General features: G+C 41.2%; 1 non-coding gene across 1 annotated transcript; it reads left to right on the forward strand.

Annotated features, from left to right (window-relative positions):
- The first annotated feature begins 28,806 nt into the window (after positions 1-28,806).
- On the forward strand, positions 28,807-29,012 carry LOC111821077 (small nucleolar RNA U3). Its single transcript, XR_002824560.1, has one exon. It is a non-coding gene; the product is annotated as a small nucleolar RNA U3 (small nucleolar RNA).
- Positions 29,013-72,089: the final 43,077 nt, after the last annotated feature.

Here is a 72,089-nt window from a genome sequence, read left to right on the forward strand (position 1 = left end):
TGACCTCACTAACCTGCAGGTTCCAGCCTTCCTCATGTAAATGCTAAGGGTAGAAATCCCCTGCCTGAGAATCTGGGAAGATAGAGGTAGGAGGGGTTATTGGAATGTCATATTTTTCCATCTTGCAAGGGAAGGGAAGAAAAACAAAATACCTAATTAAATCAGTGTTAAAAATGCAACTTTTTAAATTCACATAGTTTTGTCTTTGTGAAGTAATATTGCTATAGACACTAACCATGTTTCAAAACACTGTACAACATTTGGTAAGTTAGCGTTGCCTATTAAAAGGAATATAAAGAGAAGCATCTGGAAATACGTGAAGATGGACTTCATTTTCAATCCATTTAAAATGCAATGGTTACCAGATGTTAGTTTTAAGAGATTTTTGACAACCATGCCTTTTAAAGGACTGTGAGGTCATGTAATATTTTCTTTCTTAGAATTTCCTCTGACCAATTTTCTGTAGTTATTTCATCTTTGAGGTTAATAAAGAAATGCATTTTAAGCATATATCTAATGCCAGACAATAATACAAACCCTCCTGGGACAATACAAAAGCAAATCAAAGCAAAACAAGAAGCCACTAATAGGCAGTCTCAGGAAATGGAACTACAGTTTTAAATTTACCCAAATCCCGATAGAATCAGAACTAAACGAAAGGAATCTGAAAGTACTCAGGATTCTTTTGTTTAAACTTTATTATACGGTAGTTGATGAGATGTGATAAGATCAATGCAAAATTGTATTCTCTCATTCGGACATGCTTTCCTTATTGTCACACCTGCAGTTACATGCTTCTGATTAGCAATGACAATATTTTAGACTGCTTTTGTTTGTGCCTCATAAAATGCCCCAATTTCACTCATTTGGTTTGGTCGGTACAAGCCTCTAACATCTTTTAGACATTGTTAAGAGCAAAATGTCCTGGTCATTTACTTACAAGGACATGGTATATAAAGGCACCCCATACATATGTGCCGACTGGCTGGAAGAGAAATTCATTTCTGAATGATGTTGAGACATGCCCAGGAGATGGAAAACAGTCATCCTTACGGAGTCTGGGCTGTCATTTATATGTAAGAAGGTGAAGAAGATTTGTGAGAATAATTGTCCCCAAATTTCGTAGCTTCTAGAGAGGCCAGGATGCCACAACTGTGAAGACCAGATAACGTCATTTAGATAATCTTCTTTGTGATTCCTTTTCAGGGAAAACCAGTCTGGAAATGCGCGCGCGCGCGCACACACACACACACACACACACACACACACACACATATATATAAAGGTAATAACAATTAAGCAAAAAATAAAAGAATTTGTATTTTATAACCTGCATCTCAAATGTAAGATAGAAGCAAAAGTCATAAAATATTCCTTCTAGCACGTTTCAATCACTCTGCAAAGTTGTAACCGTGGGGATACCTCTGATATCACGCAATAACGGAAACTGCGTAGAAGAGAAGACTACGGAAGAGAAGCCTCCAGCGCTGCCCCCAGTGACACCAAAGCCAGAGCGAGGTAAAACTGAAATAAAAGGGTCTGTCCATTTGAAGTACTTGACAGCTTCACCTTTCCTAAAACTCATCGGTGAGGTCACAGAGCAGAATAAAGACCAGTCCGTGCTGAGGCTTCCCTGTTTGTGCATAAGGCACTACCTCATCTCCCACTCTCGTCAGTCTAGTGAGCTCTTTAATTTTATGAGCATTTATTATACCGCAATTTTGTGGACCCCAGGACCATGCAGTAGGAAGTACTCGAGAAGCGAAAAGTAGCATAAGCCATAACCTCAACAAGCTTACAGACAAGCCAAGAGCCCAGGTAGGAAATTGGAAACTCACTTCTTATAACTTCTTGGTAATTGGGATTGGGCGGAAGCCTCCAAAACATTGGACGGAGCGCTTGTTTTGGGGTGGTTGACTGTTCTTCACTAAAGTAGCAGAATATAATGTAGCATTTATTGAATACTCCCGGTGAAGTCACTAATAGAAACCTATGTGTAAAACGGGCGGGAAGTGATGGGCTAAAATCAAGATGAGAGCAAATCCTGCCACTCCCAGTGGTTTTTTTCAACAAGAGATATTTTACTATCTATACATACATGTGTCCAAAGAGTTAAAACTTGTCCTCATTAAAAAACAAAACGAAACTAGAGATCTCCAAAATGAACTTCCTGTCTTAACTGAGGCCTAAGGAAGTGTTGATTTTTGGACTTTGAGGATGGGCAAGTATGTTAGAGTTGTGTCTGCCCAAAGCTGTCTGTGGGATAATAAAACCAAGTCATTGTGTTTGTAGAAATAGAATTTAACTCTACATAAATGCTTTAAAAAGACGTTTACTACCTAAAATAAATGTTTAGCCAGGACGGTCCAATGCACAACGTCTTTAAATTGTCTCATCCCTCCACATTCCGTTTCTTGACACAGGATCCCTGAGAGAGTAAGAAGTTGTGGTAGTTTCTATTGTTTATATAAACTTGTGCCCCCAGAATTCCCCAAAGATCTCCTGAGACTGAAACGGCAAAAACCCAGAAGGAAGGTTCAGGTGACTCGGCCAAGTCATCGTTAAAGCCTTCGGAGAGTCTCCTTTGGAATCAGCACACTGTCGTCTAGCTAGCAGGATATATCAGCTGGAATGTTCTTTATTTACTATGTTTCTAAGAGCAGGAAAAAAAAAAGCTGTCTCATCACCCACAGGAATTCAACAGTTGAAGACCATGCCAAATAAACAGTGTGAAAACGGGTATGGCCACCTTGTTCGGGAACTAAAAAAAAAAGTAAAAAATGACTTAACTAAGCAAAGTGTAATGGGGCTTAATTAACCTACCGTACCAGTTCTTTTGGCAGATATTCTTGCCAATGAAAAGTTAATATGTGACCAACGTTTTGGCTCAGCGATACGTTTTGCAGAAGTCCCACTTCAGTGAAGGAACGTGGCAGAAGGGGACTGCTGAAAACACTTCCTCCAGCTCCTTTTCTTTACCTGCTCCGGACTTAACCCAATCCCCTCCTTAATTATCCATCTGAGCTCATCAATTACATGCCCTTTATTTCCTCTGGATGGGTTTTCTCCTTGTTGATTTCCCAACAGGCCTACTGATTGAAACAGTAAAGAAGCTAATCATTCTAATGCAAAAACCTTGGCCGAAACTGGAAACAATCAACAGCAAAGGGAGAAACTGATGAAGCGAGTAATTACTCACATCCTGTTGTTAAAAAGTCACACACAGCTCATGGAAAAGACAGCACCCTATCAATCCGTATACCGACATCATCTTGTGTCATGAGGGAGTCAAGGTGCATCCTTGATGGACCTTCAGATTGGTGTCAGCAAGTCAGATAGAATATACGTCTTACCTCCTATTGGTTTCAATCGAAACTGCCTGTGTCGTTTATCTTCGGTTTCTTTAGTCTTTCCCCGGACACATCATTAACTACTTCCCACGTATCCTAGGCTGAAGTAAAGTAGAAACCCAAACCAAACCCCTTGCCGTTGAGTCAATTCCAACTCATAGCAACCATCTAGGACAGAGTAGGACTGCCCCACAGGGTTTCCAAGGAGCAGCTGGTGGATTCCAACTGCTGACCTTTTGGTTAGCAACTGTAGCTCTTAACCACTGCACCACCAGGGCTCCAAAGCAGAGTGAGTGCTAAAATAGGCCATGTTGCCTAGAGGAAAGACCTCGTGGGTGATTCTCATAAGCAGCAGGTTCCTCTAGTCTTAACTCTGCAACCAACTAATTCAGACAAGTTCCAGGTCTTAGTATCTCATTTTGCTTCTCAAATGAGGATAATATTGCCTGCTCTGCCCCCCTGCCTCACGGCGAGATGATGAGAATTGTGAAAGATTACAGATCTAAAAGGATTTTGAAGCTAAGAGTGCTGTGCAAATCCCAGTCATTATTATGAGAAAGAGAGACTTCTGTAGGCAATCAGCTGGAAGAGCTGTAGGCTGGTAGAGCTGAAAAGAACCTGAGGAATCAAGTCCAAGCCCTTAATTTTGCAGATGCAAAAACTTTGACCCAAAGAGTAGGGAAATGCACGGATAATTCCCATAATTTCAGAAAATAATAAATAATTAGAAGACTTACTCTGGGCCAGACAGCGTGCTGAGTGCTTTACATACATTATCTCATCTAACCTTCTCATCATCCCAGTCTGGTAGGTGTGAGGATTGGGTAAGTGACAGTGACCTGCCCAAGGCCACATAACCCGTCACTGGCAGGGTTGGGGTTTCTGATGCCAGAGCCCAGTCTCTTAAACACCATGCTATACTGCCTAATAGCTGGGTACCTTTCATTCAAGGGAGCTATTAAGCACTAAAAATAAACTTCATTCTTCTCTCGTTGACCATTATCTGGGAGAAGCTACCAGCCAACAGAAAGAAAGCTAGCAGAACTGCAAGTCTGTGTATAATGGGCTACACATACGGTTTCTGAGTAGAAGTAACTTTTTTTTACTATATTGTTCTTGAAGGAGGTGATGTTTAAAACAATTCCATCCTTCCCCTCAAAATTTTTACAGGCAAAATTAAATGTGATTAAATACAGCCAATAGTTACAGACAAACAAAACCAATTGCCATCTGACTCCGACTCAAGGCGGTCCCATGCTTGTTAGAGTAGAACTGTGCTCCCGAGGGTTTTCAATGGCTGCTTCTGGGAAGTAAATCAGCAGGCCTTTCTTCCAACGTGCCTCTGGGTGGGTTCAACCCTCCAAACTCTCTGTTAGCAGCAGAGTGTGTTAATCATTTGCACCACCCGGGACTCCATTCCAAACACGCATGGGTTATTTTTCAGTGCTTGTCTCTACCTCAGTCTCTCAATTTTGTTAAAAAAAAGTGGAGCGTTACCCACTCCCCATAGTCAGGAATTTTACCTCTCCCTCCCCCCTTTCTTCAAAAGCCTTTACTGTTTCTAATATCAAGATTCCAAAACCCTTCAGGGAGAATTGCTGGCATTGCTATGGCAGCATTCATTTTGTTTTGGGCTAAGAGATCATGACATTTATAAAATATGCTCAACACAGTTCAGCAGCTGTGAGGTCGCCAGATACATGTGGACAAAGAAAACAAGGTCAACCTAGCAAGACAAGAGGTTACGAGGAATTTTTCAGGCAACCAGAAATATTTCAATATTTATGATGATTCATTTCCCGGAGATTTTCAAAATTTGTCCAAAGGAGATAATTTTATTTTCTTCTAGTTGGTACCTGGTCTATTCATTGCACCGAAAAAAAGAAAATCTCTGTGGACTCTTCCTAAACCTGATAATTTACAATACTAAAAGATACACACAACTCAGACAGTCCTAAGACACCTACCTCAGAGAAGAACAGAATGAGAACCATAGACAATTTGCATTGTGATTCAACAATAGCTTGGTCCTTCCTAAGAAGAGCACAAATGGTTGCCCCCACTGAGAAAAGAGGGTAGCTTTTCTGTTGCCAAAGAATGAAAGTGGAGAAAAAAAGGTGCGTAAAGGAGGGTAAGGAGTGTAGGGTATGATACTGTCCACAGTAAGTCTCTAGGTTTTTTCCAAAACGAGTTGAAAAATTAAGAAAATGGATTTTACTCTAAAAGATATTACTTTATTATTGATTAATAAGTCTACATTCAAACATAACATAGACTTTCTGTCAAATATTATTTATTGATATTAAATAAGAATTGATTAATTAACTATTGAGTTAGAATAATATGCCCCTGCAATCAAATCAGGTCTAATTGTCATCAAAAAGCCTAAAGCTTTGTTGGTAAATCTTCACTATCATGGATATAGGGAGCCCTGGTGGCGTGGTGGTTAAGTGCTATGGCTGCTAACGAAAAGGTTGGCAGTTCGAATCCACCAGCCACTCCTTGGAAACCCTACGGGGCAGTTCTACTCTGTCCTATGGGGTCGCTATGAGTTGGAATCTACTGGACAGCAACAGATTTGAGCTGGGTGGGTATATCATCGATATATATCACACAAAAAAACCCAAACCCATTGCTGGGTAGCAGCCGTAGCTCCCTGTAGCTCTTAATTGCTGTGCCACCAGGGCTCCATATATATATATGTATATATTATATATATTATATACATCTAAACATATACACACATACATGCTTTTATTGAGATATACATATATTAAAGGGCACTAACCTTAAGTGTCTGGAGCCCTGGTGGTGCAGTGGTTAAGAGCTTGGCTACTAACCAAAAGGTCAGCAGTTTGAATCCACCAGCTGCTCCTTGGAAACCCTATGAGGCCGTTCTACTCTGTCTACTCATAGGGTTGCTATGAGTCAGGATCCACTCGACAGCAACCGGCTTTTGGTTTTAACCTTAAGTGTACATGGAGATGAATTTTACATGACTCCACCCCTGAAACGCCTACCTAGAACAAGATAATAAGACGCTTCCTCAGGCTCCTTTTCAGTCAATAACTAGCCTCCTTCACTCCAAGGTAATAAGTGTTCATACTTTCATCATCAAAGGTTCGTTTTTCATGGTCTCCCCTTAACTGAAGGTAAATCTCAGAATCTCATAAACAATTACCTTTATTTGTTGCTTCATGGTTTATATGAACAGGAACTAATTACAGCATAAGGTTTTTGGGAAAACATTTACAATAAAGTCTGCTTGTAAGACGTGTCTTCCTTCACACTCCGAGGAGACAGAGAGAACAATGGAGGCAACTAAAATTCCATTCTGGTCCTTGGGGAGAAATAGCATCGTACATCTTTAAGTGCACATTTTGTATACTTTGAAAAGTGTATCCTTGCCCCATGGGTGGTATTTGAACCTTGCAAGTAGGTATAGTCATGTTTTTCAAAATCATGCTGAATAAAGGTAAAAGTAGTCCCAACCTGCACAATACCGACTGGCCATGCATTTCATTTCAACAATGGCAGCAAATCCAAAACCTATCATGCAAACTTCCCAGAGACAGAGCAAGACATTATTAAAAAAAAAAAAATCAAAAAACTATTAGTAATCGTTTTGAATGACTTCACTTAGTTTAAACTCTAAACATTAAGATTGACTAACCCTGTGTAGCTTCCTAGAGCTGCTGCAACAAGTTACCACCAACTATTTGGCTTAAGGAGTCCCCGAGTGGCGCCAGCAGTTAACACACTCAGCTGTTAACCTAAAGATTGGAGATTCAACTCCACCCACAGATGCTTTGGAAGAAAGACCTGGCAATCTACTTCAGAAAAATCAGCCATTGAAAAACCTATGGGGCACAGTTCTACTCTGACACAGATGGGGTTGCCGTGAGTCGGAATTGACAGGAACTGACGATTTGGTTATATGGCTTAAAACAACAGAAATTTATTGTCTTACAGTTCTGGAGGCTAGGAGTCCACATTCAGGGTGTTAGCAGGGTCATGTTCTCTCTGAAGGCTCTATGGGCTCTATGGGAAGACCCTTTCTTGTTCTTCCAATTTCTGGGAGCCCTATGTCTTAGGCTGCGTTCTCTAGAGAAGCAAAAACAGGAAAGTGTATAAATATACATATATAGAGAGATTTATATCAAGGAAATGGCTCATGTGGTTGTAGGGGCTGGATGGAACGTCCCAAGTCTCAAGTCTGTGGATCAGGATAGAGGCTTCTCCTGATTCATGTAGCCACAGGGGTTGGCTCTTGCTCACAGGCTGCAAAATCGATGAATCCCAAGATTGACAGGCAAGACTGCAGGTAAGCTGCTAGTTCAAGTCCCAAGAACTGGAGGTCAGACAAACAGGAGCCAGCTGCAGGATCCAGAATAAGCAAAAGCCCTAGAGCCTTGCCAGAATGTCCACTTATATTTAGATGCAGGCCATATGCCCAAGGAAACTCCCTTTCAAGTGATTGGCTACTCAGATCAGATCCCATCATGGGGGTGATCACATATCAAATCTCAACAGGAAGTGATGACAACATTAAGTGACTGCCAAAACACTGATGGCCCAGCCAAGTTGAGACACAATCTTAACCATCACACCCCAGGAGTTCCTTGGCTTGTGGTAGCTTAACTCCATTTCCTTCCTCCTACACATGGCTGTCTTCCTGTAAGAATGGTGCACTGGAGGTGTCTGACCTCACTTCACAAGGAGGAAGAAGAATCCAGATCAACAGCCCAGGCTTATTCCTATGAGGTGGAGGTCAGACATGCCTCCTTTCTTTGACATCTTTACCAATCCTGACACCAACCATCCCTCCCACGGCACTATCTACTTCTCTGCTGGGTTTGACAATTCGTTGCAGTGGCCACGCAGAACTCACAGCCCATATTCACAGTTACGGGGTTTATTAGGGAAGTAACAGGTTGCAGTTCAGGTTCAGGAACACTCAGGATACAGCTCTTCAATCAGGACTGCCTCTTCTCAGCTGTGCCGCAGGCACGCCTCTCTGGCCTGCTTGGGCAAGTGTTACAAAGCTCTTTTAGCTCTCCAGTAAGTGCCCAGAGGCACTGCACTTCGCCAGCAAGCCTCCTGCCCAAAGGTGCTCAGCTTGCTCATTCTATGTGTTGACACACCCACCATGCTGTCTCCCTGCAGCTCTCTGGGTTCCTACCATCTCCCACCACTATCGATCTTGCTTTTGCTGTGCCGTTGTCTCTTGCTGTCTTCCATGTTACAGTTCCTCTCTTTGTCTCCTGGGTCTAGGAGGCTCCCAGCGCAGGGGCCCTGGGTCCAAAGGATGTGTTCCACTACTGACTCTTCTTTCTTGATGGTCATGAGGTACCCTCTCTGCTCTGGAATTGGCTCTCTTATAAGCCTAGCAGGATGGCAGAATGGACAAATCCCCTCTTTAGGGTTCCATGCACCTTATTTGCATGGTCCCACTCCCACAAGGGTGCCATGCACCTTATTTACATTATTAGTAAGGCATCCAATCCCCTTGGTGGGTCACAAGCACCTCATCTGCATAGTCTCATCCAGTCACTTGGTGGGAGTTACAGAGACTATGGCTAGAAGGGCCATATTAAGTAATTCACTGCACTGCACTTCCTTTTGTGTCTGTCTATCTATATCTCTTCTTTTTTTTTTTTTTTACAAGGACACAAGTCATGTTGGATTAGGGGGTGTTATAGATTGAATTGTGTCCCCCAAAAATGTGTGTCAGCTTGGCTAGGCCAGGATTCCCAATATTGTGTGATTGTCCACCATTTTGTCATCTGATGTGATTTTCCTATGTGTCGTAAATCCTACCTCTATGATGTTAATAAGGCAGGATTAGAGGCAGTTATATTAATGAGGCAGGACTCAATCTACAAGATTAGGTTGTATCTTGAGTCAATGTCTTTTGACACATAAAAGAGAGAAGCTGGCAGAGAGACAGAGGGACCTCGTACAACCAAGAAAGCAGAGATGGGAGTGGACCGCGTAATTAGGACCCAGGGTCCCTGCGCTGAGAAGCTTCTAGACCAGGGGAAGACTGATGATAAGGAACTTCCCCCAGAAGCAACAAGAAAGTCTTCACCTAGAGCCAGTGCCCTGAATTCAGATTTCTAGCCTCCTAGCCTGTGAGAGAATAAACCTTTGTTTGTTAAAGCCCTCCGCTTGTGGTATTTCTGTTGTAGCAGCACTAGGTGACTGAGACAAGCGGCCTATCCTAGTCCATAATGACCTCATATCAATTTAATAAATTAAATCTACAAAGACCCTTTTCTAAATAAGGTCACATTCACAGGTTCTGGGGGTTAGGACTTGAACATAGCATTTTGGGATGCACAATTCAACCATAACAAACCCTGTGCCGTTTATTTCAGGAAGGCAAACTTTACCTCACGTGCTTGATTGTGTGAGCACTGTGATTGGTGATGCAAGGAAATCTATTTTGACTATTGCAGAAGAAAAATGCACCAAATAGATCCTTATCACATTTTCAAAAAAGGCCCCTTCTGTGTTATTCTTGGGGCAAAGGACCGCTAAAAATAAAATACTTGGTAAAAGCTTATTGTTTCACCTAAGCCTTTGTAAATAGCCTGCAACTTAGAGAGAGTGAATTAAGAATTCCATGTTGAATTAGAAATTAAAAATAGATGCAATAGTGAGGAATGTATTTAAGGCCCTGCCTACACTACAGTAAAAAATTGTGTTCTCAAAAACTATGTTTAAGTATGATTTTTGCTACCATGCTGTTAGCACAATTTCTCTGGCCAGGAAAGATAAAAATATACGTGATATTTTGGTTTACATTGTTTTGAAAACTTATTATTTTTTTTTACTGTTATAGAGCTGATGCTACTAGCATGCATTTACCCTTTTTGTAGATTTTATAATAATTACACTGAGAAGAGTGTGAAGTAGTACCATATAAAATATATGTGATGTTTTCATGGAGTATTCCCTTATATCTGTGTGTTTCCACTCAAGTTTCATGATCAGTTTTACATGTAGAGTGGTGTTGTTGTGTGCCATCAAGCTAATTCACACTCATAGCAATACCATGTGACAGAGTAGAACTGCCGCATAGGGTTTTCTAGGCTGTAATCTTTATGGAAGCAGATCGCTAGGTCTTTCTCCTGCGGAGCTGTTGGGTGGATTTGAACTGCCAGCCTTTTGGTTGGCATCTGAGCGCTTAACCATTGCGCCACCAAGGCTCTTTACATGTAGAGTACTGAAATGCAATTCTGGTGAAATTATAAATAGGGGTTTGTTTGAATTATAATACCTTTATCCAGAAAGAATAAGGCATATCCCTTTCCCGTACACACACACACACACATACACACACATCTAGGTGTTAACTTTGGAATATATTATCAAATAATGAAGAGAACTACTATAATAGCATATAACCCAGAATTATATGTCCTCTAATACCCTATTTTACAGCTGCTAACCAAAAGGTAAGCTGTTTGAATCCATCAGGCATTCCTTGGAAACTCTATGGGGCAGTTCTACTCTGTCCTATAGGGTCGCTATGAGTCGGAATCAGCTCAATGGCAGTGGGTTTGTAATACCCTATTTTATAAGGATAAAGCTGTTCACAAATTAAAGTATGAAAACATTTTACCAATAGATCTCAAAACATCATCCTTTGCTAGAATACATGTGGTTAATATCTCAGTATATTCTGCCATGGGAAATTCCTTGACTTTATGGAAGAAGTTTAAATAGATCAGTGTTGTGGATTTAATTGTGTCCCTCCAAAATATGTGTCAACTTATCTAGGTCATGATTCCCAGTATTGTGTGATTGTCCACCATTTTGTCATCTGATGTGATTATCGTGTGTGTTGTAAATTCTACCTCTATGATGTTAATGAGGCAGAATTAGAGGCAGTTACCTTAGTGAGGCGGGACTCAATCTACAAGATTAGGTTGTATCTTGAGTCAGTCTCACTTGAGACATAAAAGAGAGAAGCAAGCAGAAAGACACGGGGCCCTCATATCACCAAGAAAGTAGTACCAGGAGAAGAGTGAGTCCTTAGGACCCAGGGTTCTTGTGCTGAGAAGCTCCTAGACCACGAGAAGATTGATGACAAGGACCTTCCTCCAGAGCTGACAGAGAGAGAAAGGCTTCCACTGGAGCTGACACCCTAAATTCAGACTTCTAGCCTCTTAGACTGTGAGAGAATAAATTTCTGTTTGTTAAATGTCACGGTGGCGGCGAATGTCGGGACGGCGGAGACAGTAACCAAACACAACTCTTACAGAGAAGTGGGGCCAGGAGGGTCACTGAGGAGTCGACCCCGGCTTCAGTCCCAGGAGTTTATTTATAGTCAATACAGCAAGCAGTGAAGCAAATAACAGAATAATGGGCTTAGGGTGAGGGCAAGGGAGAAGGAATTCAGGTAAACAAGCCAATCAGTAAAGGGACAATAGGTTTGGGAAAACAAGTCGTGACAAGTCTCACCATGTTGGGGACAAGTCTCAACATGTTGGGGACAAGTCTCAACATGCTATGCAGCATAGAGGCCTGTGGGAGCTGCAGTTGTCAATAGTGCAGCCATGTTTAAATGGTATATATCCCCACAGTTAAAGCCATCCACTTGTGGTATTTCTATTGTAGCAGCACTAGATGACTAAGACAATCAGTTTGTAATTTTGGTTCCCTAAACTTTCAGATCAACAATGGGCTCAAGCATAACAAGGATCACGAGGATGGCCCAGGACTGGGCAGTGTTTTGCTCTGTTGTACATAGGGTCGTTATGAGTTGGAACCGACTCGACAGCACCTAACAACAATGACAAACCTTCAGAAAGGATTTTTACGCCTTATTACCTCTAAGACATTAAGGGCAATCTCTTGACAATCAATAAATTCACAAGTATAAGGATTGTCTAATTTAAATACTCTAACTCACCAAACTGCTACGTATTTGATTGCATGCTTCTCTGCTTGTCATCTCTGAAGCTATGAATCACCCACCATCCAGTCATTAAAAAAAAAAAAAAAATTCACACTGTCCCAGGCTGACTCTTCTCCTCAGATGTGTCATGCACAAGTTGGGATCTTCCATTTTCCTGTCTTCCTCCTTTGACAACTCAGTTAACCTACAGTAGTTGGTGTTTATTATGTACAGTGTAGCTTCTTTGATTCCATTCCTCCCTCAGCTTTATTCCAATTCTTTCTTTTTTACCTCAGGAGAATCTTCTCATTTTTTTCTCTCTCACGTTTTGCCCCTTTTCTGGTGTATGTTAAAAGACAATGCTAACCCTTAATGATAAGCCCCACACACTCTTACAGTGAAAAAAGAAAGTCATGAGTTTTAAAGTAAGATTAAAAACAATATGGAACTATTTCCTCTGATTGCTAAAGCTCTTGAATGTTCCAGAAGTTTCCATCCGACGTTCTACAAATCTCCATCTAACTCCAAATCTCCCTTTAATAAAACCAGCTTTCCTCCAAATACCAGCATCAAGACTGAGGATCAATAAATCGTATTGACTGTTATTGCTTTGCTGTTTGATTTAATTAATGTTATAGGGATAGTCCTTTTCTTTTCATTGTAAGTTAAACAACTTTATTCATGTTATGGTTTAAATAGGTAATTGTGGGCTAGCCTTGACTCTTATAATGCATCATTTTTGTTTTCTGCCTACAAGTGTACAATGCCTCTAACCCAGCTGTTCCCTCTGCTTCTATTTTTCTTTTCCTGCTATTTTTCACCCAGCAGTCAAAGTGATCATTTAACAATATAACCAGAACTTGTCACTCCTGTGATCTCAATCCTCTCAAGGTACCATGTTTATAACGAAATCCAAAGGCCTATGTCCTTCGTTGTTGTTGGACTCATGTTGTTGATTTGGACTTGTGGAGACTCCATGTGTGTCAGAGTAGAGCTGTATTCCATAGGGTTTCCAATAACTAATATTTCAGAAGTAGATTCCCAGGTCTTTCTTTTGAGACTCCTCTAAACTGCCAACTTTTCAGTTTGCAGGCAAGAGTGTTAACCTTTGCACTACCCAGAAAAACCAAAAACCAAACCCCTTTGCCGTCAAGCCGATTCTGACTCAAGAGCGACCCTATAGGACAGAGAACTGCTCCGTAGGGTTTCCAGGGAGCAGCTGGTGGATTTGAACTACCGACCTTTTGGTTAGCAGCCGAGCTCTTAACCACTGCACCACAAGGGACTTGGACTATGTTCAACCAGACCCTAAATATTTTGGCCTCTATTACTGCTCTGAGGAGCTCTGGTGGCACACTGGTTAAAACGCTCCATCACTAACCAAAAGGTCGGTGGTTTGAAACCACCAGCGGCTCAGAGGGAGACAGCTGTGGCAGTCTGCTACCGTAAAGATTACAGCTTTGGAAACCCTATGGGGTCGCTATGAGTTGAAATCGACTCGACAGCAGTGGGTTTGGTGAGGTTATTACTGCTCCCATCTTATATCCGTCCATTCCTCCTCTTTCTCACCACACTTCAGACAGACTAAACTATTTGCTGCTCTTCAAATACATCCAATTTCTCCCCTCTCTCTCCAATTCCCCCTAGATGTGCTCAGGTCTGGACTCATGTGTCACCCTGGGCTGGTTAAAATTTTAGATAATATTTGAGTAGCGAGGCAGTGAGAGACTGAATGCTGTAATAGGGGTCTGATCAAAAGAAAGAGACATTTGGAAACCAGTAACATGTTGATAACAGGAAGGCAGAGAGTGGGTGACTACCTAAGGGGAATTGTGCTGGGAGAAAGAGAAGCCGGAGGACCCGCCTTAGGGATGGCCCACAGCTAAGGGACCTGGATGAGGGGTCAGCCCAGGGAGAGGGGAAGCAATAAGTAGGAGAATCCAAAAGTGCTGCACCACTGAATCTCCACGACAGGAGAAATGCAAGAAAATGTAGGTTAATAATAAGGTCAAATGTAAGGCAGATCAGGAAGGGTAGAGAGCAAGAAAAAGTTATCGGCTTTGCTGATTTATAGCATTGCTTCCATGTGGAAAATGTCTTAGCTAATGAATTTTTGGACAACAACTTTTGGAAGTATCCTGTGTATTTATGGAAGAGACTTTCTATGTGCCCAATACTAACCCTGTTTAGATGATTCTTATTTGCTCTCGCTTATGTGTGCGGTATTAAGAGAGTCTATCCACAATCCCTTCGTCTCTTAAACATTTCTGTGATTTTGCTGCCTGTAAAAGATAAAATCCATGAATATGTAATGATTTCAGTTTACCAGGAAACATTCACAGAAGGAGATTAGAATCAGAGAAGAAAAAAATGTGTATTTAAGTTTAAAAATACATATTTCGTTAGTCTTTGTGTCCTCTGGTTAACAAGTCTATTAAAAAAAAAAAAATCATTGCTGTCTAGTCGATTTTGACTCATAGTGACCCTGTAGAGTAGAACTGCCCCATGGGGTTTCCCCAAGCAGTGGCTGGTAGATTCGAACTGCCGACCTTTTAGTTAGCAGCCAAACTCTTAACCACTGTGCCACCAGGGCAACAAGTCTGTAGAGCTAGGTTAATGTCATCTAAAACATTAGCACAAAACTTGTCATGAGATGTCACAGACTAAATCAGCATACCTGTTAGTAAAAGAACCACGTTTTTTTCTGTGTCAATGTTATGGAAGTCCTATACTCAAGCAAAGTTATAATTATCTGTAATTAACTTTTCCATTTTCAGCTAATTAAATTAAACGAAGGCCTGCAAATCCATCATCTCTGTCTGACAGAGCAGAGTGTATTGAAGCTTGAAAGTCTGAACATTTAATTTAAAAAGGCATATCTATTCTAGCTTCTTCTTATCCCTCTTGTTAACAAAAATCGCCTACCAGCTCTAGAGTAGAATTGCTAAGCTTTGAAATTACGTGGTGCTGGGTTGAGTATAAATTTGCTGTCATATTTTTAACATCCATTTTAAAATCTAGATCTCAAAAAATCTAAGGAATCAAAACAAAACAGGAAAAACCCTCTAGATAATGTCTAAACAAAGCTAGTGAAGAGATATCACATCCTAACTGTTTGACAAAACTTACTCTCATACATACTCATTTAATTTACTCATACTTAACATTTGTTAAGAACCCGGATTATTTTACAAATATTACGAATGTTGGAATGACAGGTGATAAATTCTCTATTATAAATGGGGAAATAGGAGAATACATTTTAACATGATACAATCCCAAATATATATAGAGAGAAGCACTTTTTCATCAATATGGACTTTATTAACTAAATGTTACAGAAGTACAAGTGTTACTGTTGCAGAAAAATATTTTTTCTGTCATATTTTTAAAAACTTTATTTTATTTTTTGTTGTTGTTGAGAATATGCACAGTAGAACATACACCAATTCAACAACTTCTACATGAACAGTTCAGTGACATTGATCACATTCTTCAGGTTATGCAGCCATTCTCACCCCCTTTTCTGAGTTGTTCCTCCTCCATTAACATAAACTCACTGCCTGCTGAGGTTCTTGTGTAATCTTCTGAGTAGGTGTTGTCAACTTGACCCCATACAGAGAGTAGTTAAAAGAACACAATGCTCAAGGCAGGCATTCTTTTTATCACTTAAGCTAAACTGTTTTTTGGTTTTAAGAAGACTTCAGGGAAAATTTTTGGTTTAAGGTTTGAAGATCCTATCAGGGCAATAGTTTCAGGGGTTTGTCTAGCCTCAGTGGCTACATAAAGTCTGGATTCCATGAAAATCTGAAATTCTGTTCTACAGTTTTTCCTTTTGATCAGGATTCTTCTATAGAATCTTCGATCAAAATACTCAGTAATCGTAGCCAGGCACCATCCAGCAGAGAAATACATTTTTTTTATTGTACTTTAGATGAAGGTTTACAGAACAGATAGTTTCTCATTAAACAGTTAGTACACATATTGTTTTATGACAATGGTTAACAACCCCACGACATGTCAACACTGTCCCTTCTCAACCTTGGGTTCCCTATCACCAGCTTTCCTGTCCCCTCCTGCCTTCTAGTTCTTGTCCCTGGACTGTTGTGCCCCATTAGTGCAGAGAAATATTTTTGACGTGGAAAAATTCTAAGTGAAAAAGTCTGTAAAAGTAATTAATGATAACGATATTTTTTTTGTATGCAAAAATGTATGTATGTGTATATATGTTTATTAATGACTAAAAAGACACATACCTAAACACTAATATGGCTCGTTTACATGCTGGGATTATAGAGGCAGTCTCTGGATTACGAACAAGTTCCATTCCTAAATTTGTCTTTAAATTTAATTTGTACGTAAGTCAGAACAGTCAGGTATGGTTCCTATCTAATGTTAGTTAGTCAAATGTTTGTCTAAGTATATAGTATATGGTGTACCTTTCTATGCATAAAAAACATTAAAGAAACACTTCCAGATACACTGAAACATCTTTACCACAATAATTCAATAATAATAATGTTTTGATGTGCGTCGCAAAATAGCGCTCATTGGTTATTACTAACCATTGTACGTACCTCGAATTTTTAATATAATAGGTTTTAAGGGGGTTGGTTCGTAACTGCAGGTTGTACGTAGGTCAGACATTTGTAACCCAGGTACTGCCTGCTTATTAATTTTTTGTCTTATTTTCATTTTCTATATGTTCTGCTATGTACATGTATTATTTTAGTATTCATTTTACACCTATTTATGAAACTACATGCCCGTCAGTGTACACAGTTTAAAACTTGTGTATTCAAAAGGAAACAAAACCAAATAAAAGCAAAACATACACCATCTTTACCTGCATGGAGCTAATATTTATAATACATAACTTACCTTAACATTTATATTTCCTAGTTGTTAATAACTCAGATTTTGGAGCCAAATTGTTGTTAGGTGCCATCAAGTCAATTTCAACTCATAGTGACCCCATGTAATAGAGTAGAACTGCCTCGTAGGGTTTTTGAGGATGTAGTCTTCAGCCTAGGGAAAAAAAAAAACCTAGGCTGGCAGCAGATTGCCAGGTCTTTCTCTCTTGAAGCTGCTGGGTAGGTTCAAACCACCAACCTTTTGGTTAGCAGTCAAGCATTTAACCATTGCACCACCAGACAGCTAAATGGTTGTTGTTGTTATGTGCTGTCAAGTCAGTTCCGACTCATAGCGACCTTATGTACAACGAACGAAACACTGCTCGGTCCTGCACCATCCTCACAATAGTCGCTGTGCTTGAGCCCATTGTTGCAGCCACCGTGTCACTCCATCAACTGGACCAGTAAGTAACATCATGATAAACAGAGAAAATATTGAAGTTGTCAAGGATTTCATTTTACTTGGATCCACAATCAACAGCCATGGAAGCAGCAGTCAAGAAATCAAACAACATGTCACCTTGGGTAAATCTGCTGTAAAAGATCCCTTCCAAGTGTTGAAAAGCAAAGATGTCACTTTGAGGACTGAGGTGCGCCTGACCCAAGCCATGGTATTGTCAGTTGCCTCATATGCATGTGAAAGCTGGACAATGAGTAAGGAAGACGGAAGAAGAACTGACGCCTTTGAACTATGGTGTTGGCCAAGATTACTGAATATACCGTGGACTGCCAGAAGAACGAAGAAATCTGTCTTGGAAGGAGTACAGCCAGAATGCTCCTTGGAAGTGAGGATGGCGAGACCTCATCTCACATACTTTGGACACGTCATCAGGAGGGGCCAGTCCCTGGAGAAGGACATCATTCTCGGTAAAGTAGAAATTACCTGGATTCAAATCCCAGCTCTTCCACTTGGTAGGTGTAACTTTGGACAAGTTATTTAACCTCTCTGTGTCTCAATGTCCTCATTAATAATAGCAAGATGAAGATAACACCCACCTTATAGGGAGGTTTTGAGGAATAAAGGAGTTGAGATCTGTAAAGCACTGAAATTAGTGCTGGCACCTCTAAGCTCTTTGTAAGTATAAGCTACTATTGTTATTAATTGCACCTTATAAATCCCTGGTAATATACAGATAAAGAGTTTCATTTATCCCTTTTTAAAATGAAAGGGGGGACTGAGCAGGCAAAATCAATTCATATCTTCTATGAAATCTATAAAGTACTATGGGATTGAAAAAGAAGTTGTTATATTAGGGAAAAAAGCTTTAATATCAAACCTTTGTAAGGAATGTGTTCAAATTTTATTATTAAACATATCATTTCAGGTACAGTAGCATATTAACATTGCCATTTCTATGTTTACACAGAAGTCGTCACACACTTGGCCTGTCAGAAAAAAAGGGAGAACTTTTCCTACCCATCTTTATCATGGGAAGAATTATTTTAGTTAATGGAGTTAATATAAATTGGAGTTATGCAATATGGGGAAGAAAGGATACTTTGAAGATATAAAAAAAAGCCAAAAAATCAGTTGCCGTCAATTTGATTCCAACTGATGGTGTCCCATGAATTTCAGGGTAGAATTGTGCGACAAAGGGTTTTCACGACTTTGTCCTTTTGGAAGCAGATGGACAGGACTTTCTTCCAAAGCGCCTCTGGCTGGGTTCAAACCACTATGCTTTTGGTTATCAGCCAAGTGCTTAATAATTTGTACCACCCGGGAACTTATTTGAAGATACAAGGCAATTATTATTTAGAAAATGGGTAGCCTTTCTCCTTCTCTACTTTTCAGGTTTTATTAATTATTGAGTTTACCGTCCTCTTTGATATGTGGTTTATAGTAGAATGGCTGTGAAAATTGCTATAGTTACTTTACTATTTCTTGTTGCTATTTGAAATTTTCAAATTTTGACCCAATGAGAACAAACAGATTCGGGAGTTAGAACGGAGTAAGGGGTAGTACATTAACAATACTAGGTGGCTTGCCTTAAAAGTCAAAACAGCTGTTTTACCAATAAACAAAACAAAAACAAGATAGTTACTCAGGAATGCTGTTGCTAATGAGAACGAACCAGAAAAGCTGGTTCTTACGAGTCTTTATTATTCAGCAATGACCATTTATCATAAATGCATGTGCTGGAGTCTTAGTACGTGCTCCACTCAGCCCCTTCCCTGACACCTGCTTTGTGCGCTCGCACTGCCCTAATGCTAGTTGCTCTGTCGGCAAAGATGAACAAAGCCTAGCCCCTGCCCTCAAGAAGTTCCCAGCCTAGTAGGTAAGCAGACATGTGAATAAGTCATTACTGTTCAGTGTATGACTAACAGATGGATAGACAGCTGTGTCGAGTTGACTCCAACTCCTGGCGACCTTGTATCAACAGCACAAAACATTGGCAGGTCCTGTGCCATCTTCGCAATCTCTGCACATTCCATTCCGTTGTCACGGCTGTTGAGCTAATCCATCTCGCCAAGGGTCTCCCTCACCCTCGCTGGCCCTCTGCTTCACCAAACATGACGTCGTCCTCCAGCGATGGATCCCTCCTAATGATGTGTCCAAAGCAAGCAATTTGGACAATATTCTGTTGTGCTCCATAAGGCTTTTATTGGCTAATTTTCGGAAGTAGATCTCCAGGCCTTTCTTCCTGCTCTGTCTTAGTCTAGAAGCTCTGCTGAAACCTGCCCACCACGTTTGACCCTGCTGACATTTGAAATACTGGTGGCATAGCTTCCAACGTCACAGTAACACACAAGCCACCACAGTACGATAAACTGACAGACGGGTGGATATAATGAATAGAGAAGAGTTTATCCAGACTTTTCTACCTGGTATGAAATCTGTGAAAGGTTTTCATGGCGCCATTTGTTCTCATAAAACTTTGTAGAACACACATTTCTCCATATTAACACCAATTTTCATATTATGTGTGTGACTCAGGCAAATAATCTAGGTGTAACAAGAGGATTGAACAGAATAGGAGGGTTGCTTTTTGGAGTGGGAAAGGCAGGGTTATTCCTAGGCAGAGCGGTTTTGCAAACCTTGCGATACTGGCGTTCACATCTTCGTGTTCTCTGTTCATTGTAACGGATTGTTAAAGCCTCATTTCCACTATCCTGTGTCCACTCCTTCCAAAGGATGTGAACTTGATGTTTCTATAAATCAATTAGTCAAAACAGAAACATTAATTTATTGGAGCAAAACTGTATCAGTAACTCTACAGAAGAAAATTGCTGGAATTCAGGACCAGTGAATAAAATCACCCCCCCAAAAAAAGGGAACAAAAGAGGATGCTTAAGGGGTATATGAAGCTCAGACCTCCTTAGTATTTCATGGATCAAGCATTATCTTACCAAAAACATGATAAACATAGACTTTAAATAGCCCACAGTGTAATGATTGTTTCCACCCTTGAAAACTAAATGTTAGCTTTGTAACAAGCTAGTTCACATTCACTGATACACACACAAAGCAGTGACTTTTTAAACCCAAATTATCTCATTCTGAAAATCTCAGCAGAGTATGTCAGAAGAACAATCTTATGGTAATTTTGTTTTGAGCTTTATGTCAATTTCCATTCTTTGTTTAGACTGAAGTAAAATCAGCTGTACTTCTGATCTGCACTTTGATGTCAACCTAGCCATTTCTGTCACTTCATCCAAGTTTAAAAATTAAATAGTTTGCAACTTGAAAAAGGACCAATGAAAAAATGTGTCTATATGGAACAACAAAGGGGCCACTCAGAGCTACCAGAAACGTCCCACACGTTTCTCCACGTGAAGGAACTGGGAATTATTACAAGGAGTTCAACACAGAAATAAATATTCAAAATGAAAACGACTATTTCTATTAAAAGATTGTTTTACAGTTGTATCACTTAAAATGTGAGCTTGAAGGATTTTTAATGTTTACAGTGATTTTGAAGTGAAGATTTTAAGAAAGGGAGTGGAATAAAATCCTTTAGTTAGAATGAAAAAATGGAACACTTACGCACGCCTCCTCCATCCCATGTTGTCATTGTTGTTAGGTGCTGTCGAGCCGGTTCTGACTCATAGTGACCTATGTACAACAGAACAAAACACGGCCCACCATCCTCACGATCGTTGTTATGCTTGAGCCCATTGTTGCAGCCACTGTGTCAATCCATCTCATTGAGGTCTTCCTCTTTTTCGCTGACCCTCTACTTTACCAAACGTGATGTCCTTCTCCAGGGACTGGTCCCTCCTGATAACATGTCCAAAGTATGTGAGACAAATTCCCCATACACCCCATACACTCTCATAAAGCTTGATAATTCCTGGCACTATGGGCACAGACAGTGGGAGTGAGGAAGAAGGATCACATTGGAAAAAACGTTCAAACCACTGGGATCAGATCAGTCCTGAGAAACATTAGGATGATTCTGATGCATGAGGCCACCTTTCCATATTATTTTGAAATGGAACATGATTGTCGTTGACATTCTTGCTAGGTAAAAGTCTCAAATCACCAGCTGGCGAATGATGGTCATGATATGGATAATGGCAGCGGCATGAGGACGTGTCAGGAATTCTTTAAAAAGTTACCAGGGAAGAGGGTGAGTAAATTAATTTATACTCTGTCTATTACAGACTACAGATAGTGAAGAGAATGGGAAATTCAAATGCCTTCAGGTGCCCGGTAGATAACAGGTAGAGGGGCCACATTTAAGATACTAGTGGGGCTTGAGGTGTGTGGTCGATTAGACGAGGCCAAAATGTGGTCTAATTCCCCTTCTGCTACTTCTCTCTCTCCTCCTCCTCCTCCCCCTTCTGCTCCTTCCTCTCTGTTGGTTAATACTCTACTGGTCAAAGACAGAAAAGGACATAATCGGACCACATCCGGCCATCACATTTTGACCCAATTAAATAAGTCTGAACTTGAAATCTCCCAGGATTTTGATCTTAGAGATATCATTGTCACAGTACTGATACAAGACCATGGTTAACAAGGAATGAGTCTAATAAGAGGGCCGGGGGGAGGGGATGACACTATAGGTTAAGTCCATGGGGATAGAAGCGTTGTGATGGCCAGGATGGGTGAGGAGGAGACCGCAGAAAGAGCACACAGAACTGAAATTATTAAGCCCACAGGGCTCGAGCTAAAAGGGTTCTCTAGATTAGAAAATGAAAGCCCCCCAAAATGATGACTTTCCCAAAGTCACAGCTAGTTTTGTGGAAGTATATTGGACAATAGCAGGCTTAACTAGGACATATGCAAAATTCAGATTCCTCTAAATAAAAGAATCGGGTGAAAATCCAGCCCTATTAAACTATAAACTCCCTGAGAGCTAAGACTTTGTCTTGCTTATGTATACCTAATAGCTTTATCAACAATGCCTTGTACAAAGCGGGTATCTGATAAATATTAGCAGTTCAAATAGAACTTGGTAGTGATGGAAGTAGTGCAAAAGTGGCCAGCCTGCTCTCCCAAAGGACTTGTCAGGCAGGAAGCGAGAAAGGGAAGGCGCCGTAAGGTGCAGGAGTGACTTTGGGGCGTTGAGCCCTGAGACACACCTCCAAGCAGGGCTCAGTGGCAGGCCTTGGCCCAAAAATAACCTTTCTTTGCACCCTATGTAAGTTTTGGTTTTTCTTTTTAGACAATATCCCAAGTTTCCCCAAGCAGATATTCCATTTGGCTGAGGCATGTCCTTTAAACAAATTTATTGTGTGACTTTAGTCATAGAAAGATGAAACAAATTAGGTAGCCTTTGTCCTAAGCACTAGGCGAAACCAGGTTTATTTTTGGAGTGGGGGATTCTGTAGCTGCTTCGGGAGAAGGCAACATTTTAAGTGAAGGGACACAGGTTATCACAGTGAATTTAAACAAGCAACATAGGGATTCCTGGGCAGAAGGACTGGCAAACAGAGAAGTCTTATGAGAAGGGACCACCACCCATCTCAGTTTGTTTACTGTGGTGGTTTGCATGTTGCTATGATGTTGGACACTATGCCACTGGTATTTCAAAAACCCATGGTGGACAGGTTTCTGCAGAGCTTCCAGACTAAGGCAGACTAGGAAGAAAGGCCTGGAGATCCTCTGAAATTTAACCAATGAAAACCCCATGGATCACAACAGAATATTGTCTGATATAGTGCTGAAAATAAGCTCCCCTAGGCTGGAAGGTGGAAACCCTGGCGGCGTAGTGGTTAAAAGCTACAGCGGCTAACCACAAGATGGGCAGTTCAAATCCACCAGCCGCTCCTTGGAAGCCCTATGAGGCAGTTCTACCCTGTCCTGTAGGGTCACTATGAGTTGGAATCGACTTGACAGCAATGAGTTTGTTTTTTTTTTTTCTTTTCGGCTGGAAAACCAAAAAAAAAGAAACCGTTGCTGTGGAGTCGATTCCGACTCATAGTGACCCTAACTAAATACACCATGGCCACAAACAGACTGGAGCAGAACATGGATGGTTGCACGTGGGGTCAGCAAGCAGCAGAGGACCGCACAGCAGCTAATGACAAGAAGTGTGGAAGCCAACAGCTGCTCTTTGGGCAGGAGATTATACTGGGTGCTTGGACCGTGGAGTAGGAGTAGAAAATGAAAACTCATAACTACTGTCTTTTTTGATCCGTTTGTATTATTTTTATAAAAATATATGACTTATCATTTGTCTTTAAGCTTTGTAAGGGTAGAAAATGTGTTAAATTTATCTTTCTATCAGCTGGGCTCAGGACAGAATACATAATAGGTTCATGATAATACATACGGAATAGATAAATTAATACTGCCCACGCTGAATTTCATTTTCCCCTTTTCTACTTATATAAACTTTATGAGGACTCCTCACTTGCTGTTTTGCTGTTTGCAAACGATTCTTTTTTTCAGGATATTTCATGCTAACTTCTACTTTTGGGTTATTTGTTAATGGAACATTTCATTTAAAAAAAAAATTTAAACTGGTCTCAGTACCAATACATGAATGATTATGTTTATATTTTTTTTGCTAGAAATACTAACTGATTAGCAATAAGAAAATGACACTATTTTTTAGCGATGACTCTATGCCAACCATTCACACATACACACACACACACACACACACACACACACACACACATACACATGCCCCATAAGGTAAATAGTAGATTTTACTTATGAGGAAACCGAGGCTCAGAGAAGTGAAATTATTTGACAAAGATCCCAGAGATAGAGTGGTGGAGCTAGGATCTGAACCCAGGTCTGCATGGTTTCAATGCCTTTTGTTTAAATAACTGCGTACTGCTGCCATCCTTGATAGGCTTATTATGAATATACGTAATAAAACATTGGATGTAAAGTACTTGGCACAGTGACTGACACAGAATGAGGACTCAACAAATCACTGCCAGTTTACTTTCCTTGACATACAGACTTAAAGGACAACGGCATTTAAACCACTCTTTCTAGCATTTCCCAGTTTTTTTCTGGAATGCCAGTTTGGGATATGCTTCCTTAGAAGGCTGGCCGTGACGGTTACTTCTCCCGACTCAGTGTCAAATCCTGTTCACTATTTCAGTAGATGCCTCTGTGTACATATGAATTCATAAGAGTGAGATAATGCAAATGCTTTTAAATTTAAAAATAGTTTTCACCGTTTTAATGCTTAGCAACTAGCATTAAACAGGGAAAGCAAAGCACAGTGGCGTTTCTTTTCCTTTAAAGACCGCCTTGTTTACAAAACCTTCTTTCTCTGTGAGTGCTTTAAATCCGCAGCAATAAAGACAGAATATAGTGACTTCCAAGTCTAACACAGCAGTAAAAGAAGTATTCAAGATCTTTACCGTGAATAGTATTGACAGAGTCATACTGGTAAAAATTGATGATAACATGAAATATATATAGTAAAACGAAAATTAACTCCCCAAACCAAGAAACATCCATAGCTTTAGAAACGCAAAATGGATTCTAAACATCCTTTGTTATTTCACTGGTTACTTCTAGAAATGTTATCTCAAAATGTCTAATAATAATAATCAAATCTTGGTTATGAAGTCTGTAATCTATTTTAAAAGGCTCCAGCACAGACAATATATTATCACGTGTGAGTGTCTGTTAGCTTCAGCTTTAACTGAAGGGAGTGGTCGGTTGCCTTAATGGAGATTCCAGAGATGGTCAGCCAGCAATTTATCAGAAAATACAAATTTGCAGTGGTAAGTAGTACAAGTACTTCAGCTATCTGTATCTCAACACCTGAGACTTGGCTAATTAGCATACCTAATGTCAGAAATGGTTTTTAGCTGGGAAATTCATGTTTTATTTATGGGCATGATGAATGTTGGATATGGGCCATGTCTCAGACACCTAGTGCTGCTATAACAGAAATACCACAAGTGGATGGCTTCAACAAACAGAAATTTATTCTCTCACAGTCTAGGAGGCTAGAAGTCTGAATTAAGGGTGCTGGCTCCAGGGGAAGACTTTCTCTCTCTGTTGGCTCTGGGGGAAGGTCTTTGTCATCAATCTTCCCCTGCGTCCACAAGTTTCTCAGTGCAGGGACCCCGGGTCCAAACGACGCGCTCCACTCCTGGCTCTTCTTGCTTGGTGGCTGTAGGTCCCTCTGTCTCTGCTCACTTCTCTCTCCTTTTATCTCTTGTAAGATAAAAGGTGATGCAGGCCACATACCAAGGAAACTCTCCTTACATCAGATCAGGGCTCTGACCCGAGTAAGGGTGTTGCTTCCCACCCTAATCCTCTTTAACATAACTCAGTCTTGCCTCATTAACCACAGGCAGATACTAGGATTTACAACACATGGGACAATTACATCAGATCACAAAATGGAGGACAACCACACAATCCTGGGAATCATGGCCTAGCCAAGGTGACACATATTTTTGGGAACACAATTGAATCCACAACAGGCCATCATTGGTAACATTAAAGGTAGTCATGGATTGCTAAAATATTTTAGCGACACCTTTAACCCTTGCATGGATCCAGCGAAGCCCAGAACCTGTGCGCATAGATAGACTAGGGGTCTGAGGCTGGATCCCTGCACGATTGTGTGTCCATTCATTGGTTGTGAGGATGTCTGCCTGTCTGAAGTTGACTGCAAGACACAGAATCCCGCCTGTGGACTACTGTGTGGTCTATCTGAGTGAACATTCACGCAGAACAACTAAAGGACAGAGAGCTGGCACTTCTTCAAGTTAGAAGAACAGGTTGTAAGAACTGTTTTGGAGACTGCTTGTTACTCAGTGTTTGTTAAATAAATGTCAATTTGTCTGGCAAAAATTTGGTCTGAGATGTGCTTTCATTATACAGTGGTAGCCAGTTTGTTAGAACGGAGCCAACCTTCTCTCACCCCAAGGTCTGTAGGTCGGTAGAGTTATGTGCAATCAAGGTGGCTTAGGTCGGTCACAGCAGCTTTTTAGGGCATTCTCCTTAATTTTAATCTTTAATTTTCTGTGAGAATGTTAAGGTGATGCATAGGGGAAAAAAAGTCTTATTCGTCGGGCATCTCCAAACTGATTCTTAGCAATGCTAAGCATGTGATCATTTAAATGCATATTTTTATTATTTCTTAGTTTTCAATTAACATCTTTTTCCATTTTCTAGAAAACCGGGGTGGGGCCGGGGGGGAGGGTTGTGATAAAAAGCACCCTTGAGAATTTAAATATTATAAATTATGAAGAGCTTTGTCCTCAGGGAGGACAAAGAAATCAGAGAGAAAAGAACAAACCAGTGCTTTAATCTTAGGAGAATTTCATAAACCATTTTGCCCTGCATACTGGATTTGGCAGAACACAAAATGCTTTTGCCAAACTCCTTGTCCTCGTTATTTAAAGCCTGTTCTATGAGAGGGATTTAATGCACAAGTCACAAATGCTTTCCTAAGTATATTTTACTAGTAGAGATTATTGTGCTAAGGTAACCAAGCCCGAATGCTAGCCTGTTATAACACAAGCCATGGATTGTTTTCAGTAATCGGTCGCTTTCCTAAGGTCTGATGGAATGGAATTTACCTACAGAGGAAATGGCTTTTAGCTGAATCATAAGGAATTGAGGTGGAATATTTTTACTGCCAGGGAGATTTGTTGAATCGTGTAGTATAGGGAAGTTTAGGAATGTAGCACAGATTCACTAAACAAGTAAAATTCAGAGCTGGAAGGGGATTTGGCAAGTTGCAACCTCATTTGGCATTATTTCCACTTCTGTAAAATGTAAGGGTTCGTATATGTGTAGTTGCCCTGCAGTTGATTCCGACTCAACGGTGACTCCATGTGTGCAGAGCAGAACTGCTCCATAGGGTTTTCAAGGTTGGGACCTTTCGGAAGAAGGCCGCTGGGACTTCTTGAAACACCTTTGGGTAGGTCTGAATCACTAACCTTTCGGTTAGTAGTCAAGGGCTTAACGGTTTGCGTCACCCAGGGACTCTGACCACGGGCCCCAGCTTTTGAAAATTTTGCTAACCGAACCGCGTCTAAAAACCCTTTGCCGTCATGTCAATTCCGACTCACATGACCCTACAGGACAGAGTAGAACTGCCCCATAGGGTTTCCAAGGAGCGGCTGGTGGATTCGAACTGCTGACCTTTTGGTAAATAGCCGAGCTGTTAACCACTGTGCCACCAGGGCTCCTTATAATGGCTGCTGATTCCTTTCTCAGGTTTTTTTTTCACCAAACAACTGGCTTTATTTTAAAAATCATAATGTGTCAACAGGTAGTGCGGGCATACGGTACAAAATCAAAAGGCAAAACTGAAGAGTGTTAAAAAGCAAAAGATGTCACCTTGAGTTAAGGACTAAGGTGCACCTGACCCAAGCCATGGCATTCACAGTCACCTCATATGCATATGAAAGCTGGACAGTGAATAAGAAAGACCAAAGAAGAATTGATGCCTTTGAATTATGGTGTAGGTGAAGAATATTGAATATACCATGGACTGCCGAAAGAACGAACAAATCTGTCTTGGAAGGAGTGCAGCCAGAATGCTCCTTAGAAGCAAGGATGGTGAGACTTCCTCTCATGTACTTTGGATACATTATCAGGAGGGACCAGTCCCTGGAGGACATCATGCTTGGTAAAGTAGAGGGTCAGTGAAAGAGAGGTAGACTTTCAACGAGATGGATCGACACAGTGGCTGCAACAATGGGCTCAAACATAGCCATGACTGTGAGGATGGCGCCCTACAGGGCAGTGTTCGTTGTGTTGTACATGGGGTCGCTATGAGTCGGAACCGACTGGATGGCACCTGACAACCATCCACATATGGGATAAAGGGAAAGTAGTTTTGTTTTTCAGCCCTAGGTCTCAGCCACCCAGTCTTGTCGGTTTGATGCGGTTGCCTGCAAACGCCAAGGTTTTCTAACTGCCCAGCTCAGTCTGATCTCACCAGCCGAGGCCAAGCCGCCCTTCCCTTTGGCTCCCGTAGGGGGCGCTTTCCCGGAACTGCCCGCAAACACCTTGAAAGATGGCGGCTGTGATTAGCTGTGCTTCCAGGGTTATGTTAACTAAGCCTGGCTGTTTCATGTTCTTTTTAAACACTTTACATTTCCACTTAAAAAGTTAAAAATGCGCTGTTGAATGGTAACTTTTGAAAATAATGGAATGTATTGCAGGACTTATTTGCCTAACACGTTCATGGTACAATTGTAAATGGAAACTTTATTGCCACCAGTGGGATGTGCGTGGCTTCCACAGACCCAGCAGAGGCTCTGTGGTCCCACCTGGAAAGGTTTCCTGAGCGTGTGAGGCACCACAATCGCGAAAAGGAGGCGTGGCGTTTTGTTCTGAGCGTGGAAGTTGGTTTTTGGCCATGCTTTTTGCAGCTGAGATTTGCTGTGATGGTCGTTTTTCTCTTCTTTTTTTGGGGAGACAGGGGAAGAGGATGCAGCCTGAGTGGGTTTCGCTTTAGTTTACCTTGTGGGAAAATAAACGTTGGAGGCAATATTCGTTTTTTTATGATTCATTCCATCTTTAATTACCAACGAGGTCAAACACAGCAAGGACTGTGGGGATGGTCCGGCACCAACAGAGGGTTGTTGTGAGTGGGAACCCGCTGGATGACACCTCACAACTGCAGTTATCAGAAAAGGCATGTTTGCTTTCCTTAATTATTTAGACTTTCAGTTTGTTTGTTTGTTACATACATTTACTCTTGTAGAGTTCCTCTGATGTGCACCTTGATTTCCCTTTTCCTGCAGTACGTCAGGACGAGTTTAGTCTTTGTTGTTGGGTGCCGTTGATTGTGGTAAATACGCGGGTGAAACATGAACCCTTTCTACAATCTTACGTACAATTCAGTGACTTTATGCTCGTCATATTCAGTCATCACCGTTTGCCCTTCCTAAATTTTTCCATTACCTTCAACAGCTCAGTGTCCCCTGAGCACTCAGAGTTTTATTAATGAAACATATTAATCATTGCTTCTGATCAGCGTAAAACACCAGGATTACCACACCGGGTGGATACACTGCTCGCTGAGACCAAACAATATTGCTGTTTTCGTTAACTTGTACAGATTTTGTTGTTGTTGTTAGGTGCTGTCGAGTCGCTTCCCACGTACAACAGACCAAAACGCTGCCCTGTTCTGCGCCATCCTCACAATCATTGTTATGTTTGAGCCCATTGTTGAGGGTCTTGCTCTTTTTCGCTGACCCTCCACCTTACACGTTTATGGTGATTAAATTTATTATTTCTATCGGGCCTTTTAAAATATAAGTAGTGAATGGTTGCACAACTCAAAGAATGCAATCAATGTCACTAAATTGTCCAGGTGGAAACTGTTTTGAATTGGTGTACCCTTTGCTGTGTGTAGTCTCACCAACAACAAACTAAATGAAATTTAGAAAAAGAAAAAATATATAAGCTGTGCTGGTTACATGAGAATAATTGCTTCCAGAAAAAAGCCATTTAAAGTGCAGCCATGTAAAACAGAGGTCACTTACTTTGAAGGTTGCAATTTAAAATTATGGAAATAAGTTTATTTTATTTTGGTTATACTTGAAGCTAAGGGTATATCTGTACCTAAAAGTATCATCGAACGATGACGAGAACTTTCTCTGCAAGTTTGCAAGAAGGTCTTTTTTTTTCCTTTGGGCATGAGGGCAGGAGGAAGAGGGGCAAATAAACAAGGCCCAAAGATATCCTTAGATCTTTTAATATTCAAATCATTCTCCTTTGTAGTCTCATCATCCTCTTGCAGGATTTTGGATTTCACTTTGCAGTTGATTTTTACACTGCCTTTGCGTTACCGGGTTGAAAGATCACAGCATGTGACCAGCATCAAGTGACAGGAGAACAAAAATGTTAAAGGCAAAGGCAGGGCTAGATCTAGTGTTAACTAGGGGATGGAGTGGGGACTAATTTTTTGTTTAAGTGGCCAGTTCATTTATTTATTTCCATAATTAATCACTTTCTTCTCACTGCCACTTTGTAACCCGATGCCCTCGATGGGGACACTTACAGAACTCTTGTCAGGAAAATAGCTCTTCGTCATCATCCACTGAAAAGCATCATGAATCTGGCTAGCCTGGGAACCCCAGATTGGGAACCACTAGGTTTTTAATTATAATCCTGTCTCTAATATTCTGTACATTTGGTTACCCTCTCTTTTTTTCTGATGTGGACATTAAGCGTCTGAGGGGTTGTTATTTGCTTGAGGTCACATGGCCAAGTTGTGCAATGGTTAAGCCCTCGACTGCTAGCCAAAAGGTTGGCGGTTCAAACCCACCAGCTGCTCCGTGGCAGAAAAGACCTGGCAATCTGCTCCCATAAAGATTACAGCCTAAGAATCCCCATCGGGCAGTTCTACTCTGTCCTGTAGGGTCACTATGAGTCACAATCGACTCGACCGCTCACAACAACATGGCCAGTTGCTGGGCAAGGCAGGTCTAGAATCTGGGTTCTTAACTTCTGTTTGACACATTAAAATAATACTTTGTAGTTGCAACTGTTTATGATTTTATGAATTGAAATTATGTCTAATTTTTAAGCTCTAAAATATTATAATTCAATTAAATAGAAACGCTAAGTATTGAAAAAACAGCAACAACTGTCCCTTGTTCATGCATTTTAAAAAGATATATTTAAAATGAAATATTATAATATGTTAGATGTAACGTATTACAATATGTTAGATCAATAATATGGAGATCAAAATTAAGCTGAAATGTAAGACGCTGGCACTTCAAAATAGCACAGTTTGGTACAACCCAACCAAGAGAATTTAATTTGTCAAAATGTTGTGAAGATTTGGTATCGCGTGGCCTCCGTTACTACAAGGCCGTGTAGGTTGAACTATTAAAATGGACACCTGGGAAGGGATTTCAGGGCTTCTACACTGGAGCCAAGGGAGAAAGGATGAGTTTGAGAATTAGAATTTGAGTGAAATTCAGTGTTATCGGTCTTTAACACTTTTAGCTTCAGAGTTTGGACTCACTTTAGATTATGGACATTTTCCCTATAAATTGATTGATCTAACCCTTTTTTTATTCTTGGATATCTTGAATGAATATTCTTGGATCTTTTGAGTACTATTTTACTCCCAAATAGTAAATACGTTAATGCTGTTCTTCCTAATGTTCCTCCCTGAAGAGCTATTTGAACGGACAAAAGGGGAGAAGAGGACCTGGTTCTGTCTTGAGTCACATCTGAACAGGATCACAGGAGAGTCTAACGCATTATCTCCTCAGCCCTCTGTTGCCAAGTTTTGATGACCTCCTCCGAGGAGTACTGGGATTTTTTTGTTTCCGTTTGTTTTTCCAAAATTAATGGAAAGGCTATCTTTCAACCAATCATGAAGCCTTCTGTCATATGATAAACTTTGAAATAGAGCCCTCTTGATTTTCTCTGGAGCCCTGGTGGTGCAGTGGTTAAGAGCTCAAGCTGCCAAACAAAAGGTCAGCAGTTCAAATCCACCAGCTGCTCCTTGGGGAAACGCTGTGGGGCTGTTCTACTCTGTCCTGTAGGGTTGCTTTGAGGTTAGAATCGACTCAGTGCGATGGGTTTGGTTTTTGAGTTTGATTTTCACTGGTGAAAGGGAAGTCAGTTAGAGGTCGAATTTAGGAATATTTGAAAGCTACTTTTTGCTTCATGGAGTCCCTTGGTAGTGTAAATGGTTAACGTGCTTGGCTGCTAACTGAAAGGTTGGAGGTTTGAGGCCACCCAAGAGGTGCCTCAGAAGAAAGGCCTGCCAATCTACTTCTGAAAAGTCAGCCATTGCGAACCCTGCAGAGCACAGTTCTACTCTGACACACATGGGGTTGCCATGAGTCAGAATTGCCTCGACGGTAACCAATTAGGTGATCTTGCTTAATGATAATAATGTTTAAATTTAGTATAAATGTGTTGCTGTTGAGGCGATTCTGACTCAGCGATATGCGTGTATTATAATTGTGTAAAATACTGTGGAAATTCAGAAAGGTTTTGTAATTTAAAAAAAAGATCATTACTATGTTCATTAATAGCTTTAACTTTTCCAGATTGCAGCAGGATAGATAGAAGTTACACGGTGGATTTGAAGCCAGACTGCCTAGGCTCTACCACACACCAGTTGCATGAGCTCAGTCGAGTTTCTTAACCTCCGTGGGCCTCAGTTTCTACTTCTGTAGAATGGGGATGTTAATAGCACCTACTTCATTGGGTTGTAGTGAAGACTTAAATGAGTTAACATATATGAAGCTCTTAGAATTGTGTTTGGCACGTGTTAACTTCTATGAAAGTGCTAGTGCTATTATTAGCTTATCCTTATCAGTCCTGATAGACATAAAAAGATGAGTAACTTCACTGTTCCTACTTTACAGTTAGAGAGACTGAGAAATCACCAGTAGTATGTGAAAGGACAAGGCTAATCTGTATCTGGCATCAGCAGAATCTGGTGCATAAAAACAGAAAAGGCGTAACTACAAATTTCCCTGAATGTGAAGAGCGCCAACACCGAATGTTACAGAGGATCTGGTGAGCTGGTGGAGAAGAGAGTTGGTTGGTGGTTACTAAGTGGGCTGTCACACCCACGTGGGGAGATTTCACAAAATGCAATCCTCTCCGTGATAGTCCGCTGGGATACATCAGTGGTTCTCAAATTGGGGTTCCCAGACAAGCAGCTTCAGGATCACCTGGGAACTTGTTAGAAATGCAGATTCTCAGGCCCCAGCCCAGACCCACTGAATCAGAAACTCTGGTGGTGGGGCCCAGCAATCGGTGTTTTTACAAACCCTTTGCATTCAAGTTTGAGAACGCTGGAATGGAGAGATCATGTGAAGACTGCAACATCTCCGCATGAGATGCTAATTCAGGCACATATTAACCTTCACCTTCTCCCCAAAAGGTTAAGAACCACGGCATAGAGGAAAAAATCATCTGTAATCGAAGAAAAAGAATTTTCTTTGAAAAAAAAATTTATCAGGGAAGTAAGAGGGTTTTAAAAAATTATTTATGGGTAAGAGACTCTTGTTGTCTTGATAAATTAAATATGAATTCAGAATGTGCACACCAATGTTCACTGCAGCCCTTTTCACGATAGCCCAAAGATGGAAGTAACCTGGATGTCCATCAACAGATTAAAGGATATACTCCCAATGGGATATTACTCAGTCATAAAGAGAAATGAAGTGCTGATACAGGCCACAACATGGATGAACCTTGAAAATATCATGTGGAGTGATATAAGTCAGTCACAAAAGGACAAATACTGTAAGTCCCACTTATGTGAAATAAGCAAACATAAAACCCAAAACCCAAACCTGTTGCTGTCGAGTCGATTCCGACTCATAGTGACCCTATAGAGCAAAGTACAACCGCCCCACAGGGTTTCCAAGGAGTGGCTGGTCGATTTGAACTGGTGTCCTTTTTGGTTAGCAGGCGAGCTCTTAACCACTGCGCCACCAGGGCTCCCATGTAACGTAAGCACTGATAAATGCTTCTCAAATTAACGAATTAATTGAACCAAATGTTTGTTATTTAGGAAAAAATTGGTCACTGAATTAACAAAGAGATGGTGGAAATAACATTTTAATTTCTATGTACAATTTAAAAAGTGATTTTATAAAGCTGCCGACGGAAGTATATTTTTCAGCAGGCACCTTCTTTTGCAAATAAGAGAAGAAAATAAAGTGTTCTGATTAAAGCAATATTATCAGATTCTTATTTTTCAAGAGGCAGTGGAAATTAACTGCTTTACGAGTACATATGTCACATTTCTTGGCGGAATTTATTCATACTTCCATGATGTGGCCTGGCAACTCACATGGAAAAATATATACATATTTCACCTTCAATCTGGTGGTATGACAAATAGAAAATCCTTCCTCTAATTAAAAGAAAATGTTATTGTTTTTATTGATGGATGTGAACTATTATTTTACAGATGAGGAGAATGAAGGTGCTGGAGGGGGAAAAAAATCACTTCACACTCACTGCAGTCACTGGGCTGGGATCCTGAAGAAATGCTAAACTCACAGCCTTCCAGAAAAAAGAATGGCGTTCGCGTGCGTGGGTTCTCAGAAGTGCACAGCTGACGGCCAGATGGTGACAGCTTGAGAAGCTGAGAAGCGAGGCTGGAAGCGCCGAGAACGGGAAGGTTGCCTGCAGATGTTCCGTGTGGGCTGGGACGGGGGAAGCCTGGCCTGAATAAAACTTCATCACTGGTTAAGGAATTATTTAGAGAAAATTTACCTTAAATAATGGGGGGGGGGGAGTGTTAACTGAAATCTAACTTACGAATTCGCAGCTGTAAAAAAAAGAAAATGTGTGTGAGATTTTCGAGGCCATACTTCTTGAAATTCTAGTAAATGCAGTAATAGAAGTGTTGCTTTAGCCAGCTAACTGAAATATAGCAGAATATCTGAGGAATGAAAAGCAGTTTAAGAAAGAACCACGCATGATTGGGGGTGGAGGGGAGGGGACGGTGGGGAGTTACTGCTGGAGGGGCACGGAGTTTCTGTTTGGGGTGATGAAAACCTCGGACATGCAGAGTGGTAATGGTTGTACAATGCTGTGAACGTAATGAACGTCGCTGAATTGTAGACAAAATGGTGGTGGTGGTGGTGGTTTTTTGGTTATATATCTTTTACTGCAATAAATTTTTTTTTAAAAAGGAACAAATCTATACAGAGTACTCGCAGATTGGCTGGATTCTGAGCCACATGGGTGCCAGTGGACTCTATGTCCAAGCTAGTGATGACCACTGAGGATCAGCTACGCCTGGTAGAATACTGGTTCCCAGAGTCTAGAGTGTCTTTCCATTTGGTGCCACATGCTTAACTTCGCTGCTGTCCTTAAACTTGCTCTTTTCACAGAGGTTCAGAAATCTATTATTCAAGTTGAAGTTTACTGAGAAAAGGAAGAGAGATGAGAGGGAGAAAGAGCTCAGTGAGAGCAAGCAGGGGAGGGAAGCAGTAATTGAATCCGAGAAATATAAAGCTGAAAGGACGCAATCCCTATTCAATCTGGCTTGTCCTGGCTCAAAGCTCTCTTTCAGTGATGCTCCCTTTCCATCTTTAAAGTAGTAGATGGAAGTCTGGAGGTCTGAACTGGTCCTCGATTCCATTATGATGTATAAATGCGCATGTCAATGTTAGCTAGAAAGCCTGACAGAATAACGTCTTGTGCTATCCAGACTGTGCTCAGGGCCCTGACTGCACCTACAGAGTTTCAAAAAAGGGTTGGCATTCGAGTCTTCCCCCGCGGTAGGCTGAGGGAGTTGGCTGTTGTAATTCTATGGCATTGGCAAAATGGTTTCATTCATTGGGCCAGCTGATGGAAGTGCTATCTCTCTTAGCTTCAAAGGGGATGAGATTGGTGAGATTGTGGGGTATGCCTTGTAGCTAGGGATCTTCCTCTTTCCTCTCTGCTATGCTTGAGGAAAGGGACAGGCAGTAAGAAGGGAAACTGCTTGCCTAAAAGTGAATGTGTCCGTGTGGTTCTTGTTTTTGGACACAACCTATAGGTAAAAACCAAAAAAAAAAAAAAAAAAACAAAGAAACAAAAAAACGCAGACCCATTGCCAGTGAGTCGATTCCGACTCATAGCGATTCTGTATCGACCCTATAGTTAAAGGACCTTAAAAAACTCCTTGCCATCAAGTCGATTTCAACTCATAGGGACCCTATATGACAGAGTAGAACTTCCCCATACGGTTGCCAAGGAGCAGCTGATGGATTCGAACTGCTGACCTTTTGGTTGCAGCCGAACAATTATAACCATCGCACCATCAGGGCTCCAAAAGACTTCAGACAGACCTATAAATTTATAATTATGTTGGTTGCTGGCCATCAAGGAAACAGAAACTTGTGGGCCACTATAGATTACAGACAGGCTGAGCAACTGTTTCATGGCAGACTTTAGGAGCAAAAGAAAAGGCTTCTGATGCATGACTTATAATGTAGTGTTTTCCACGGCTAGGCATTCCCAGGACTTTAAAGTTTGGGGGATGTGTAGGGCTTTGACTTTAGTTCTTCATAATCTTAGTCTGGACCCCTGGTGGCGCAGTGGTTAAGAGCTATGGCACTAACCAAAAGGCTGGCAGTTCAAATCCACCAGCTGCTCCTTGGAAACCCTATGGGGCAGTTCTACTCTGTCCTATAGGGCTGCTATGAGTTGGAATTGACTCGATGGCAATAGGTACGGTTTGGGTTTTTCATATCTGAAGAAGGGGGAATGAGTCCTGGGCAAACACAACAGAGGATCACTGTGGATGTTTGGTTTCCTGCAATGCAGTTTTGGATTAAAACGCCTTTAGAAGTAACACTCTTCTCTTTTGTGTGCTTAAACTTTTCAAAACCCTTTCCCATATAGGATCTAATTTTAACCTCACTGTTAGCACTCTATCTGAAGAGGCCGCGGAGAGTACTGGTTAAGAACACAGATGCTGCACCTACTCTTCAAAGCTTGTCAAGATATATGACCTTTGGTTAATTATTTAACTAACCTGTGCCACAAACCTTTCGTTAACTATTAGCTAGTCTGTAAAATGAGGATAATAATAGCAACTTCCTCAAACTTTGTCATGAGGGCTACGTAAGTGAATATACATAAAACACGTAATGGTGCCTGGCTCATACTAAACCATCAATAAGTGTTAGCTATTATGAGGAAATTGGAGCTTAGTTGAGTTAAGTGACTTACAGAGGCTTACTTCCTCCAAAATCCCAAGGTCACAGGACTAGTAAGTGTCGGAGTCGGGACTTGAGGGTTAGTTTGATTATGCTAACTTCAGTATCATGTTCAATAGTAAAGCACTGTATGAACATCTACTCTCTGAAGATTTTGAAAATACATCTAACTATACACACATACAGGGAGAGGTCCACTGCATTTGTACAAAATTATAATGCACTTCATTATGTTGTAATAAGGTATGAATACTTCAGCCTGTGCCCATGAGCTTCTTGGGGACAAAGAATCTCTCATTCTTTTTTTTTTGGTCAATGGTATCAGGTACCGGAAGTGCCTGCCCATATGTATACATGTTTGTGGAATGAAAGAATGGAAGAACAATCGAATGAATGAATGAACTAATATGTATGATTAACTATGAAAGAAACACTCTCACTCTTATAAATTAAAGCAAAGAATTTGGAGAGGTTGTCAAGATAATAAACTCCAAACCATGTCACCATGGAGCCCTCGTGGTGCAGTGGTTAAGAGCTCTGCAGCTAACCAAAAGGTTGGCAATTCAGATCCACCAGCAGCTCTTTGGAAACTCTATGGGGCAGTTCTACTCTGTCCTATAGGGTCACTGTGAGGCGGAATCGACTCCACGGCAACGGGTTTGGTTTTTTATTTTCATGTCACCAAGGTACAGCAGAAAAGCGCTTGATGCCAGAAGTGTCTACCATCAACACACCCTCAAACAGTGTTCTAAGACAACTTATTCTTGGAAAATGATAACCGAAGAGGCTAAAATGATCAGATGTCTTAGAACGATGGAACTCAGTGTTTTCTCAGCACATTGCCGCCCCTCTAACACCCACAGTTTTAAAGAGCAGACAGTCTTCCTTTTCTCTGTCATGATTTTAATTTTTATCTGTAATCTTCAGTGGGGGATTGAAAAGCTGTAAAAGCTAGAGCTTTAACCGTCATCTAACATTTGTGTCTAGTTTTTCTGAGGTTTGAATCATTCAGATTTCTATCTGCTGACAAGAAAGGCTTTTATGACCCAGCATTCCACCCTCTCACCTCCCTACCCCTCACCCACCCCCCATTTTATGACTGGCTACTTAGCAGGCTAACCACTAACAGTATATAAAGGTTTCAGCTCCCTGCAAACGAGCAACCTGAAAATGAAAGACTGCATGCCTGCTAGAGAATTCCGAAGCCACCCATCCCCTTAATTCAACTTTTGTAGAGATTATACTCTTCCTAAACCTCATTTCAACATCAAAGAGATAATATGGAGCCCTCAACATCTCCTAATTTTTAGGTTTTCAAATTGATTTTATTAGTTCTCCCTATAAAACCATGATAAACGAATTTCTGCGGCAGTCTGCCTCGGGGATGCATCCTAAGTCCCCTGCTTCACCCCTCCTGTCCAGCTCTTCTGGAGCTAAACTTCTGCTGCTGCTTTCACACTCAACGCTTGAGAAACAGTCAGACTTAAGTTATTGTCAAGACCTTCATTTTTGCTCCCATTTTTGAATCTCTTAGTCTATGAAATAAGTTTGCAAGATTCATGGTAATTAGCGTGTGCGTGCGCTTTTTAATGCTAACTTCAAAAACCAAAAAGACCAAACCCTTTGTGGTCGGGTCCATTCCAACTCGTAGCGAGTGACCCTATAGGACAGAGTAGAACTGCCCCATAGGGTTTCCAAGGAGCGACTGGTGGATTTGAACTGCCAACCTTTTGGTCAGCAGCCCAATGCTTAACCTCTGCACCACCAGGGCTCCAAACTTCAAAAAGTTGCGTCAAAATATGTAGCCAACAGTCTAGAGTAGCAGCTATTTATATGATAATTCTATCTGCTTTTGCCATTGCTAATTATCATTTAGGAGGCTGCATGAATTAGTCTGATGTCAAGAACCCAGAATAAGGAGTTGGGAGATGTAAATTTAATTTCTGGTTTTATTGTTGACTCATGTCTTGGCTTAAGGCAATACCACCAAAACAAAAAACAAACCCACTGTTGTCGAGTCGATTCCAACTCACAGCAACGCTATAGGACAGAGTAAAACTGCCCTGTAGGCTTTCCAAGGCTGTAACCTTTATGGAAGCAGACTGCCACATCTTTCTCCCACGGAGGAAGCACTTAACCACTCTGCCACCAGGGCTCCTTTAAGGCAATAAGGCCACCCATATTTATAAGAAGCGTGAATATTTAGAGTGTAATTTTGGAGGATACTAGTATTATTTTTGGTGCCATGGTGGCGCAGTGGTCAAGAGCTCGGGTGCTAACCAAAGGGTCAGCAGTTCGAATCCACCTGCCGCACCTTGGAAACCCAATGGGGCAGTTCTACTCTGTCCAATAGGGTCACTATGAGTTGGAACCAACTCAATGGGTTGACAGTATTATTTTCACACAAGTGCCACAGTTCCTGGTGTTCTATTATTGGAGCTTAAATTATTTATGTTAAGCCTTTCTTTTTTAAAAAGCCAGTAAAGTAATGCAGTAAGACCCTACTAACATGCTATGACTCAGTATGCAATATACTGTCTTCCTGGGCTCTTAGCCAGTGGACAATGATGTGTATGTATATGTGTGTACGAGGGGGTGACGGTTAGGGGCAAGGCCAGAGTGCAAACAGTAGAAGGGTGGTTTTGGGACACTGAGGACAAATTGTCCTTCTTCAGTTTCTTAAACTATGACAGGAGGAAAAGCCTTGGATCTATGATGCTATTTGAAGATATGCCAGCTAATGATTGAGAATGTTCTTAGAAAAGAGTGCTAGACAAATACAAAGTATCAGTCATCTGACTGAGAGCATCAGACACTCCCAGTGATAAGCTATTCTTGACCTTTAATACCTGATAGAGGAAGAGCTGTCAGGAAGCGGGAGAGCACGCGCGCACGCACGTACTTTTGTTACGTAAGACCTTTCATACTGAGCCATCTAAGCTACCAAGCAACCATGGCAGTTAACGTAACACTTTTTTTTTTTTTTTTAACCAGAAGTCATTTCTCTTCCTTAGGTTTTATGCTTTGGATAAAATGCTATTTTACTTTTCAGTTCCTCCAATCTGACTTGTAGAAGGCAATGACAGGTTGCAATTTTAGATCCGCTTAGCTTTCTTTCCTCTGAAGAATCCTATTCGACAGACTCCCCTCCGCGCCTTTTTCTCGTCATTAAAAGCACATTCAGTTTGGTCTGAGCGAAAAGTAGATTAATTGTATAATTTTAGCAACACAACAGCAGTGTTCTGAGAAGTAAAGGAGAGAATTTCAAAAATGGATCCGTCTTTATCAGGAAGAAATAGACCAAAGAACGCATCTGAGCTGAAACGTAATAGTCACCTCTCGATATTGCATTACTGGAATTTTGCATTTTATGATTTTGTTGGAGTTTGAAATATAGAGAGAGATTGCGCAAATCTTTTGGTCAGGATCTGAGAAGTCTTGCTGGAATTTTCTTTTGCCTTATTTGTTAAGGAAGCTACAAGAGGGGGGGATATGTGTAATTTTGAAAAGTTGCCATTTGTTACGAAGTCTTTAATTTGGAACTGTTAAATATTTAAACACTTCACATAGCTGCGGTGTGTTCCTCTCCAGCAGATAGTATAGAAAACATTTCTCATAGGAAAGACTTTTTTTCCATTTCAAAAGGAAATTAAAAAAGTATATATTTGAGATGAATTAACTGATTACAACAGGTACATATATTTTTTACTGTTTCCTCCAAAATGCTTAAATGGAGTTTATCCAGCACTTCAGCGGCTTAGGAAGAGGCATGTGTTACTCCTGGTGAAAAAAAACCCGACAAACTATTAAGACATTTAGAGGTTAAGCAGCTTGCCAAGTTCACTCAGTCAAGCAATGGGATTGAGACCAAAACTAGAGGTTTCCAGCCTTCCAGATGGCAGCAGAGCTGGCATGTGACCTAGACATCAGGTGTTTCTAAATGAAAGGATGGTAGAGACAGGCCTTCAGGAGTAAGGGCCCTGCCTTCTTTCTGCAGGGTCTTCCTGCAGGGAAGCTGAAACTTGTAGGCCTTGTCTAGGAAGACGTACAGGCAGATTTCTGAATTAAACAAGACTATTGCTGTTGTTGGAGCCCTGGTGACACAGTGGTTAAGAGCTCAGCTGCTAACCAAAATGTCGGCAGTTCGAATCCACCAGGAGCTCCTCGGAAACCCTATGGGGCAGCTCTACTCCATCCTCTAGGGTCGGTTTCAGTTGGAATTGACTCGATGGCAATGCGTTTGGTTTTATTGTTGTTAGCTGCTGTCCAGTCAGTTGAGACTCATGGCAACCACACGTGTGCAGAATAGAACTGCTCCACAGGGTTTTCAAAGCTGTGACCTTTCAGAAGCAGATATCAAGGCCTGTCTTCCGAGGCACCTCTGGGTGTATGTGAACCCAACAAACAGAAATTTATTTTCTCACTGTTTAGGAGGATAGAAGTCTGAATTCAGGGTGCCAGCTCTAGGGGAAGTCTTTCCTCTCTGTTAGCTCTGGGGGAAAGTCCTTATCTCCTTTCAACATCCGTGGGCCTGGTGTTCCTTGGAAATCTCCATGTGTCTTGGCATCAATCTTCCCCTGAGTCTAGGAGGTTCTCAGCACAGGTACCCTGGGTCCAAAGGATGCGTTCCACTCCTGGCTCTTCTTTCTTGGTGGTAGTGAGGTCCCTCTTCTCTCTGCTTGCTTCTCTCTCCTTTTATCTCTTGTAAGGTAAAAGGTGTGACTCAAGCAAGGGTGTGACTTGAGTAAGGGTGTGACTCTTACATCTTGTAAGGTGGTGACACCCCAAAGTGATCCTGCCTCACTAATATATAGAGGTTAGACTTTACAACACACAACCACACAACACCGAGAATCGTGGCCTAGACAAGTTGACACTTACTTTTGGGGGACACAATTCACTCCATGACAAACTGCCAACCTTTTGGCCAGTAGTCGAGCGCTTAACCATTTGTCCTGGGATTTACATCGTGACTAGGTGTTGCCCACAGCAGCTTATATGCCTCTGTGTGTGCTGTCTTCAAAGCTTCAGTGGTCAGGTGACACGTGGAGAAACCCGAGACCCTTCTGCTGCTCTTCTTTTTCCTTGAGGACAGAATAGTAGCTCACGTGAACAGCTCACCAACTGCCTTTCCTTTGAAGATAATGGTACTCTGTGAGGCAGTAAACAGGAGGCATTGGTGATTCAGTGGTAGAATTCTTGCTTTCCATGTGGGAGTCCTGGGTTTGATTGCTGGCCAACGTACCTCATGTGCAGCCACCACTGTCTGCCAGTGGAAGCCTGCATGTTACTATGATGCTGAATAGGTTTTAGCAGAGCTTCCAGACCAAGATGGATGGGGAAGAAAGGCCTGGTGATCTACTTAAGAAAATCAGCCAGTGAAAACCCGATGGATCACAATGGTCCAAACTGCAGCCAATCACGGGGATGGCACAGGTCTGGGTAGCGTTTCTTTCCATTGTACACGAGCTGCCATGCGTTGGGGCCAGTCGATGGCAGTTGACAACAACAACGTGATGCAGTAGAGTTTATCATCAAACCAAACTCGCTGCCGTCAAGTCGATTCCAACTCACAGCAACCCTATTGGACAGAATAGAATTGCCTCGTAGGGTTCCCAGGGCTGTCATCTTTACCGGAGCAGACTGCCACATCTTTCTCCCATGGAGTGGCTGATGGGTTCCAACTGCTGACCTTTCGGTTAGCAGCCAAGTGTTTAACCACTGTGCCACGAGGACTCTTTTGAGTTTATCACAAATGGACATAAAGAGTCAATTCCCTCTGGGCAGCTTTGGAGAGGTGGGGGCGTTTTGCAGGGGTGGTGAAGCAATGGGCTCCATTTCACAACACGCTGATCCTCTCTGCAAGCCAGGTGAGTGCTCTCTCTACAGGTGTCATCAGTGAGTTAGCGGCAGTCACTATCTCTCAGTAGCTCCAGGTAATCAACCATGTGGAGCAAGAGGTTGTTCAACAAGAGAAAGCAAATGGAGGAGGATGCAGAGGGAAGTCACATCCTAAAAGGGACAAATGATTGAATTCCTGTGTAGATTATCCCATTTTCCCAGCTTAGAAACTGCGTATCTAAAGAGAGAGTGAAGCACTGATTAGAGTCGCCAGTGATTACAGAGGTCATTTATGAGGTAGGCGGTATCTCTCTGGGGTTTACTGGGAAATACAATCTGCTTATGTAACTTTCATTCAACGGCTACCTGTAACCCACATTACAAGTACACTGTGCCATAAGAGGAAGTCAACTGGAGAAAATGTAAAGGCTTTCCACATGGCTTATGGGGTTCTTCTCCCTCTCCTCACTACGTATTTCTCTAATCACCTCTTGGCCCACACTCACACTCCCTCCTCGCGCCCCCCTCCACCGCATGCACCCTCACACACACTCTCCATTCCACATCTCTCCCTTCCTGGGGCTATCTTCCCTAACCCCTCCTCTCTTCCCAAAAATACCAACCAGTTTATCTCTCAAGATTCAGTTCAAGCATCACCTATAAAGCCTAAGCTGACTATCCACCTCCCAATAAAATTGACCATTTTACCTTTACACCCCTATATAACCAAAACCAAACCCATTGCCATCAAGTCCATTAGGATTCATAGCGACAAGATAGCACAGAGTAGAATTGCCCCATAAGGTTTCCAAGGCTGTAAATCTTTATGGAAGCAGATTGCCACATCTTTCTCCCGCAGAGTGGCTGGTGGGTTTAAACCTAGACCTTTCAGTTAGCAGCCAAGCTCTTTAACCACTGGGCTACCAGGACTCCAAACCAAAACCAAACCCATTGCCCTCGAGTGGATTCCAACTCATAGCGACCCTATAGGACAGAGTAGAACTGCCCCATAGGGTTTCCAAGGAGCGCCTGGTGGATTCGAAGTGACGACCTTTTGGTTAGCAGCAGAACACCACCAGGGCTCCAAAAACAAAAACCCAGGGCTGACGAGTCAATTCCGACTCATAGGCTCCAGACACCCCTGTATAGCCCACTTGATTGCACCTATTTGTTTATAAGTCTGTCTTCCCTGGCTTAACTGTGAGCACCCTGGGGTGGGACCTGTGTCACATCTTTCAGTCTCATGAAATTAACATAGTGCCCCAGCCCTGAAATACGCATGTTGGATGAATAACAATCAATGTTCTCTGCTGTGTTCTACCTGTCCGCCTGGACAGAACCACACACTTTTGCAGTTTTCTAGGCAGTGAGGAATTTGGGAGAATGGAATGCAAGTACTCTGGAAACTCAAAATCCAGATTGGTAGCACCGGGGGAATCTTTTAAATACTACTACTGGCATCTGCTCATCCCCTCACCTCTGTCCCGCCCCACCGAGATCCTGATTCAACTGGTCTAGGGTAGGGCTTGGCTTTATGGTTATTTTTAAAGGTTGGTAGGCTATTCAAATGTGCAGCCTGGTTTGAGAACCACTGTCTTCAATGAATTTTTTCAGGCCCAGGGCTTACATATCCTCTGCACACTGACAGACCAACTTCATAGACTCGCGTACATAAATGCCTAGTCAGTGACGTCTAATGGGCATCTTCAGGTTAATATATCCAAAAGCAAACCCACCTCATGCACAAAAGTAAATGACAACTCCATCCTACCCATTGCTCAGACCAAAATCCTTGGGGTCAATTGTAGCTGAGGAGGTGGAAGAGCAAACTGAAGGGTAAAGGAGAAAGCCAGGTAAGGTGGGTGAGAAGTGAGTAGGAAGTAGAGACGGGAAGACTTTGGCTGGAAAAGGAGAAGAAGCATAGGGAGCTAGCCATAGGAGAGATAAAATTAAGGGAGTTACTTTTAGTTTGTTTTATAAATTGGGAAAGGCTTGACCTTGTGTCTTAGCCATCTAGTGCTGCTCTAACAGAAATACCACAAGTGGATGGCTTGAACAAAGAGAAATTTATTCTCTCACAGTCTGAGGCTATAAGTCCAAATTCAGGGCATCAGCTCCAGGGAAAAGCTTTCTCTGTCGGCTCTGAAGGAAGGTCTGCGCCATCAATCTTCCCTTGGTCTGGGAGCATCTCAGCGCAGGAACCTCAGGTCTGAAGGATGCACTCTGCTCCTGGCACTGCTTTCTTGGTGGTTTGAGGTCCCCATGTCTCTCTGCTGGCTTCTCTCTTATATATCTCAAAAGAGATTGGCTTAAGACACTATCTAATCTTATAGACCTCATCCATATAACTGCTGCTAATCCATCTTATTACATCATAGTGATAGAGTTTACAACACATAGGGAAATCACATCAGATGATAAAATGGTAGACCGTCATACAATACTAGGAATCACGACCTAGCCAAGTTGACAGATATTTTTGGGGAACACAATTTAATCCATGACAACTTGTTTAAAAGCTGATGGGAAGGATCTAGTAAAGAAGTGCATTGGGCAAATTGCCTACTTTTTCCTGATTCTCTTCATGATCTTATGTTTATCAAGAGTGCATAGGTGATGTGGCTGATGAAACAATATAAACTTGCAGAATTTGTACTTGGAAGTTGGGTGATATAAAAGAGGAGTCAAAAATGGCACCCAGGGCTTTGCTGACTCATGGGGTGCTAGTAATATCCTGAACTGAGCTGGAGAAGAGAGAAGGAGCGGGAGATTTGGGGGAGTTAAAGAAGTTTCATTTTAGACATGTTAAATTCTAGGTGGTATTTATTATTCAACATTACAAACCTTTGTTGAAGCATTTAATCATTTCTAGAGGCTAAAAGAGCATTACTAATGAATAAATCTCACTTCCTGTCTTCAAGGAGCTTGCAAAGTTTTAATGAGGGCGAGAAAATAACCAAAATGAAAGAAGAGTAGGACAATCATCGTAAGAATAATGCAAAGATCTAAAGGTGTTCAAAGGAGGGTGAATATTTTTCCTGTTTTGGAGGTGGCTGGAGGTTAGATTCAGAAGAGACTTCAAGTAGGAGGTGATTTTGAGCTTAGTCCTGCAGAACTAACAACATTTCTACAGGCAGTGGTGTTGGCCACTGCATTCCAGGTTGAAAAATAGTCTCCACAACAGTGATTGGAAAGCAAACACTCCAGACCAAAGGCAATGTAGGATATTCATGTCTTGGTGGTCACAAATAAATCTGGAGAGACAAGCTGGACTTTGGAGTTAGGCAGGCCTGAGTTTGGACGCTGGCTCCACCACTTGCTAATTACCCAACCTAGGGCAAGTTGTAGAGGGTCAGCGAAACAGAGGAAGACCCTCAACGAGACGGACTGACACAGTGGCTGCAACAATGGGTTGAAGCATAACAATTGTGAGGATGGTGCAGGACTGGGCAGTGTTTTGTTCTGTTGTATATAGGGTCGCTAGGAGTAGGAACCAGCTCGACAGTACCCTAACAACCACAACGACAGGTCAGACTATTTATCTGTTTTAGCCTAAGTTTTCTCAGTGCTAAGACCGAGCTAAGTATATGTTCTTCAGATTGTTTTTGAGATATCTGTTCTATAATAGTTGTTTAATAAATAGTAGGTATTATCATATTACAAGGTTCCTGGGTGATGAAAATGGTTTTCGCTAGACTACTAACAGAGATTGGTGGTTTGAACCCATAAAGATTACAGCCAAAAAGCACTATAGAACAGTTCTACTCTGTAACACTCGGAGTTGCCATGAGTTGGAATTGACTTGAAGGTAATGAGTTTAGGGTTTTTTGTTTTTGTTTTGTATTCCAAGCTTCTTAAATCCCAGGGTGAAGAATTCGTATTTTCTTAGCCAGCCATAGGTGGTTTCATACAAGGTAACTATAGTTGGAACAATCTGCCAGCAATATACAGGACGGAGGGAGAGAGAGGAGAAAAAGGGACAAGTCAGGAGGGTAGTTTGCAGTCAGCTAGTAGATCAGCATGTAGTCCTCAAGGTGAGGTGACTTCATGGTCAATCGATAACATCAAAGCCCTATTTTTCAGTTTTCAGAGTATATACCGTACCCATACCCGCTGCCGTTGAGTCGATTCCGACTCACAGCAACCCTATAGGACAGAGTAGAACTGCCCCATACGGTCTCCAAGGAGGGGCTGGTGGATTCGAACTGCCGATCTTTGGGTTAGCAGCCGAATGAACGTTAACCCCTATTTTCTTCCCTCTCGCCCCTGCTGTTCTACCAGGGCCTTTTTCTGACAGTTAATGAGAAAGGCAGAGGGCAGGGCTCCTTCAGGGTTGGGAGACTCGCCACCGAACCACCGCATGGAACCTTGGATCAGTCACTGAATACTCCCAGACCTCAGATTCCACATCTGGAATTTGGGGAGGTAGTGTATTCCCTGCCCGATTCTGAGGTTTGTTGTGAGAATCAAATGAAGTAACCTACATAAAAATGTTTTTGTGTTATAAGCCTCCAGTGCAGAAGATTATTATTTAGATAAATCCATGTCCATATAGATAAAGCACAATCCTTCTGAACCAGATTGAAGCTTTTCCAGTTACCTGCCCCCTGAAGGTCTGTTCATTTGTCCTTTTTTTCCCACTTGGCAAGTCTTTTTCTCCCATATGTTGACAACAGTTAACCTCTCATTTTTGGTAAGATTTCCAAAGTACACTTTCCAACTAACTAGCAATTTTGTCATTCTGAATTTCTTTTGTTTGTTCTCCATGTGATAACCGAAAGGTCAGCGGTTGGAACCCACCAGCTACTCCTCGGGAGAAAGATGAAGCAGTCTGCTTCCGTAAAGATTACAGCCTTGGAAACCCTGTGGGGCAGCTCTGCTCTGTTCTGCAGGGTCGCTGTGAGTCGGAATCGACTGGATGGCGGTGGGTTTTTTGGTATGAGTCGGAATTGACTCGATGGCGATAGGATGTTTTGGGATAAGCATGGGAGGGTTTGGTTTTAGATTTGAATTATTTCACTAAAGACAAATTAGGGGAGGGAGAATTATTTTTCACTCTTTTAATAAAACTACTTCTCGTACAGCAAACTTTCACCAACTGTTCTGTAGACTCCAGGGATGACTTCAGGGACTGAGTCAGCTTCTCTATCTCGTGATGTATTGGAAGCTGTGTTAGTTTCCCTAGGGAGAAAGAAGGGATATTGAAAATAAAATACTATTGCCCTCTTTTTGGTTAATTTCCTGTTTTTGCCAACAAAACGAAGCAGTTACTTCTGAAGTATAGACACATCGATGAGAACATGTGTGAGATGACTTAATAAGAGGGGAGCTTGCATAATTAAACAGAAATTCAATGCATTTTAAGGAAAGGAAAACCAGTCCAACAAAGTTTCTGACAGATAATAATGAAGAAAAAAATGGAAAACATTTGAGGCTCTGAAGTCACACTTCTGTTGATACATATGGTGCTAATGGAGTTTATGCTTCTCGGCCTCCTGGTAAGCAGATGGTTTTACACTCGTGCTTAAACTAGAAGTTAGATGGCTTGGTGGAAAAAAAGCAGTGACCTTTTGTCTCAGTTTAGTTTTTAGCCTGAAGATTTGTGGATTCAGCTCTGGCAAGGGCTGAAGATGACAAACTTTTCACACACATTAGCACTCTTAATACCCTTTAAGATACTAAAAAATTGCCTGGGCTTAGTAAATCACAGTTGATCCTGGCTGAAGGCACGCTTTTATGAGTTACCTCTTTTGTCCTGGGCAAAATGTTAAATCGGGAAATTACTATCTCTCGTTGATTTGCCTCCTAAAGCATACACAATGAAAAAATAATAAATAGCGTACCAAAAACACACACCAAACACAATTGCTCTTTCTGGCCAGTTAAATAGAAAGTAAAATTCTTGTATATTATTATGCTGCTGTGGAACTATAGTAATACGTCCCTGTCCCCCTTCCATGTTTTTTAGAAAAATACTGGGCCCATTCCAAATCATAGCTTCGTAGTTTAAACTGTATGTTCTGTGCAGTGATTACATTGTTGTTATTGTCGTTGTTGACTAACCATTGCAACATCAGCTTGTACATTGTATGAATGGAAACATCACTTCTAATGGATAAGCATGGCATCCCTATAAATGAAGTTTTAACATCAGTGACTCTCCGTGGAAACAAATGTAGCCATTTGCCTGCTTCCCAAAAGTGGGCTTGTCTAGAGATGAACCAAGAGTGTCGCAGACCTACGCATTCAAGACTCACGGCTGGAAAGTGAAGTGTAGATGAAAGTCAAGAAGGAGGAATGGAAACTTTCCATTTGGTAGGACAGAGGTGCTAGGAGCAAATTAGGGGAGGAGAGGGGCTGGAGTCTGGAGAATGACATCAACGAACGCATTCTCACCTGGGTCCCTGGCTGCAAGGACTCTTTCTACACCAAATGCGATTGTTGTGAGGAAATTCCATCAGAAGAAGGAACGCCCACCTTTTTTTACGGTTTGGTATTTACAAAACCCTCTGGAGAGAATGTATTTATGCACATAAACATACAAGTGGATTGAGTAATGCTATTTGAATCAAGAGATGATTGGAATGGAAAACTGTTTATGACATACAAAGAGAAAAAAGCAGGTTACAAAACAGTGTGTTCACACAATTCATTTTTTGTGTGGAAAAACAGTTACGTAAATGTACATGGGGAAGGCTACAGTGAGAGATAACGAAGAGATATAACTGATTTTAACTGGAGGGATTGTGGATGATTTTCATGTTCTTCTTATTTATCTGTATTTTCAAACAACAATCATGTGTTACTTTTGGAATAAGAAAAAAGTTGTTTAGAAACTTCTTATGGGAAGAACAAATTAAAATTATGAAAACACGGGGCAATAATTATCACATCAACTAATTAAATTTCTAGACTGAAAGGAATAGAAAGCATTTATAATACAGATATAAAAACACAGTATTTATATTTCCTTTCATACCCTGGAAGAGTACATATTTGAGAAGTAAAATAGCTACGTCAGGCTGGATCTATCCAAGAAGCCTATATCATGAGGACTGTTAGTATTTAAGAAGAGTTATTAACTGAAGAGTAATGTACTAAGCAAATTCTAGTTCATACAACTATCATTTAAGAATAAACTTAAAAAAAAGGTCCTCTTTTCTTTGAAATAAAAATAACTGAGAAATTATTACCATTAATATCTATGATATGGTATGACCAGAAACCATCAGAAACTATAAGGATTAGAGAAGATTGTAATACACAGTGATGGAGAAGATCCTGGGAAACAAGGACTCTTATACCCTCCTGGTAGAAATACGAACCTTCACCACTCTAAACAACAATCTGGTAGTACTTATCAAAAACCTTAAAATTGTGTTTCAACTAGAATTTCCATTTCTAGGAACTTATCCTGTTGAACATAGAAGAATGTGAACAAAGCAAAAGGGATGTTCATAGCAGCAGTGTTTATGACAAGGAGAAATCAGAAGCAGTCTAAATGTCTTACAGTAGAGGATTTATTGCCAAATTATTGTAATCAATTCAATAAAATACTACTGTTGTTGGGTGCAGTTGAGTCAATTTTTGACTCATGGCACCCCCATGTGACAGAGTAGGGTTTTCTAGGCTGTAATCTTTACTGGAGCAGATTGTCAGGTCTTTCTCCTTCAGAGCCACTGTGTGGGGTTAAACAGTCAACACTTAGGTTAGCAGCTGAGTGCTTAACCATTGTGCCACTGGGGCTCCTCAATAGAGTTTGTCAAGGATGAATCTAATAAACACAATGTTGAATGAAAGAAGCCAGACACAAAAGATTATATACTGTATATCATTTTTATATAGCTCAAAATCAGGCACAGAATAACTGGTGGTTAAGGCTGGGGGCACCTCATGACTGAAGGTACACACAATGGGCTCCTGGAGTTCTGTCAACTCTTCTGTTTCTTGGTTCAGGCTGATCCATGAGGAGGTTCAGTTTGTGAATGTCTATCAAGCTGTACATTGATGATTGATCAGTGACTTTTCTGTGCATTGCCATACTTCAACAACATTTACCAGAAAAAAGGTTGTAGGGAGCAGTAATTAGCATAGAGAGATCTTCAGCATATATTATTAAAGGGAAATAACTATAATAGAGCATACCCCATTTTCTGTCTTAAAGGATATCATAGAAAAATAAGTGGATGGATGTTCCAAAGTGGGATTTGTGGACATCTCTGAGTGATGGGATAATAGGAAAATTTTTAAATTGTTATTTCTATTTTCTATTTTGAATATCTTCTAAAATCATTACAATAAATCTGCATTATTTTGTAAGAAGCAAAAGTTATTAGAGTATTTGTTATATAACAAGAAAAGCATCTGTAAAATGGCTAAAATACAGAGCAAAGTTCCTAAGAATATGCTAATAGTGGGAACCTGGAGAAAGAATTGAGTGAATTAGTTAGGATTAAGCAACTTGACATTTTATAAAGCCTTGATTAAAAAATAAAACACTTTTCGTCCTGGAGGTACATGACATGTAGCTTGAAAGTGAAGGCAGAATGTAAATGCCCTAAAGCAAGTAGATAGTGACCTGCTCTGTCCCACGAGTCACTGAGTGATACAAAGCAGTCTGGACCTCAGAGTTGTTGTGTCTGTAGAATGGGGTTAATAATATCTTGCTATGTCTTCGCAGAGGTATTTTGAGAATAAGTGATATAATGATTTAGGAATAGCTTTGAACTTTTCAGAGATTCTGGTTCAAGGTATTATTACAAGGGCATTTTATGAAAAAATATGGGAATAGATGGTACTCGAACATTCTGTGAAACTTATAAGTTACCCTTAAAAATCACCTGGATGTTAAGAAGATTTTAGGATAAGACTACTTTTTTTTTTTTTTTTTACTTTTATACAAGAATATTTCTATAAAGAAAAATGAGCAGAAAATAACCTGTTTTCAGCTTGAGAAAAATGGAACAATTTTACAGACTCAAATTATTTTTAAAAGCTGATGATAGCACTAATTTTATAATTCCTATGATCAACTGAATGTTTCCTATCATGGAGAGATAGAAAAATGAGTTCTTCACCCCAGAGAACATACTTGCCTCAGCTATTGCTAGAATTGTCTGTATCTTCTCACTGTCTGTTGTCTTTAGTTTCAGATGCACAGTCTGTGAGGATTGGTGAGATACGTTCTAAAAAGCTAGCAGCTAAAACAGTGTTAAACCTAGAACTTCTCCTCCCTGTCCCTGACCCCACCACCCCACTTACATTCTACGGCCTTTATTGCTTGACTTTCGTGTTGTGGATTGAATTGTGTCCCCCCAAAATATGTGTCAACTTGGCTAAGCCATGATTCCCAGTATTGTATGGTTGTCTACCATTTTATCATCTGATGTGATTTTCTTATGTTTTGTAAATCCTACTTCTATGATGTTACTGAGGCAGGATTACAGGCAGTTATGTTAATGAGGCAGGACTCAATCTGCAAGATTAGATTGTGTTTTAAGTCAATCTCTTTTGAGATACAAAAGAGAGAAGAGAGCAAAGAGACAGGGAGACTTCATACCACCAAGAAAGCAGTGCCAGGAGCAGACCGTGTCCTTTGGACCCAGGGTTCTTGCGCTGAGAAGCTCCTAGACAAGGGGAAGATTGATGACAAGGATCTTCCCCCAGAAGTGACAGAGAGAGAAAGCTTTCCCCTGGAGCTGGTGCCCTGAATTCGGACTTCAGCTTCCTAAACTGTGGAAGAATAAATTTCCCTTTGTTAAAGCCATGCACTTGTGGTATTTCTGTTACAGCAGCACTAGATAATTAAGACATTTAGGGACTTGGTAAGCATATGTATTTAATATTTTACTAATGAATTCTGTTTTGAACTACCACTTTTATTTTGCTGTATAGTGTATCTGAGAATTGTTTGCCCATATTCACTTAGCCAGAGGACAAAGCCATGTCGACAGCATTCCTTCAACGCCGTGGCCCACCCACATGGATATCACTTGGTGATCATAATAACCCAAGTAAGAATATCTGTAAATTTCCCTAGAGATGTGATTCTCTAAGTCCCCTCCTTGGACCTGCATCAACATCAGCTGGGAACTTGCTAGAAATACAAATTATTGGGCCCCACCCTAGACCTCTTGCTGTTATTGATGCCTTGGAGTCAATTTCAACTCATAACGTTGAAATTATGTGACAGAGTAGAACTGCCTTATAGGGTTTTCTAGGCTGTAATCTTTATGGGTGGCTAAGAAAGACTGGAGAATTGATGCCTTTGAATTATGGTGTTGGCAAAGAATACTGAATATACCATGGGCTGCCAGAAGAACAACAAATCTGTCTTGGAAGAAGTACAGCCAGAGTGCCCCTTAGAAGTGAGGATGGTGAGGCTTCGTCTCACTTTGGACATGTTATCAGGAGGGACCATTCTCTGAAGAATGTTTGGTAAAGCAGAGGGTCAATGAAAAAGAGGAAGACCCCAACAAGATGGATCGACACAGTGGCTGCAACAATGGGCTCAAGCAAAGGATGTGAGGATAACCCAGGACTGGGCAGTGTTTCGTTCTGTTGTACATAGGGTCACTATGAGTCAGAACCAACTCGACCGCACCTAACAACGACTACGATCTTTATGGGAGCAGATCACCAGGTCTTTCTCCCACGTAGCGACTGGATGGGTTCTAACTGCCAACCTTTTGGTTAGTAGCTGAGCACTTAACTTTGCACTACCAGGGCTTCGCTAACCCAGATCTACCGAACCATAAACTCTAGAGGTCCTGCCCAGTAATCTATATTTTAACAAGCTCTTCAGTCACTTTGATGCTCGCTGAAGTTTGAGAAGGTCCCTGGATGGCACACGTGGTTTGTGCTGACTAGTAACATAAAGGTTGGCAGTTCAAACTTCAAACCCACCCAGTGGTGCCACGAAAGAAAGGCCTGCTGATCTGCTTCCGTCAAGATTACTGCCAAGAAGACCCTAGAGAGCAGTTCTACCCTGTAATAAATGGGGTCGCCATGAATCACAATCGACTCTACAGCAACAGGTTTGGTTTGGTTGAAGTCTGAGAAGCACTGCCGTAGAGGAATCATCGGTGAGTTCCCTAAAGGAATGGCATGCTCCACTGAGGAATCTGATGAAAATTACAGTATCAACTGGCTTGCTTTGATAACAACATTGAAATCTGAAGAGAGGTGCTCATCACAAAAACATATGGTGGCTCTCGCAGCTACACTTTGCAGACATGTAACTATTCTTCTGCTCACCATTACGGTAGATCAGAGCTACTCTTAATTACAGACAAGAAAACAAATCAGACGGGACAAGGGAAAGAACTATGTTAGACGTTTGGTATGGCAGTTAGCACCATCTCGGCTTCTCTAGCGTCAATGGCGGTAGAGATGGTTTTTACCTTGCCTTTTGAAATCCTTCTGAGAGTGAGGACCTGCACGCTGGTCTTGTTCCCAGCCTGTAAATCATCCTGGGTTTTGAGTTAAGATGTAAGAAGCTGCTGAAGAACAGATCTTTACTATGGAATCGCCAAATCTCCTGTCCTATTCCTTAGCATAACGACATCCATCTGTGGAAAAGAGATTTGGTCTCCTCCTCCAACTTCCTTGAAACTGCACAGAAAAATAAGGCCTCCTCTCTCTAAAACAACTTAGTTTACACGCTAAGATCACTCCCCTTCTTACTAAGGAGCGATCAGGTAAAACCAAGAAAGAGAACGTAACACTGTTATTACTTCTGATACATACATATACATATATATATATATATATATATATACATTTAAAAAAACATACCATATAACTGATCTCTTCACAAAATTTAACTTACTAACAGTTCACTTCCTAGATAGGTTTTGATGCACGAGAGGCTTCCTCTACCCCCAGCTGCATTGGATTTGATTGTTCATATCTTATTTAAATACAACCGAGCAAATTGAGTAATAAGGGAGGCCTTCTAAAAGGATTAATCAGCTGCCCAAACCAAACGAAATCCATGGTCGTCGAGTCGATTCCGACTTATAGCAACCCTATGTGTTTGTAAAAAGGAGTCCTGGTGGCACAATAGTTCAGCTTTGGGCCATTAACCAAAAGGTTGGTTGAAATCCGCCCAGCTGCTCCGCAGGAGAAGGACCTGGCAATCTGCTCTTGTCAAGTTGATAAGGGGCAAAACCGTACTGGAACGCAGAATCTCACTAGAAGTCTTGAAAACAAGAGTATGCCTTTTAGCTCGTAAGATGCCCAGTACTTTGTACCATTTCACAGGCAATGGAAGAACCTTTATTTGATTTTTATTTTTTAAACAGACAATAAAAATACATTTTAAACCAACTATTCAGAACTCCCTGCCAGCATGTCATAAATTGCTTTCCAGGCTTAACTTTATTGATCTTCAATTCTACAAAGGCCTTAGGACACTGCCATTTCTGAGCTTTGAAAACAAAGGATGAACAGCTTGACCTAGGCATATTCTAATACTGCACTTGGCGACCAGGTCCATGGGTCTAAGACTTGGCTTTCTCTTTCTCTGGCTTTGGATACTGAGAGAGACTCAAATCATTATACGGATAGGAAAACTCTAAATTAAAAAGCATTACATAGAAGTTAATCTTTGTTGTTGTATTTTATGACCTCAGATTCTTAGTAAGTAAATGCTAGTCAAACTCTTAAAGAAGAACCTTGAAAAGGTGCTGTTACACAGACCTTTGATGTATCAGATGTTCGACAATTTCACTTACCTCTGTTTATCACTGCTATAGATTCAATAAAAATACCACATGACCGTAGTACCTCCTACCGTGTAATTACCAAGAAGTATGTATTCAGCCTGTCAGAAGCTTGATAGAGTCCCAGCCTCAGTCATAGACTGAAATTAACGGTGGTAACTATGAACAGAGACAGATTGCCTGGCGGTCCCTGGACTGTCTTAATTTGCAATTTTGTTTTTGGCAGAACACATCAGTTTTATGACCAGCAATATATTGCAGTCCAAGGAGAAAATGGAAGTATTAAGAGCCATCTGCAAAGGCTATCTCACAAAACTTGCCCGGTAATCACTGAACTGGAGAGAGCAATTCCTTCCCGGTGTGACGTGGTGGGGGCCACTGTTGTTTATAGTGTTGCTCCCATCATTTTGAAGACTGGGCGTAGGTATACTACTAAATCTTCCAAAAAAGACAGCATGAAAGCGGCAAGGTCGTGAATACCAGAAATTTGCCTAACACCCTTCAGAGTGAACACCGGAAAGCCCAAGGAAGGAATTCCATTTCAGGGAATTACTCCAGCGTCAAATGTCAATTTTTTAAGTTTAAACTCTAGGATGAATAGTTTAAAAGTTTTCATTGAACTAGAGAATTGTGCATATTTACTCCTCCGTCTGGTAATCACGTACTTTATAAGTCCCTGAATTATTCTTAAAAAGATACGGCATCATTAGTTTCTTTCTCATTTTCTATTTTCCAGCAGGTTTACCATGATATTCCAGGATTGGTTCAGATCTGTAAATAAAACTAAAAAAAAAAAAACACTACATAGAGATATCCATTCTCTTATTTTGCTCCAGTTAGTAGCTCCTAAGTCTTCAGCTAGATTAATAAGTTTGGAAATATTCAGAAAAATTTCCATGAAAAATTCACAAGCTGATAGGAAACATCTCAGAGATACAATTTCCCCAAATTTCCTGCCAGAATTCATTTACAGGGAAAAATAAATTGGTCTGATTGACATTCTTGCATTAAAAGTATAAAACATGAAATGCAAAAAGAGAATTTTAAAGACTGATGAAAAGTTTAGTTTCATCTAAAACTTAAAGACAACACAGAAAGTGAGATACGCTTTCTTTTATAACCAAAACCCTTAACTAAATCTCAACTCCAAATGACTCATGTTAGGACTTTTTGTTTTCTTTTGTAGTCCTTTGGTATTAACAAATCTAAAATCTAAAATACAACCATCTAGGTTGTTGTCATTGTTCTTGGTTGCCATTGAGTCAGCCCGACTCATGGTGACCTCATGCAGAAAGGAACAAAATGTCGCCAAGATTCCAGTGGAGCTCACATTGCATTAGTTTGCATTGGGAGATCAGATCGTTGTATTCCACAGAGTTTTCACTGCCTGATTTTCAGAAGCAGATCACCAGGCCTTTCTTCCCAGTCTGTCTTAGTCTGGAAGCTCCGCTGAAACCTGTTCAGCATCGTAGCAACATGCAAGCTTCCACCGACAAGTGGGTGCTGGCTGTGCATGAGGTGAATTAGTCAGGAACTGAACCGGGTCTCCAACATGGAAGGTGGGAATTCTACCACTGAACCACCAATATCCTCACCATCTGGGTACTCTCTACCAAAACACCTTGTTTTATTTTCTTCCTAGCACTCATCATTATCTGAAATTGTTGCTCATATCTTCACTTGTTAATTAGCAATCAACCTGGAATGTGAACCCCAGTAGAACTCAGGCCTTGTTAGCTGTGTGTCCTACTGGATCCTCAGTGCTTAGGATCGTAACAGGCATGGATGGTCTCAAAAATATTATAATATTAAAATAATACTGAAAAAAATTTGTAGGAGATTCTGTTTAGATCTTTGTTCCCAAAAGTTTTATAGATTTCATTCTTGTCTATTTTATTTCTTTCTTTTTGTTTTTACCTCTTTCAGTCTCTAGTTAAAGAGGAGGAGAAACATTCTATTATTAATAACAAATCAAAAGTGTTCCCTCGTTCGGAGCAAAGTAGAAGAAAGAAAACTAAAGACACAAGGAAAATATTAGACCAAAGGACTAACGGACCACATGAACCACAGCCTCCACCAGCTTAAGCCTAGAAGAGCTAGAGGATGCCCGGCTACCACCACCGACTGCTCTGACAGGGATCACAGTGGAGGGTCCCAGACAAAGAGGGAGAAAAATGTAGAACAAAAATTAAATTCACAAAAAAAGACCAGACTTACTGGTCTGACAGAGACTGGAGGACCCCTGAGACTTTGGCCCCAGGACAACCTGCTAACTCAGAATTGAAGTCACTCCCGAAGTCCACCTTTCAGCCAAAGATTAGACAGGCCTATAAAACAAACAATAACACACGTGAGGAATATGCTTCTTAGACCAATCAAGTATACAAGACCAAATGGGCAACACCTGCTGTCACGGATTGAATTGTGGCCCCCAGAAATATCTGTCAACTTGGCTAGGTCATGATTCCCCGTATTGTAAGATTGTCTACCATTTTGTCATCTGATGTGATTTCCCTATGTGTTGTAAAACCTACCACTACGATGTAATAAGATGGATTGGCAGCAGTTATATTGATGAGATCTACAAGATTAGATAGTGTCTTAAGCCAATCTCTTTTGAGATAGAAAACAGAGAAGCAAGTAGAGAGATGGGGGCCTCACACCACCAAGAAAGAAGTGCCAGGAGCAGAGTACGTCCTTTGGACTCAGGGTCCCTGCTCCTGAGAAGCTCCTTGAATAAGGGAAGAGTGATGAGAAGGACCTTCATCCGGAGTCAAGGGAGAGAGAAATCCTCCCCCTGGAGATGACGCCCTGAATTTGGACTTGCAGCCTACTAGACTGTGAGAGAATAAATTTCTCTTTGTTAAAGGCATCCACTTGTGGTATTTCTGTTACAGCAGCACTAGATAACCAAGACACCTGCCCAAAATCAAACTCAGGAAGGCAGGAAGGAACAGGAAAACTGGATGAATGGACACCGAGAACCTGGGGTGGAAAGGGAAAGGGGAGAGTGCTGACACATTTCAGGGACTGCAACCAATGTCACAAAACAGTTTGTGTAAAAATTTTTGAATGAGAAACTAAACTTTCACCTAAAACACAATGAAATTAAAAAAAAAAAATGTTTCCTGATCTGAAAACTTAATAATAAGGACACAGAAGCACGAGCCAACCCTCTACTTAGCCAGGTAGCAGAAAAAGTTAGTTTCTTCTTCATAAGTTTGAAATCCAATTACAGATATGGATTCAGATTAAATATACATTAAAAAAAATGCACAGTGTTGTAACCTCACTACTCTTTCAAAAGGCAGTCTAGTACAGTCGTTAAAAACATGGGTCTGGAGCCAGCTGACAGTTTGAATTGTGACTCTTCCATTGAATAGCTATGTAGCTTTGGGGAAGTGGTAACACAACCTCTTTGTGCCTAAGTTTCCTCATCTGTAAAATGGGGATGATAATAGAACCTTACTTTCAGGATTGTGAGGGATAAATGAGTTAATGTATATCAAGGCTTTGGGACAGTACATGGCACAGAGAGGGTGATCAATAACAGCTACCTCTTACTACCTATTCCAAGACAAGCATGCCCAAAGTGATATCATTAGTACAAAATTACCTACTCTAAATACTATCAGGTAGTCTTTTTAGAGAAACTTCAGACCAGATGTCATTGGGAGTATATGCTTTTATCACATACCTGGCCAACCGACTGGAAGAGATCCATATTTATGCCTATTCCCAAGAAAGGCGATCCAACTGAATGTGGAAATTATCGAACAATATCATTAATATCACACCCAAGTAAAATTTTGCTGAAGATCATACAAAAGCAGCTGCAGCAGTATATCGACAGGGAACTGCCAGAAGTTCAGGCTGGATTCAGAAGGGAACGTGGAACCAGGGATATCATTGCTGATGTCAGATGGATCCTGGCTGAAATCAGAGAATACTAGAAAGATGTTTACCTGCGTTTTATTGACTATACAAAGGCATTTGACGTGTGGATCACAACAAATTACAGATAACATTGGGAAGAATGGGAATTCCAAAACACTTAATTGTGCTCATGAGGAACCTGTATATAGAACAAGAGGCAGTTGTTCAAACAGAACAAGGGGATACTGTGTGATTTAAAGTCAAGAAAGGTGTATGTCAGGGTTGTATCCTTTCACCATGCCCATTCAATCTGTATGCTGAGCATATAATCCAAGAAGCTGGACTCTATAAAGAAGAGCAGGGCATCAAGATTGGAGGAAGACTCATTAACAACTTCTGTTATGCAGATGACACAACATTGCTTGCTGAAAGTGAAGAGGACTTGAAGCACTTACTGATGAAGATTAAAGACCACAGCCTTCAGTATGGATTACACCTCAACGTAAAGAAAACAAAAATCCTCACAACTGGACCAATAAGCAACATCATGATAAATGGAGAAAAGACTGAAGTTGTCAAGGATTTCATTTTACTTGGATCCACAATCAACACCCATGGAAGCAGCGGTCAAGAAATCAAAAGACTCATTGAATTGGGCAAATCTGCTGCAAAAGACCTCTTTAAAGGGTTTAAAAGCAAAGATGTCACCTTGAAGACTAAGGTGCGCCTGACCCAAGCCATGGTATTTTCAATTGCCTCATATGCATGTGAAAGCTGGACAATGAATAAAGCAGACCGAAGAAGAATTGATGCCTTTAAATTGTGGTAATGGCGAAGAATATCGAATATACCATGGACTGCCAAAAGAACAAACAAATCTGTCTTGGAAGAAGTACAACCAGAAATTCCTTAGAAGCAAGCATGGCGAGACTACATCTTACATACTTTGGACATGTTATCAGGAGGGATGGGTCCCTTGAGAAGGGCATCATGCTTGGTAAAGTAGGGGGTCAGTGAAAAAGAGAAAGACCCTCAACAAGATGTATTGACACAGTGGCTGCAACAATGGGCTCAAGCATAACAACGATTGTGAGGATGGCGCAGGACTGGGCAGTGTTTGGTTCTGTTGTACATAGCGTCACTGTGAGTCAGAACCAACTTGACAGTACCTAACAACAACAATAACATGTTCATAAGCTGTAGGGCTGTAGACCCACATTTCACAGACTGAGTTAAAACCCATTCACTCATACCATCACTTCAATAACAAATACTTTCTGGACAACAATCTACAGTATTTCTAACTTCCTGGAGCTCTGGTGGTACAGTGGTTAAAGCTGCTAACCAAAAGGTCAGCAGTTAAAATCCACCGGGTAGAAGTCTGATTTTAGGGTGCCAGCTCTAGGGAAAAGCCAGCTTTCTCTCTCTGTTGGTTCTAGGGGAATGGCTTTGTCATCAGTCTTCCGCAATCGAGGAGCTTCTCGGTGCAGGGACCCTGGGGTCGAAGGCTCTTGTTTCTTGGTGGTACCAGGTCCCTCTGTCTCTCTGCTAGCTTATCTCTTTTATATCACAAAAGAGATTGACTTAAGACACAACCTAATCTTGTAGATTGAGTCCTGCCTCATTAACGTAACTGCCGCTAATTTCATCTCATTAACATCATAGAGACAGGACTTACAACACATAGGAAAATCACATCAGATGACAAAATAGTGGATAATCACACAATACTGGCAATCATGGACTACCCAAGCTGATGGATATTTTGAGGGGACACAATTCAATCCATACAGCTTCCTTATGTAATGCTAAAGTACAGGACACCAATGACAATTGAGGTTTGACCTGACCAGATTTGAATGCTACACAATTTAACTTGAATGTCATCCCTGTGGCAATAGGGTGACCTTGAAGGTTTGTATGCATGGGTGGGATATAGTCAGAGATTCATTTTGGAAATACCGTATTTTTATGCAAATAGCACGCCCCTTCTGCGTTTGTTTGTTGGCTGTGTCCCCCTTCCCCTCATGAGATAACTTCCTAAGTGGGCGATGCTTTTTTATTTTATTTTATTTTTTTACAGCAACATGTGGAAGAGAATTGGCATGGTGACACTTGTGAGGGTGACTCTCAATGGGGGGAGGGAGCAGCTGGCAAACAAACGCAGAAGATGCACAGTATTTGCATAAAAATATAGTATTACTCTGGCGGATTTGTGGAGAATGGCCGTGAAGGAGAAAGACCAGAGGCAGAGACCACTTAAGAGGCTAAAGCCATAGTCTGGATCCCTGCCCACGGCTTTTCTGGTTCTTCCTTACACCTAGTCTCTTAATTATAGTAGCTTCCTTTAAAAAAAACAAAACAGAACATAGGCACTGAATCTTGAGGGGCAATGAACTATGAACTCTCACAAACCACAAAGGCAATCATGCAAACAGGGGTTCTGCTCCCTAGATAGACTTCAGCCGTCGGTGAGCGCCCTAACATTGCATGTAAAATTTCTACCTGTCTGTGCGTGTGTCTTTTTCAAGGGTGGAGGTCCACAGTCTTCATTAGATCTACAGAGAGCCGTAGGGTCCCACAAAGCCAACAGCACATATGAAGACGTAGAAAGCCAGAGGCTAAACAGAGCAAGGTGGGCAAATCAGGAGCACGGAAAGCTCTGACGTGGTTGAAATCAGCACAGTTTTACGAACTGTCTCTTTAGCTGAGTTCTCCAGTGGCTTCTAAACTGGACAAAGCATTCGAGCCACTTGGGGAGATTTTTTTTTAAAGCACGGAGTTCCAGACCTCATTCTAAAATGATTCGGTCCAGAGCTATAGGGGAAGATCAAAGTGATTTTAAATTCTTTACTTATAAATACTCATAGTTATACTCTAAGTATTTACATACAGCCTCCCCTGTCTTGCCTTCATTATTATAAATCTGCCCTATTCATGCAGAAAAACGAAACCAGGAACTTTCTTTTAAAATAATGCAACACCACTCATTTTATTTATAGCTCTCCAAATGTGGGAGCATGTTCATAATCAGATTTACAATTCTGGAGAATTTTTTGAGTTGGAAGATTTTTTTTTCCGGTATTTCTGTTCCCCTCTCTGCACTCCAACGCATGCCATTCAGTCCTCTTCTAACAGCTCTGTGTCTACTAAAGATTTCTGGGCCAAGGTGAAAATCACTCCAAATTGCCTTATCTTAGCACTTGAAATGAATGGAGACTTCTTTTTTTAAGAAAGAGGCTTCCTGGTTTGGGGAAATCATTTTCACTCGTATATGAATCTGGCCCTCCTGTGAATAGCCTTGTTATTTTTTTCTCCTTATGCTATCTGCCCCACATCTGGCATCCAATACAAGGTAGAAACAGAACGTTATCAACCACGAGAAGAAAGAAACATAAGGCTCTTAGAAATCTTGGATCTCATTTATTGTACTATTGAAAACATACTCTGGGGTGTCTGAAAAGCTTTAGATGATTAAAAATGAAATGTACGAACGTGTTGTCCTAGACAATTAGGAAGGCAGAAAGGAAATCTTTTGTATATTACCGGGCTGCAACTATCTCCAAGGACAGCTTGAAATAGCAGCGGAGACATTATGATATTCAGAAGGGCTGATTAAGTAAGATTAATACAGTATTTGGTATTATTTCTTATTGTATCAGATTTAATAATGTAAATTGGACATAGTTAAATATTCAGAGCGGCAGAAACACAACTGGTGTTTGGATGCAAACTTTCTAAAAGAATATTTTAAATATATTTCACAAAAATAATATATGCTGAGAAAATCTAATTTTTTTAAAATGATTTTTCCAGGACTAGGGTAGAGTCAGAGCCCTGGTGGCACAGTGGTTAAGGGTTTGGCAGCTAACCAAAAGGTCAGTGGTTCGAATCCACCAGCTGCTCCGTGGAAACCCTATGGGGCAGTTCTACTCTGTGCTATAGGGTCGCTATGAGTTGGAATCAACTCGACGGCAGCGGGTTTGGTTTTTTGGGGGTTGGGGGTAGAGTCCTCAGCCTAGTTGTACTCCCTATCTACCTCCCGTTCATTTGCTTTTTTTTTTCTTTTCCATATTCCTGCAACCCTTTGCTATCCTTCTTCTCATCTATTCTTTACCTCAGCTTCTGCCTTAGAACGCTGCACTCACCACACCCATGGCACCCTTAGTGCTGTGGAGCTTGGCAGGGACTCAGGAGTGAAAATGTTGTGTGCTCCTTCTGTAGGGACATCCAAGAGAAAGGAATGCTGGGAATTTGACAGGTATGTAGACTGAGTGTGCAGGTTTCAATCCGTTAATTCCACGGAATCCTATTATGGATTAAACTGTGTTCCCCCAAAATATGTGCTGGAGTCCTAACTCCTATACCTGTGGATGTAATCCCATTTGGGAATACGGTTTTTGTTATGTTAAGGAGGCCATACCAATGTAGGGTGTGTCTTAAACCTAACACTTTTGAAATATAAAGAGCAGCATAGACACAAAGAGAAGGAAGCACAAAGGGGGTAGGGGAATGCCACATGTAGAGATCACCAAGGAACCTGGAACAGAAGCTGAAAGAGACAAAGATCTTCCCCAAGAGCTGACAAAGAAAGAACCTCCCTCTACATCTGGTGCCCTGAATTTGGACTTCTAGCCTCTTGAACTGTGAGAAAATAAATTTCTGTTCTTTAAAACCACCCACTTGTGATATTTCTGTTACAGCAGCACTAGGAAACTAAGATAGTCCTAGACAGAAAACCAAAAACCAAACCCATTGCTGTCGAGTTGATTCCAACTCACAGCGACCCTATAGGACAGAGTAGAAGTGACCCATAGGGTTTCCAAGGAACAGCTGGTGGATTAGAACTGCCGACCTTCTGGTTAGTAGCTGAGCTCTTAACCACTGCACCACAGAGCAAGAGAAAAATTGTAGAACAAAAAAACAAATTCACAAAAAAGACCAGACTTACTGGTCTGACAGAGAATGGAGGAACCCCCAAGACTATAGCCCTAAGACACCCTTCTGAACTGGAACTGAAGCCATTCCCGGAGACCACCTTTCAGCCAAACCATTGACAGGCCCATAAAATAAACAATAACACCCAAGAGGAACTTGCTCCTTAGAGCAATCAATTATACAAGATCAAAAGGACAACATTTGCCCAAAAGCTAAGATGAGAAGGCAGGAAAGAGTAGAAAATCAGGACAAAAGCAAACGGGGAACCCAATGTGGGAATGGGGAAAGTGCTGACACATTGTGGGGAATGAAACCAAGGCCATGGAACACTTTATGTACAAACTATCAAGTGGGAAATTAATTTGCTCTGTAAATTTTCACCTAACACACAATAAAATTTTTTTTTTTTTTTTAAAGGAAACTAAGACAAGTCTCCATTGTCATTTCTTATATTATTGGGGCTACCTTCCCATTTTTGTTAATTTAATGTACACTTTCTCCTTGCTGTGGTAGTGAGAAGGTATCAGAGTGCTTCAGGTTTCTTCTTTGCTCTAAAAGTACAATACTACCAAGTAAAGAAATAAAAACTGTCTGCTTTCCTCAACATACTTAGGAATCGAAACAAAATAATGAAGATGAGATTGTTGGTTGGCCTTCACTATTCTCATTGCCTTCAGCTCACTGATGCTTTCTTCAGAGGGATCATGGAAGTACTTACTGACAGTAACGGACATACTGGAATCAGGTAAAAATGTAGTCTAGAAGCCTGACGATTTTTTTAATTTGCCTGAAAAAATGTACTCCAAATGTCAAGAGTAACTCACACCTTATGTCTTATCTTTCCCCTTCCTGCATTAGGACCCTCATTCAGAACTGCACTGTGGGAGAAAATGGTTTAAGGACTGCTCAGTGCAAAAGGCCTTTCCTTGAGAGCAGTAGTCCTCACTGAGGACGTTTTTACCCCCCAGGGGACATTTGACAATGTTTTGGAGCCCTGGTGGTACAGTGGTTTAGAGCTCAGCTGCTAACCAAAAGGTTGGCAGTTCGAATCCACCAACCTCTCCTTGGAAACCCTGCAAGGCAGTTCTTCTCTGTCTTATAGGGTCACTATGAGTTGGAATCAACTCAACAGCAATGAGTTTTGGTTTTTTTTGGAGACATTTTTAGTTGTCACAACTAAAGGGGTGCTCCTGGCACTCAGGGATGCTGCTAAATATCCTACCATGCACAGGACAGCCCTCACCCTCCAACAAAGACTTATCCAGCCATAACGTCAATAGTGCTGAGGTTGTGAGACTCTGGTCTAGAGGTTGTCTGTGCTCTGCTACACGCCTCATTTTTCCCTGTGCAGCAACAGGGAGATGTGCCCCTGAGACCTGACGCTGACTCACAGATGACAATTGCACTACCTTTGGGAAAACTGGCTATCCTTGTTAGACTTGATGGGTGTTTCTGTGTCTGCCAGACATTTGGTTTGCAATGGAAAGTGAAATGGAGCCTGTTTAGCAAGGGCTGGGATGGAGCACAGTCTATTTAAGGAACAGCAGACTGTGAGTCAGCAGTCCTGGCTCTGCCTTTAACTGTCGTGGGGCTGCAGTAAGTCACCTCACTTCCTTCATCTTTCAAATACAAGTTTGAATAAGGTCATCCCTTTCCTGTTGCAAAACTGTGTAACCAAGTGAAAAAAAAAGTGATCTCACAGTTAGATGGAACTGTTGAAAACATTTCAGATTGGACATCTTCTTAATCTGTAGCTCTCTAAAATTTTTCTCATCTAAAACCAGACTCATCTTAACGCATCTACACCCAATATTTACCATCTTGTGTAAGCTTTATCTCCCAGGAAAACAAAACATCCATTGATGTTTAAATGCTGCCTCTTTGATGTGTGCATCTTATTGAAGTCTTGTTTGTCTAGTCCCCTGTTTGATTGCTTACTTTGAAGAACTGTTAGTTTTTCTATCAGACAGACACCAACATGGCTGACAGCTAGACCCTCCTGGAAAAGGCAGTAGGATAGAGCAGGACTAAGGGGAGCCAGTGGGAATTGTATTCTCTTTAGTTACCACCTCAGCCCTTATCCTATACCACTCTCTTCTCTGAAAACTCCCTGGAGAGTTGGAGCTTTGGTCTGATTCATCCATCTCCAGAAGTTTGTAGGAGGAAAAGAGGAAAAGAACAAGAAGTGGAATGAATAGTTGTTGAATGTTCACCACACGCCATGTGCTTGACAAATGTTATCTGATTTAATCACCACAAAGCCCCGATGAGGATGGCAATGTTCACATCAGTTTACCGATGAGAAACCAGGTCTCAGGAAAGCTATTTACAGGTGACAGAAAACCTGACTCCACCACCAGCACCAGTTACCATCCAGTTAATTCTGACTCATCATGATTCCCCTGGGCTCCACAGGCTTTCCAATGGCTGATTTTTCCAGGAGTAGATCACCAACCTTTCGGTGAACAGCCAGGCGCATTAACCATTTGCACCAGCTAGGTACTCCAAACCTGACTCGAGGGGGCTTAAACAATAAAATGAATGTATTGGGTCACGTAACGGAGGAATCCAGGGGTAGAGAGAGAAGTAGAGGTAGAGCTTGCTTCAAGACTTCCATTCATGTCACTAAGGTCCCAGCATCTCTCTATTTGTCTTTTCTGAAGTGTTGGCTTTAGATTTAGACCACTTATTGTCTCCCAGAAGCTTTAGGCTGTCTTACTCAGGACGTCCTGCCTCACTGCTTCCATGGTTGCCACATAAGGCCTGGGACTCACTCTCTCTTACTGTCTTTTTTTTGAGTCATGTGATTATCCTTGAACTACTGACTCTGTGTGGTGGGGTGAGTTGATGCTGAGAAATGTTGATCCACTTAAGCAAACCATGGCCTGTTCCTGGTGCTTCTGGGTCAAAGAGGCAAATTAGAAATGGATTGAGTTCCACAAAGGAGAAGCTGGGTACTCTTGGCAAGAAAAACTTGAAGGACTAGATACTGGGGTGGTGACTCAAAAGTCTACCAGTAGGTTAGAAAATGACCAAGGCCCTGGAGTTTCTAGTAAACAAACAAACCAAAAAACTTCTTTTAAAAACAAATCTATAACAAACTTTAAATTCAAACATCAAATAAACATAAAGATTATTGCCAGAATTTTGGCTTTTGATCCTTAATTCCCAAACTAGGTTCTAGAAACTCTAGAGATTTAACATTACTAGTTTAGAGATGTTTATTTAGTGATATTTTAAAGTTGGCCTAGATAAGGCACAGAGATTAAACAATGTCCCACTAAGTATGTTTTCTCATTGCTCATATTACTGGACATATTTTCTTTACTAGTCATTTGGTGGAAATCCCCATGAAAAGGTGATCAGGGCAGATTGGTCCCCGTATTCAACCCTCTTGATCACCTTGGAATGGGATAGTAAGAAAGAGCCTGAGTGACTCAAACTCAGTATTGTTTTTCCCCTGGTGTCACATCAATTTCCAAAAATGTCTCTATTTGTGTTTACTTAGGAGCCCTGGTGGCCCAATGGTTAAGTGCTGGCCTGCTAACCAAAAAGTTTGTGGTTCGAACCCACCCAGCAGCTCTGCAGAAGAGAAGACCTGGAAATCTGCTTCCATAAAGATTACACCCTAGTAAACCCTATGGGGCAGCTCTACTCTGTCATATACGGTCACCATGAGTTGAAATTGAGACAGTACACGACATTAAAGATTTCTCCATGATTAATAATACAACAATTTCTAAAGCAATTTGAGTCAATTTCAAATTATTTAAAAATAATGACGTCAAAACCTTTAAAAGGAAGACTACATTATTATGCTTGATAAAGATATTTTTCTTCTCACAATATAAAATAAAACATCTTTGAGAGAATTCACATGGGCTGGGAGAAATTGCCTGAGCAGCAACCTCTTATCCTGTAGAAATAAAGACCATGAAAGGTAGACACTAAATTTACTTGTCTTCAAGAAATAAAGGAAACTAAATAAAATTCATCTGAAACAGTAAGATTTATATTGGCTATGCTGACACTTCTCTACAGATGGATACCAGGTAAGAGCAGAAAAAGGTTTCTGATCTATCACACAACTACCAATATACCAGCAATATCTTTGTTTACCAACAACCCACATGAATGGAAAATGCAACCCCCTTTTTAAAAATCCCTTGTTTCGCTAGTTTAAAGCCTTAAGGGTGAACAAAATACTACATGTAAAGACATTAGTTAGCACAAAAAATTTCAAACATTATTTTTTTGTTTTTGGTTTACTTCAGGCTTACCTGTAGACCACAAAGGTAGGAATAGTTTAAAAATGAAACAAAATAAAAACTTCCTTAAAGTGTTGGCTGTTAAAACAAAACCAACCCCAGCATGAAAACGATGAGTCCTCTTTGTAGACCACCATTTTAGAAGCAGCCATTGTGGGCAGCAGCAATCAGGTTTGGCCTCTTGCTACTCAGCCTGGTCTTGGGCAGTCTGGTACCACGCGGAATATCCATTGTTAGAGTGACAGAGATGCCGATGGCATGTTCAGAGGAGATTGACCTTGGTGATGAAAGGCCTCAAAACGAGGTCGTGTAAGGAGGTGTCGCCAGCCATGGGGGACAGACGCAACCTAGCTATGTTGAAGAAATGTGGATGTTTAACCTAGAAAGGACAAGACTTAGGGTGGCTACATGTCGTTTTCCATATATCCAAGAAGTTAATTTACTAGAGAACTTAGTTTTCTATTCTATAACATCTTAAGGAAAATCAGAGGCTGTGAATGAAGTCTACTAGAATATCGACTTTGGGTCACTGTAAGGAAGACGTTTCAAACCTCAAGAGGCAGCTCAAGAGAGTCGTTAAGTACACAAATTATGGCGTCAGAAAGTCGTGGGTTTTAAATACGTGTTCCACTACTTAGTCGTTGTATAAGCTTCGCAAGATGTTTAACCACCCTGAGCCTCAATTTCCCTGTCTGATAAATAGGGAAAATAACATCTAACATGCAGGGTTATTATAATGATCAAACGAGTCAACGTATGCAAAGTGCTGAGTGTAGCGACTGGCATCAATGAGGAGTCAACAAAACAGTGGCTCAACAGCTGTTTTGTAAATCACCATTGTATATTATTGCTACTGCTATTTGTCAGAAATATCCAAGGATAAAAATTCCGAAAGAACGCTTGGCCTAGAGACAGTGACAATAAGACAAAGATTCAGACTTGCTGAAGAGTCCAGACCTGTGTTTCCAAATGTTAATCCATAAACTGCTTGTAATTGACCCAAATTGCTTTGAGAAAACTACAAATCCTGGGCCCACCACTGGGAATTATGAGTCAGTAATCTGGGGTAATCGTGGAAGCAGCAGTCAAGAAATCACACGACACATTGCATTGGGCAAATCTGCTGCAAAAGACCTCTTTCAAGTGTTAAAAAGCAAAGATGTCACCTTGAAGACTAAGGTGAGCCTGACCCAAGCCATGGTATATTCAGTCACCTCATATGCATGCAAAAGCTGGACAAGGAATAAGGAAGACCAGCCAAGAAGTGATACCTTTAAATTATGGTGTTGGCAAAGAATATTGACTATACCATGGACTGCCAGAATGAACAAGCCTGTCTTGGAAGAAGTACAGCCAGAATGCTCCTTAGAAGCGAGGATGGAGAGACTTCATCTCACGCACTTTGGCAATGTTATCAGGAGGGAACAGTCTGTGGAGAAGGATATCATGCTTGGTAAAGTAGAGGGTGAGTGAAAAAAGAGCAAGACTCCCAAGGACATGGATTGACACAGTGGCTGCAACAATGAGCTCAAACATAGCGATGATTGTGAGGATGGCGCAAGACTTGGCAGTGTCTCGCTCTGTTGTACACAGGGTCTCTATGGGTTGGAACCTCGGAACCGACCCGAGAACGCCTACCAACAACAACAATCCGGGATGGAGTATAGACATTTGTAACTGCAGGGGTTCTTTTGCACAACCAGGGTTGATAACCAATGATATAGGACTCTGTCTTCCAATCAGGGGTTGCTAGGATTCTCTACATTTTCTGAATAAAATGGGATCTTTTCTTGTTTGATCCTATTTAAGTTTTCCAGCTTATAGTCATGGAAACCTCCTCTGCTTTATCGATTAGAGAAAGACAAGAAAGATACATGAAATCAGTGGCATCTATTGTACATTCGCTGTACAGAAAAGCTTCCCGCTGGCCTTCCAAAGGGTATGTCGTAATTGACCATTGACGCCACGTCCATGGTCACCTGTTACCTTCTCTAATAAGTGGAAGAGGAAGAGGAAGAGGAAGAAACTCAGTGAACAAGTTTATAACCTGAGAGCAAGCCAATCCCTCAGCCTCCAAGAAATATTATGGATAACATAAATAACTAAAAAAAAGCAAAAAAGGTGGCATATCAGTTTATAAAATAAACGGGTCTGGAAACTTCCTCCATCTCAGGCATGGAACTCTGGTGGCGCAGTGGTTAAGAGCTTGGCTGCTAACCAAAAGGTCAGCAGTTCAAATCCACCAGCTGCTCCTTGGAAACCCTATAGGGCAGTTCTACTCTGTCCTTTAGGGCTGCTATGAGTAGGAATTGATGGCAATGCTGTGTTGTTGTTTTTTTTTATCTCAGGCATACAAGGTTATGCTATTTAGAAGGAACAGGAAGAGCAACATCTGGGTCCCAGGAAGATTTTGTCTACGAGAAGCATCTTTGATCACAGTCCATATACAATAGGATAAGGGGAACTTCTGGCTCCAGGCATAATCCTTGAGAAAGAAAAACAACTGGCTAGGAAAACGGATCAAAGGCCTTGATTGCCCTGATTCAAGTTCTGTGAAGCCAAGTACCACGGAGTTCCTAACGCTGACTGGCTGTGAATGGGGTGGAGGTCTTAGACAAAGAGGGAGGTTTTACATACACATACACAGTAAAATCTGCGAAAGCTGGAGCCAGTCAGAGAAGGAAAACTCAAATATTTCCTACTAATTGAGAGTGACAGAAAAGTGGTAAGAGTGTACCCCATCAAAGGTGAAAAACGTGCAAGATTCAGAAAAACAAGGCAATCCCATGGAGTTCCGGCTCTCGCAGGTTTCACTGTATATATGTAGAAATATATACAAATATATGTATTTAGAACCTAGCTGGCACAAGTGGTTTGTGGTCAGCTGCTCACCTAAATGTTGGCAGTTCGAACCCACCCGGTCGCTCCAGCGAAGAAAGACCTGGTGATCTGCTTCAGTAAAGATTACAGCCAAGATAACCCTATGCAGCAGTTCTACCCTGTAACACGTGGGGTTGCCATGAGTTGAAATTGAGTTGTTGGCAACAGGTTTTCCACCTTTGACAGGGTGCAGTCTGACCACTTTTCTATCGCTCTTTATTATTTGAGTTTTCCTTCTCTGACAGGTTTCTGCCTTACGCAGATTCCAGTTTTTGCAGGTGTTACTGTATATATATTCACACACATATATTTCCTTAATATGTTTCAAACTAATTTGAAAC

This window comes from Trichechus manatus, unplaced genomic scaffold, assembly GCF_000243295.1.
Source record: "Trichechus manatus latirostris isolate Lorelei unplaced genomic scaffold, TriManLat1.0 scaffold00062, whole genome shotgun sequence".
NCBI lineage: Eukaryota > Metazoa > Chordata > Mammalia > Sirenia > Trichechidae > Trichechus > Trichechus manatus.